This window comes from Zea mays, chromosome 4 (assembly GCF_902167145.1).
Source record: "Zea mays cultivar B73 chromosome 4, Zm-B73-REFERENCE-NAM-5.0, whole genome shotgun sequence".
NCBI classification, from domain to species: Eukaryota; Viridiplantae; Streptophyta; class Magnoliopsida; order Poales; family Poaceae; genus Zea; species Zea mays.
Window position 1 is genome coordinate 243718176 of NC_050099.1, and position 51706 is coordinate 243769881.

At 50.4% G+C, this 51706-nt stretch overlaps 4 protein-coding genes across 5 annotated transcripts; 3 read left to right on the forward strand and 1 right to left on the reverse strand.

Annotated features, from left to right (window-relative positions):
- The first annotated feature begins 2708 nt into the window (after positions 1-2708).
- LOC100282805 (uncharacterized) lies at positions 2709-7819 on the forward strand. The gene is made up of 10 exons (NM_001155711.2): positions 2709-2914; positions 4587-4623; positions 5102-5179; positions 5947-5971; positions 6061-6093; positions 6234-6355; positions 6432-6562; positions 6720-6943; positions 7022-7251; positions 7361-7819. The coding sequence occupies exons 2-10, from the start codon at positions 4621-4623 to the stop codon at positions 7445-7447; spliced, it is 933 nt and encodes a 310-aa protein (NP_001149183.2). The 5' UTR covers positions 2709-2914; positions 4587-4620; the 3' UTR covers positions 7448-7819.
- Positions 7820-25081: 17262 nt separating this feature from the next.
- LOC103654873 (uncharacterized) lies at positions 25082-28557 on the forward strand. Its single transcript, NM_001363956.1, has 5 exons — positions 25082-25626; positions 26508-26591; positions 27383-27475; positions 27555-27614; positions 27994-28557. Exons 1-5 carry the CDS (start codon positions 25261-25263, stop codon positions 28180-28182), a joined length of 792 nt encoding a protein of 263 aa, NP_001350885.1. The 5' UTR covers positions 25082-25260; the 3' UTR covers positions 28183-28557.
- A 3478-nt stretch (positions 28558-32035) lies between these two features.
- On the forward strand, positions 32036-35286 carry LOC732756 (KNOX family class 2 homeodomain protein). Of its 2 annotated transcripts, NM_001112382.2 has the most exons (6): positions 32036-32513; positions 33260-33380; positions 34197-34387; positions 34465-34596; positions 34687-34820; positions 34941-35286. In NM_001112382.2, exons 1-6 carry the CDS (start codon positions 32181-32183, stop codon positions 34942-34944), a joined length of 915 nt encoding a protein of 304 aa, NP_001105852.1. In that variant the 5' UTR covers positions 32036-32180; the 3' UTR covers positions 34945-35286. The 2 variants fall into 2 exon arrangements, with proteins under 2 accessions (NP_001105852.1, NP_001292872.1); NM_001305943.1 differs by lacking the exon at positions 32036-32513 and having other exon boundaries at positions 33218-33380.
- A 599-nt stretch (positions 35287-35885) lies between these two features.
- On the reverse strand, positions 35886-38622 carry LOC103654874 (uncharacterized). Its single transcript, XM_008681692.3, has one exon. It carries the CDS (start codon positions 36551-36553, stop codon positions 36245-36247), a length of 309 nt encoding a protein of 102 aa, XP_008679914.1. The 5' UTR covers positions 36554-38622; the 3' UTR covers positions 35886-36244.
- Positions 38623-51706: the final 13084 nt, after the last annotated feature.

Sequence of the window (51706 nt, forward strand, 5' to 3'; positions counted from 1 at the left end):
AATTCACCGGACTGTCCGGTGCTCCAAGGAAGAGCGGCCTCCGGAACTCGCCAGCCTCGGAAAAATGCAGCGGCTGCTCCGCTATAATTCACCGGACATGTCCGGTGTACACCGGACTGTCCGGTGAACCAGCAGAGCAACGGCTACTTCGCGCCAACGGTCACTGCAGGCGCATTCAATGCGCGCCAGAAGCGCGCAGAAGTCAGGCACGCCCATACTGGCGCACCGGACATTGAACAGTACATGTCCGGTGTGCACCGGACACCCAGGCGGGTCCAGAAGTCAGAAGCTCCAACGGTCGGAATCCAACGGCATTGGTGACGTGGCTGGCGCACCGGACATGTCCGGTGTGCACCGGACTGTCCGGTGCACCATACGACAGACAGCCTCCACCAACGGTCATGTTTGGTGGTTGGGGCTATAAATACCCCAACCACCCCACCATTCATGGCATCCAAGTTTTCCAGCTTCCAACCACTATACAAGAGCTAGCATTCATTGCAAAGCACACCAAAAGAGATCAAATCCTCTCCCAACTCCACACAAAGGCTTAGTGACTAGAGAGAGTGATTTGTAGTGTTCATTTGAGCTCTTGCGCTTGGATCACTTCTTTTCTTTTGCATTCTTTCTTGTGATCAAACACTCACTTGTAATTGAGGCAAGAGACACCAATTGTGTGGTGGTCCTTGCGGGAAGTTTTGATTCCCAAGTGATTTGAGAAGAGAAGCTCACTCGGTCCGAGGGACCGTTTGAGAGAGGGAAGGGTTGAAAGAGACCCGGCCTTTGTGGCCTCCTCAACGGGGAGTAGGTTTGCGAGAACCGAACCTCGGTAAAACAAATTCACGTGTCACACTCTTCATTTGCTTGCGATTTGTTTTTCACCCTCTCTCGCGGACTCGTTTATATTTCTAACGCTAACCCGGCTTGTAGTTGTGTTTATATTTGTAAATTTCAGTTTCGCCCTATTCACCCCCTCTAGGCGACTATCAGTGACAACCTACAGCCGATGTATTACGCGTATTACCCCCTAATTCTACCTCGTGTGATGGGAAATTTGCAATGCTAGATTTGTCAAATGCACGCGCTAATCTCCTATAGTCATTTTGCATATCCCCTATGATATTTTGCATTTGCTCACGCTGTTCATCTACATAATTCTTAAGAGATTGCAGCTCATTTGTATTACTTACATTGGAGATGTCTGGCATGGGTTGCAGTGAAGCCGGATCCGTCGCCCGATGTCGGACGACTTTGTTGTTCCTGTCCACTTTGAAGTTGGCCAAGAACCTCGCTTTTGCCTCCTGGATCATCTGCTCCTTGTGCTCCTCAAACTGGAGTTGTTCGTCAGCCGGCAATGTGTCCCAAGTCGGCTCTGATGTTGCTTGGGGAAATATCAGAGCTATCCCTTGAACCGGTCATTGAGGGCCGATTTGATAGGTCTAAATATGTTGTCCCCAGCGGAGTCGCCAAAAAGTATGTTGACGCTTTTTCGGAGCGCCAAATACTCAAGAAGAACCGGCGGCGGTGCTCTCTGGTCAGGCGCAGACGGTCCGCGGCCTGGGGCCGGACGATCCGCGACCTGGCGTGAGGCGGCAGTGCTCTCTGGTCAAGCGCGGACGGTCCGCGACACAGGGCTGGACGGTCCACGACCTGGTGCAGGAGCTCGGGTTCCCTGCCTGACGACCGGATGGTCCGCGCCCTAGGGCCGGACGGTCCACGCGTACGCAGGGGCGGCGGAAGATCGCCGACGACGCCTGGATCTCGCTCCCGGGAGGGACCCCGTCGGAGAGGAGAGATCCTAGGAGTTGTCTAGGCTCGGGCAGGCCGACCTAGACTCCTCTAATCGGCGTAGAGTCGAGGAGAGGCGGAGAATTTGGGGATCGAGTGGCTAAACCTAAACTAGACTAGAACTACTCCTAGGATAAAATGCGAAATAGAAGTTGTATTGATTCGATTGATAATTTCAAATCGGCCGTTGATCTCTCTTTTTATAGAGGAGGGGGGTTGGACCCTTTACACGACTGGATTCCGAGCTAATTCCGCAAATCTAGCCAACAAACATAGCACAAAACTCGGAACCCTAAACTGCTCTGCGCATGCGCGGACCGTCCGGCCTCAGGGCCGGACCGTCCGCTTTTGGGGCTCAACAAACACTAAATATCTTATAATAAACATATAATAGTTTGAAGTAACATTATATTAATTAAAACATCGATGAACGATAAAACTATAAAATATATAATAAAATTATAGTATATATATTTTAATATTTAGAAAATTCTTTAGTGGAGGCTTTATGAGGTCGAAAGCGTAGAGGACTGGATCCCTATTCCCTACAACCATCCGTGCCTAGATGAAATTATCACTCTCAATATATAATTTCATTTTTACAGACATTTAATTCTATGATCCATCTTTTATTAATAACTGAACTAATAAACTTTCACCTATCATTATTTCTTTGAATAACATTATCATATCATCAAAAATGGTTATACAATAGCTTATTAAATATTCCACGATGCAACCTTGACTTTTAGAGAAATTTAGATCCATACCATTAAAAGATCACCACTTTGGATTCATACCATTACTATCTCACTTACATGTGGGTCTACATGAGTCAATGACATGTGGGGTCCATGATATATATCTAAAGTTTGGATCTTTTAATGGTATAGATCCAATTATTCCTGACTTTTATCATTAAAAGATGATTTTCCCTATATGCCCAGGCCCAGCGTATTCCTCTTCGGTTCCTCCATTGCTCCTCGCGTGCGCTCCCTCTCCTGTCTCCCCCTCCCCCTCCCCCTCCCCCTCTCTCTCGTGGAGACGACTGGGCCGCCGTCGTTGCTGCCCTACGCGGCTACGCCCAGGTCTTCTTCGGGCCCTTAGCCGCGACGAGCGCCACCAGGTACGCCCGCTCTCTGGTCTTCCTTTCTTGATGTGCGCAACCGAGCACCCAAACCCTAGATGAAAGGTCCGAACATGGGCGGCGTAGACGAGCTCGTCGAACTTGGCCGGCGGTGGCTGGTAGCCCCTCCGCTCCTTAGGGTGGTGGTGTCTGAAGCCCCCTTTTCCTCCATAACTGCGACTTCACCCCCTTCGGCGATCGAGCTCTCTTGTTTGGTTTCTCCCTCTAATCTCGTGTGCTCCTTGCAAACAGGCACCCCCTTGCCCCTATCAATCCCCTATGATATTTCCGTAAGCCGTAAGCGTAAGCTAGCCATGGATTTGGAAAGCGCCCTTGTGGCTTCAACCCCTTCTTCCTTGCTGATCCTCTATGTGTCCTTTGCCTTGGAGCCTCGGCTATGGTGGTACGAAGGGCTAAAATTAGCTGGCCACTTGGGGGCTACGCGGGAGAGGGAGGGAGTTCGGGAGTATCAATCTCTCTTCACACTACTTATAATAGAAACTGCTGCGCTGTTTGATCACGAATGGAGGTTGGAGGAACAGGGGTCTGCGCACGCCACACGGTTGACCATCAGTGTGGAAGAATCAGTGGTCTGCGCACGCCGCACGGTTGACCATCAGTGTGGAAGAATCACACGGGAGGGAGATGAGAGAGACGCTACCAAAAGCTGTTACCGCTCTGATTTGGTAAATTTTGACAAGCTGCGCTTACTAGTCGTGGATCCAGAAACAGATAAGGGGAGGCTGAATTATGGATTGATGAGGCTGGAGATGGCCACAATGCGAATGAACGGAGCTACCACAGAGAGGATGCGTGAGTTGCAAACATGTGTGGGTGCGTGCCGTGGGCATGGGTGATGACCTGATGGGTATGCAGCCTATGCGCCTGCTTTGTAACCATGGGCCTTCTTCTTACAACTATGCAAAATTACTACATGGTACTAAGTGCTACTTGGGCTGCTGCCCTGCCAGCCCCAGTCCTGGATCTGCCCCTGGTGCTTATTGGTCTCATTTGGCAGGCTGGTGGCCATTTCAAAAGGTGGTTTATTTATTTATTAAGACGAAAACTTCCTCCTCTTGGTTATTGGGTGTACATGTTTGCACCCATGTCCTTTATTGAGTCAGCCCCTGTCCAAGCTAGCAGCCTACTACTGTCCAGTATTCAACAGTTCAAGAAACAAGTTAACTTTTGTTAAGCCAGCACGTTGTGCAGAAAGCTGTATCAGTATATTATTGTTGCCATCCCAGTGAACATAAACATAGTTGAACCTTGTACTATGCGGAACAGTATTTTGACCTTGAATTTTGCTTTGTGTCTTGACATCAAATTTCCTTGGACTTAACATTAATGACTATACCATGGCACATATATCTGTCTACCTCCATAAATGGTTGTCATCATGTCCATGAGCAGTTTGCGAACAGGCGATACCCTTAGTGTGAATGTTAATTCTATTCTGTGATGTTGCATCTTCTTAATCTCTGTCAAGATGAAGACTGACATAGCCTTATAGCTGATCTTGTGTTCCCTTTCTTGATTGTCCCACTGATCCAAAGTGTGAAAGCAATTTCTTTTGCAGCCGTGATCAATGCTCAATACTTTGAGATGCTAGTATTTGTATGTCTGCCTTGTCTGCATCACTTAATTTATTCTCTTCCCCCTCATATTCCAGGGAGTAGAAGAGGTTAACCTTCTGGTTGGAAACGATGGTAAGTACTTTAGCTACAACTATGTTTTTCTTATCTTTTTTTGAACATTGTGAACCATATATCTGGATAATTTTGTCTATGGAATCATGTAACTGTTTGGTATACACGCTTTCCCCCACTTGGAAGTAGCTGATAGAACTGAACAGTATAATAAATGTCAAGAGATTACTCCTCAAGGTCTACATCACTGTCTAATGTGCAGCGAGTTCAGATTCACAAAGTCTTCCCTCTATACTTGCTTGGTTGCTCCCATTGCTTAGCAGTATGACAGCTTTTGATTGTAGAACTGAACCAAGCTATAATTTCTTTCATGTATCACATATGTTGTTGATACTCAAAACTAGAATAATCGCTGTACGCTGTCACCTGTCTTCTTTTCACATGTGCGGGTTTTCAACAAAAAATGTTACTATTTCATTTGTTGTTCAACCACACTGTTGTGTTCTCAGTCCTCATACATTTGTTCATTCATGAGTAGTACTTCGAAGGCTATGGCTTCCGTGGAAGTACTTTCGAGCAGACATATCGCTGCTATCCTGCGTCTTTCATCGACAAGGTTTGTAAATCCAAATCAGATGAGATGCCATGTTTTCTATTTGAATATGTTGTGTTCCATGTCATGGCTTCATGCTGTGCCCAGCTTCATGGCACATATGACTATATGTCGTAGTTCGTTATGAGGTACTGTAATCATCTCTTTTATTCCATATGCACATCTTTCATCATATGTGCATATGAATCATGTTGCATAGGTTGGATTCAAATGCCTATTTTCATTTGATTGTGAATGAGGAACTTCTATTTTATTATCAAAATGACTTGCGAATTGAACAAGTAAAATGTTTACATTATCAGTAGCTAAGCTGTAGTGCAACTTATTGGCATGTTTATGTTGACTCTGGCCTTTCTAAAGGATGTCACCAAATTACTTTTAACCTTCTAATGTTATGGTAACAGAATTGCATCCTGCAGCAAATTCTGTACATCTAATGCTAGAATAATCACTACAGCCCTGTTCCAAAATAATAGTCAGTATAGCCTTTTTCCTAAATCAAAATTCTCTAGCTGTAAAGTATGTAGAAAAAATGGATCAACATCTACAACATCAAAAAACTCTCCATGAAATGTCTTGATAGTGCATTCATTTGAGCTTGTAGATGTTAATGTATTCTAAAAAGTTGGCAAAATTAGAGATGTTTGACTTAGGTCAAAGCTAAAGTGACCTATAATTTGGGAATTGGGATGGAGGGAGTAGCTTTTAAGATAATATTACATTTCACAATTTTGGAATTTACTGTAAAATATCTCTTTACCTTTTTGCAGCCACAACTTGAGGCCGGTGACAAAAGTATGTTCTCTGTTCCCTGAGTTCTGAGCTCCGTATCTATTTTAGTTGCCATTGGAAGTTTACAGGATTATTATTTTGCTTCTTTCCAGTTATAATGCCACCATCAGCTCTTGATCGTCTTGGTAAGTTAGGCACATTCGTTACTTCTCATCTTTGACATGCACAATGATAATTCATCTAACATGTTGTTTGGCAAAATTTTCCACACTTATTCCTCAATAAGTTCTCTATTATGAAAAAATAATTTTTGGTTTCTCTGCAGCATCTCTGCATATTGAATACCCTATGCTATTTGAAGTCCACAATGCAGCAGCAGAACGGACTTCGCATTGTGGTGTTCTGGAGTTCATTGCAGAAGAAGGCATGATCTACATGCCATATTGGGTATGTCAAGATCTAGGATGCTGTTGCACTTCTTTATATCATCATGTCAACGAAGCTAACTTTACGTGGTCTTCAGATGATGCAAAATCTTCTTTTGCAAGAGGGAGATATGGTGTTCATAAAAAATGCCAACCTCCCCAAGGGCACATATGTGAAGTTGCAGCCTCATACAACAGACTTTCTAGATATTTCAAACCCCAAAGCAATGTTAGTAATTTTTCATTAAATATTTCTTATCCTAGTGAAAACATCCTTTTACCCTTCCCCTTCCCATATAGTTTGTATTCTGACTAGGGTTACATGGTATTAGTAGCGTTTTGAATCCCTCAAAACACTAATGACCCTGTTTGTGTTATTCTTGCAGCTTGGAGAAAACTTTGCGGAACTTTTCTTGTCTAACTACAGGTGACAGCATTATGGTTGCATATAATAACAAGAAGTACTACATTGATATAGTAGAGACAAAGCCCTCCAATGCTATAAGTATTATTGAGACCGATTGTGAGGTTGACTTTGCTCCACCACTTGACTACAAAGAACCTGAGCCAGTAAAACCTGCTGTTCCTGCAAGCACGGAGCCTGGTACCGGTAAGACTATTGTCCTATGTGATTACTGTTCCCCATATGGTTTTTTCATGCACATTATTTTTATGATTATTTTTTCAGACGTTCCAGCTGAAGAAGAACCAAAGTTCATCCCCTTCACTGGTTCAGGAAGGCGCTTGGATGGGAAGCCTTCCAAAGATAAAGATGTGCTAGCCTCTTCCCCTGCAAAGCGACAAGCTAATGCGACCAACGGTGTACAGCCTTCAACAGCCACCACATCACAGGGCAGTTCATCGCGTAAGGCCACAGGAAAACTTGTCTTTGGCTCTGGTGGTAACCGAGCCGAAAAGGTTGGTCTTTTACAATATTTTGAGCTCGTTGAGTCCATCTACACATGATATGGAAGTGATTACCTTATGGAACTACGCCTTGATGTTCCATTTTGCATTAAATGTGTAGGCACCTGAAAAGGAAGCAGAGGAGCCCAAGAAAGAAGACCCAAAATTCGCAGCATTCACAGGAAAGAAATACTCACTGAAGGGCTGAATAAATAGGAAGACAATGTATTATCAGTATTTCCGGTGACGGACATTCTCAGGGAGAAGCGCTTACCAACCCTGTTATGTGGGAGGGTCTTTCGGTGGGATAGTGGTCTCTGTTTCTCCTGAACTATTACCCTTGTGTAGTTGTGTCAGCCACACCGGAGCAACTGATGTATAAAGCCGCTCTTGTCCGATAATGGATTTCTGTTGAGCTTGCATGTACATTTTCTAAAAAGATAACTGAAATCGCCAAAAAAACTACAAATACTATCTAGAATTCTGTTGAAATTTTAGATTTTATTTGCACTTATCTTTGTTTCACTCTAGCTTTGTCACTGAGACTATTTCTTTTTTTTAAAAATATTTATGTGTTTAGTATAGCTTTGCTTCATTTTAGAACAACCCTCTTCTAAAACGAGTGGAGGAGCTTTCCTCTGCAGTCTAGATTATTTATCATGATTAACATATAGCCCGTGTTAACGCTACGGTCATGTGGAGGGAAGAGAGAGAGTTGATGGTGGTGGTCATGTGGAGGGAAGAGAGAGAGTTGATGGTGGTGGGTCGGGAGGAAGGGGAGAGATGAGTAATGATGGATGATCCAAATAATATATTCATTGGATTTGAGTGTATAAAGGAGTGATGTTTATCGAACTATCTAAACTGCTGGTTAATTTAATGTAGGTTATGGATATTAGGTGCAATTTGTTTGGTGTATTTAGTGTAGGTTATAGATATGGGGTTAATTTAGTTGGGTGAGTTTTGCAAAGTTTAAGTCAGTGGATTATATAATGGTATAGACTATGCTTGTGATGGGTAAATACATTCAATAGATTGTTTATCATAATTAATGTCAGTGACATGTAAATACCTTCAAACTTTATGTCTAGGTTACTTTTTAAGGATTTTCAGAGCAGTAACCCATAGAGTTTAAGAGTTGTAACTGTGGAGTCATGGTATTTGATTCGTTTTGATCAACTTACGTAATCATGCACAAACATAGTTGAGCATGTTGAAACGGTTACAGACGACTACAATGTTAGATGGAACTCAACTTTTCTGATGCTTACGCATTTACTTCCTTATAGAGGAACTTTCTCAGTGTGGATTAAAACAAACCATCCTAGCAAAGAGGATGGGTCTTTCTTACTTAATGATGATCACTTGTATATTGCCGAGAAGATGTTATCTTTACTTCAAGTCTTCTATGATTCAACTGTTGTTTTGTTAGGTGTTTATTACCCAACGTCACCTTTAATGATGCATCATACATTGAAAAATTGCTAGACAACTAAATGCAATTGAAAAATAATAGACTGCTTAGAGATGCTATTGTTCCTATGAAGTCCAAATTTCTGAAATATTGAAGGGACATACCCATTCACTTTGCCTTTTGCGTTCATTCTTGATCCTAGAGCTAAAACAATGGGGGGTTTCACAAAGTTCTGAGGTTGTCTTCTCTAACTGGTTCTGATTACAATACCTTTCCATCTGCTATTCATACCAAGTTAAGTAAAATGTTCAAAATCTATGAGACCAAATTTGGTGAAGTGTGCTTAAGTGCATGTGGTGAGGCTTGGGATGAAATATATGATGATGATGAAACTTTTTCTGCTTCTCTGGGAAGGGGTGTAGGTCCCTCGGTCCTTCTCAGTCTGAACTCTCTTCATACCTTAACAGCTCTTTTACTCCTACACCCTTGTGAGCGCCACGCCGCCACACCCACCGGCTTCAATTCGCAGGCCGGCCACTCCACCCTGCACAGCACAGCTCTTTTACTCGTACAGCCGTACTGTACATACGTACACGTACTACAGCACCATTCATCGCAACAATCTCACATGAGTTTTACTGGTAGTTTCACTGGACAGTGCCGTAATTCCACGTGTAGCTTGCAGTGCAGTTTTACAAGTTACAACAATCTCACATGAGTTTTATATATATATATATAATCCCAACACTTGCATAGTACATACTGTTGTACACGACGTCAGCATCACATCAGTGTCCCCATGATGAGTAGTACGTTCGTGACTGCCTGCATGCACCGGAATTTATGGCGCCGTACTTAAGGATCGACACATTCATTGTCTCCAGTGACTGTCTGTAATTTGCAGCAGTCTCTGAATGGGGTCAAGTGTTGAGTGACTGTACGTACGTGCGCTGCTCAATTACAGGATCTTCCATTTTATGGCGTCGCTGGCCTGGCCTGGCCGTCGAAAAGCACCGCCTGCTCGTTCCGGCGCATGCATGCATGTCGCCGGCCATCGCCAGAACCCAGAAGGCGGAGGAGCATATGCGCGCCGCGCGCGAGAAGGCCGAAGGGTCCACGGGCTTTCTATTGTTATATCACAAGGTGGAAAAAAAAAACGTCTACAGGGGTAGTCCGTCACGTACGTGCATCCGTGCGTTGGTCGACCTTGGTCCTTAGCGGTCAGCCGTAGCGCCTCGCTCGGTCGCGTATTACCTGTCCCTGCAGGCTGCGGCTCTGCTCCATGAAATTTCTCCGCGCCATACCTGCAGCGGTCAGGCACGGCGTCTGGTACGCGGGTCGGCGGGTGAAGATGGGGCTTTGCAAGGTGAAGTCGGTTGTGGCTCGGCAACGATAACAGCTGACGAACCCCCTTCTTCGTGGATGGGATTGTTTCGTCGTACATCTACTAGGAGTAGGATAGAGGTTCAAGCTCATTGGTGAAGAATCAGAGCTGTCTCACGTGAGGTGTGTTGAGGCTTGGCAACGGCGACGCACTGTGATCTTTCTTCTTCTGTGCTGGTGTGTTTGGTTGTAGGCGTCGTCCTGTTTTCTTTGGCCATATGCGGCCCGTTTTGCGGAGTCGGAGCTGCTTGTCCCTTGGATCGGGCTCGGCAACGATAACTCTGGATGGGTTGTCCGGGATGTTTGTGCATTCTATAGGCGGTGAGTGTTGTGCCGTGTTGATGTCCCAATCCAACCGACGAGTTTGGCATGTTGGTGTCCCAATCCAACCGCATGTTGTTTTGTTGCTCTGTCCGATCCAGACCCTTCTCCTTTATTAATATAAGAGCATCTCCAACAAGAAGTCCTATATTTGAGTCCTCAAAATTAAAACAAGACTTGATTTAAAGTGTTTAGGGCCAAAAAAACGTTTGCAGCTCCAACAATCGAGCCCTATATCATATTATTAGGAAATAAATCATGTTATTTAGCAAATAAAAAATTAGGAATAGTGTACAGATGAGGATAGGGCTCCGGTATATGGAGTACTGTATTTAGAACCCAAGAGGCCGAGCCCTATAATGGTTTGATGAATTTTTGTAAAATAGAGCACCTATTAGAACATGCTTTTGGTGCTAGAGTCATATATTTGTGTCGGGGACCATAATTAGGGGTACCCTCAAGACGCCTAATTCTCAGCTGGTAACCCCCATCAGCATAAAGCTGAAAAGGCCTGATGGGCACGATTAAGTCAGGGATCAGTCCACACGAGTGACTCGATCACGCTTCACCCGAGCCTAGCCTCGGCCGAAGGCAGCCGACCTCGAGAGACTTCCGTCTCGCCCGAGGCCCCCTTTTTATGGCGGACACATCACCGGCTTGCCCAAGGTCTTGGCTTCGCTCAGAAGCAACCTTGACTAAATCACCACACCGACTGACCAAATTGCAGGGGCATTTAACGCAAAGGTGGCCTGACACCTCTATCCTGACACGCGCCCCCGGCAGAGCCGAGGTGACCGCCGTCACTCCACCGCTCCACTGGCCAGTCTGACAGAAGGACAGCGCCGCCTGCGCCACTCCGACTGCAGTGCCACTCGATAGAGTGAGTCCGACAGGCAATCAGGCCTTGCCAAGGGCGCCACGACGAACTCCGCTCCGCCCGACCCCAGGGCTCGGACTCGGGCAAAGACCCGGAAGACGGCGAACTCCGCTCCGCCCGACCCCAGGGCTCGGACTCGGGCTAAGACCCGGAAGACGGCGAACTCCGCTCCGCCCGACCCCAGGGCTCGGACTCGGGCAAAGACCCGGAAGACGGCGAACTCCGCTCCGCCCGACCCCAGGGCTCGGACTCGGGCTAAGACCCGGAAGACGGCGAACTCCGCTCCGCCCGACCCCAGGGCTCGGACTCGGGCTAAGACCCGGAAGACGACGAACTCCGCTCCGCCCGACCCCAGGGCTCGGACTCCGCCCTGGCCTCGGCCGAACGACCTCCGCCTCGCCCGACCCCTTGGCTCGGGCTCGGCCACGGCAACTGAAGGCAAGACTCAACCCCGGCTTCGGAGGAAACCCCACGTCGCCCTGCCTAGAGCACAGACCGCCACGTCAACAGGAGACGTCATCATCATCCTACCCCGAATCGACTCGGGTCACGGAGAACAAGACCAGCGTCTCGTCCGGCCAGCTCCGCCAGAGGGGCAATGATGGCGCTCCACAAGCTCTATGACGACGGTGGCCCCCAGCTCTCTTACGAAAGCAGGACAACGTCCGCAGGGACTCGACCGCTCCAACAGCTGTCCCTCCATCAGGCTCCGCCGCACCTCCGATAGCCACGACATCACGCCAGCAGGATGCCCAGATCTCTCCGGCTGCCACATCGGCATGTACCTAGGGCGCTAGCTCTCCCTCCGCTAGACACGTAGCACTCTGCTACATCCCCATTGTACACCTGGATCCTCTCCTTACAACTATAAAAGGAAGGACCAGGGCCTTCTCAGAGAAGGTTGGCCGCGCGGGACCGAGGACGGGACAAGCGCTCTCTTGGGGCCGCTCGCTTCCCTCACCCGCGTGGACGCTTGTAACCCCCCTACTGCAAGCGCACCCGACCTGGGCGCGGGACGAACACGAAGGCCGCGGGACTTCCACCTCTCTCACGCTCGGCTCCGGCCGCCTCGCCTCTCCCCCCTCCGCGCTCGCCCACGCGCTCGACCCATCTGGGCTGGGGCACGCAGCACACTCACTCGTCGGCTTAGGGACCCCCCTGTCTCGAAACGCCGACAGTTGGCGCGCCAGGTAGGGGCCTGCTGCGTGCTGACGAATAGCTCCCCGTCAAGCTCCAGATGGGCAGTCTCCAACAACCTCTCCGGCCCGGGACGGTGCTTCGTTTCGGGGCTCTCGAGTTCATGTCCTTCGACGGCAGCTACGACATGATACTTCTTCCACCGCCGTGCGACCACGACAATGGCGGCCGACAACCCGCCCGCCGGCGGCGGAATCGACGACGTCTTCCCCGCGTGGTGGAAGAGCTATATTCGGGCTCGCTCCGTTCTCTCCCCCGCCAACGGAGGGGAAGGCGGAGCCGTCAAGGCCAGACGGGAGGCCGCGCTTCGTCAGCCGTCGAGCGAATCGACGCCCCCGACGCCCCGACGGAAGGCACGCCGGACGTCGACCTCGTGTTCGAGACGGAGGCGAGCGCCGTCCCCCCGCGGCACGCTGACCCTGAGCAAGAAGACGACGCCGGCGCGCTCGCGGAAAGCCTGCAGGACGTCGCCCTCGAACCAGAGATGACGGCGCAACCAGTCCCCGATGTGACTACGTCGCTCCTCGTCGACCAAAAGGTAACGACTAACTCCCATCTTGCGTCATTTCGACTCGGCCTCCACCCGCCAAACGACCTCGATTTGGCGGGCGCTCTCATTGAGGCGAGTGCAACCCCACTGAGGTTCTGTATGCGGTCGCCTTGGGACCGACTGACGGACGTCTCGACCTACGGGCCCTCTGGGTCCGAGGAAGGTGACGACCCCAGCATCGGTTGGGATTTCTCCGGACTTGGCAACCCTAGTGCCGTGCGGGACTTTATGACCGCATGTGACTACTGTCTGTCCGACTGTTCCGATGGAAGCCGCAGCCTTGGCGACGAGAGCTGCGGCCCAAGCCGCGAATGTTTCCACATCGAGCTGGGGGATCCCACCGAAGGCAACCATCTTGGTATGCCGGAGGATGGTGATCTCCCTAGGCCGGTGCCTCGCGCTGACATCCCACGGGAGCTAGCTGTGGTCCCCGCTCCGGCGGGGGGTTACGACCCACAACTCGAGCAAGTCCGCGAGGCGCAGGCCAGGCTCAACGAGGGAACAGGAGCGCTTGAGCCGATCCGTCGGGACGTCGGACAGGCATGGGTGGGCCGACCCCTGGCCGGAGAAATACGTCATCCGCCCCAAGGTCTCCAGCACCGCGTCGCCAACGACGTCAGGATCAGGCCGCCGCCCGCATCCAGCGGGGTCGGTCAGAACCTGGCAACCGCAGCAATGCTCATCCGCGCGATGCCGGAGCCGTCAACCACCGAGGGTCGGCGGATCCAGGGAGAACTCAAGAATCTCCTGGAAGGCGCCGCGGCCCGGCGGGCCGAGAGCACTGCATCCCGAAGGCAAGGATATCCCTCGGAACCTCATGCCGCGACTTCCCGATTCATGCGGGAAGCCTCGGTCTACACCGGGCGCACGCGCAACACCGCGCCTGCGGCCCCGGGCCACCTCGGCAGCGGGCACCATCGACGCGACCGTCGGGCTCACCTCGACGAAAGGGTGCGCCGAGGCTATCACCCCAGGCGTGGGGGACGCTACGACAGCGGGGAGGATCGGAGTCCTTCGCCCGAACCACCCGGTCCGCAGGCCTTCAGTCGGGCCATCCGACGGGCGCCATTCCCGACCCGGTTCCGACCCCCGACTACTATCGTAAAGTACTCGGGGGAAACGAGACCGGAGCTGTGGCTCGCGGACTACCGCCTTGCCTGCCAACTGGGTGGAACGGACGACGACAACCTCATCATCCGCAACCTCCCCCTGTTCCTCTCCGACACTGCTCGTGCCTGGTTGGAGCACCTGCCTCCGGGGCAGATTTCCAACTGGGACGACTTGGTCCAAGCCTTCGCTGGCAATTTCCAGGGCACATATGTGCGCCCCGGGAATTCCTGGGACCTTCGAAGCTGCCGGCAACTGCCGGGGGAGTCGCTCCGGGACTACATCCGGCGATTCTCGAAGCAGCGCACCGAGCTGCCCAACATCACCGACTCGGATGTCATCGGCGCGTTCCTCGCCGGCACCACTTGCCGCGACCTGGTGAGCAAGCTGGGTCGCAAAACCCCCACCAGGGCGAGCGAGCTGATGGACATCGCCACCAAGTTCGCCTCTGGCCAGGAGGCGGTCGAGGCTATCTTCCGAAAGGACAAGCAGCCCCAGGGCCGCCCGTCGGAAGAAGCTCCCGAGACGTCTGCTCCGCGCGGCGCCAAGAAGAAAGGCAAGAAGAAGTCGCAATCGAAACGCGACGCCGCAGACGCGGACCTTGTCGCCGCCGCCGAGTATAAGAACCCTCGGAAGCCCCCCGGAGGTGCAAACCTCTTCGACAAGATGCTCAAGGAGCCGTGCCCCTACCATCAGTGGCCCGTCAAGCACACCCTCGAGGAGTGCGTTATGCTTCGGCGTCATTTCTACAGGGCCGGGCCACCCGCCGAGGGTGGCAGGGCCCACGACGACGACAAGAACGAAGAACACCCAGCAGGGGGGTTCCCCGAGGTCCGCGACTGCTTCATGATCTATGGAGGGCATGCGGCGAACACCTCGGCTCGGCACCGCAAGCAAGAGCGCCGGGAGGTCTGCTCGGTGAAGGTGGCGGCGCCAGTCTACCTAGACTGGTCCGACAAGCCCATCACTTTCGACCGAGCCGACCACCCCGACCATGTGCCGAGCCCGGGGAAATACCCGCTCGTCGTCGACCCCGTTGTCGGCGATGTCAGGCTCACCAAGGTCCTGATGGACGGGGGCAGCTGCCTCAACATCATCTACGCCGAGACCCTCAAGCTCCTGCGCGTCGATCCGTCCTCCGTCCGAGCAGGCGCTGCGCCCTTCCACGGGATCATCCCTGGGAAGCGCGTCCAGCCCCTCGGGCGACTCGACCTCCCAGTCTGCTTCGGGACACCCTCCAACTTCCGAAGGGAGACCCTGACGTTCGAAGTGGTCGGGTTCCGAGGAACCTACCACGCCGTGCTAGGGAGGCCATGCTACGCGAAGTTCATGGCCGTCCCCAACTACACCTACCTGAAGCTCAAGATGCCGGGCCCCAACGGGGTCATCACTGTCGGCCCCACGTACAAACACGCGTTCGAATGCGACGTGGAGTGCGTGGAGTACGCCGAGGCCCTCGCCGAGTCCGAGGCCCTCATCGCCGACCTGGAGAACCTCTCCAAGGAGGTCCCAGACGTGAAGCGCCATGCCGGCAACTTCGAGCCAGCGGAGACGGTCAAGGCCGTCCCCCTCGACCCCAGCGGCGACACCACCAAGCAGATCCGGATCGGTTCCGGGCTCGACCCCAAATAGGAAGCAGTGCTCGTCGACTTTCTCCGCGCAAACGCCGACGTCTTTGCGTGGAGTCCCTCGGACATGCCCGGCATACCGAGGGATGTCGCCGAGCACTCGCTGGATATTCGGGCCGGAGCCCGACCCGTCAGGCAGCCTCTGCGCCGATTCGACGAGGAGAAGCGCAGAGCGATTGGCGAAGAGATCCACAAGCTAATGGCGGCAGGGTTCATCAAAGAGGTATTCCATCCCGAATGGCTTGCCAACCCAGTGCTTGTGAGGAAGAAAGGGGGGAAATGGCGGATGTGTGTAGACTACACTGGTCTCAACAAAGCATGTCCGAAGGTTCCCTACCCTCTGCCTCGCATCGACCAAATCGTGGATTCCACTGCTGGGTGCGAAACCCTGTCCTTCCTCGATGCCTACTCGGGGTATCACCAGATCCGGATGAAAGAGTCCGACCAGCTCGCGACTTCTTTCATCACGCCGTTCGGCATGTACTGCTACGTCACCATGCCGTTCGGCCTGAGGAATGCAGGCGCGACGTACCAGCGGTGCATGAACCATGTGTTCGGCGAACACATCGGTCGCACAGTCGAGGCCTACGTCGATGACATCGTAGTCAAGACACGGAAGGCTCCCAACCTCCTCTCCGACCTTGAAGTGACATTCCGGTGTCTCAAGGCGAAAGGAGTCAAGCTTAATCCTGAGAAGTGTGTCTTCGGGGTGCCCCGAGGCATGCTCCTAGGTTTCATCGTCTCCGAGCGAGGCATCAAGGCCGACCCGGAGAAGATCGCGGCCATCACCAGCATGGGACCCATCAAGGACTTAAAAGGGGTACAGAGGGTCATGGGATGCCTCGCGGCCCTGAGCCGCTTCATCTCACGCCTCGGCGAAAGAGGTCTGCCTCTGTACCGCCTCTTAAGGAAGGCCGAATGTTTCGTTTGGACCCCTGAGGCCGAGGAAGCCCTCGACAACCTGAAGGCGCTCCTTACGAAGGCGCCCGTCTTGGTGCCCCCGGCGGATGGAGAAGCCCTCTTGGTCTACGTCGCCGCGACCACTCAGGTGGTTAGCGCCGCGATCGTGGTCGAGAGGCAGGAGGAAGGGCATGCATTGCCCGTTCAGAGGCCGGTCTACTTCGTCAGCGAAGTGCTGTCCGAGACCAAGATCCGCTACCCACAAGTTCAAAAGCTGCTGTATGCTATGATCCTGACAAGGCGGAAGCTGCGACACTACTTCGAGTCTCACCCGGTAACTGTGGTGTCATCCTTCCCCCTGGGGGAGATCATCCAGTGCCGAGAAGCCTCGGGCAGGATCGCAAAGTGGGCGGTGGAAATCATGGGAGAAACGATCTCGTTCGCCCCTCGGAAGGCCATCAAGTCCCAGGTATTGGCGGATTTCGTGGCCGAATGGGTCGACACCCAGTTGCCAACGGCTCCGATCCAACCGGAGCTCTGGACCATGTTTTTCGACGGGTCGCTGATGAAGACAGGAGCCGGCGCGGGCCTGCTCTTCATCTCGCCCCTCGGGAAGCACTTGCGCTACGTGCTGCGCCTCCACTTCCCGGCGTCCAACAATGTGGCCGAGTACGAAGCTCTGGTCAACGGATTGCGGATCGCCATCGAGCTAGGGGTCAGACGCCTCGACGCCCGCGGTGATTCGCAGCTTGTCATCGACCAAGTCATGAAGAACTCCCACTGCCGCGACCCGAAGATGGAGGCCTACTGCGACGAGGTTCGGCGCCTGGAAGACAAGCTCTTCGGGCTCGAGCTCAACCACATCGCTCGGCGCTACAACGAAACCGCAGACGAGCTGGCGAAAATAGCCTCGGGGCGAACGACAGTCCCCCCGGACGTCTTCTCCCGGGACCTGCATCAACCCTCCGTCAAGCTCGACGACGCGCCCGAGCCCGAGGTACCCTCGGCTCGGCCCGAGGTACCCTCGGCTCAGCCCGAGGTACCCTCGGCTCGGCCCGAGGTACCCTCGGCCCCCGAGGGCGGGGCATTGAACATCGAGGAAGGGCAGAGCGGGGCCACGCCAGACCAAGATTGGCAGGCCCCGTACCTGCAATATCTCCGTCGAGGAGAGCTACCCCTCGACCAAGTCGAGGCTCGGCGGGTAGCGCGACGCGCCAAGTCATTCGTCTTGCTGGGCGACAAAGAGGAGCTCTACCATCGCAGCCCCTCGGGCATCCTCCAGCGATGCATCTCCATCGCCGAAGGTCGGGAACTGCTGCAAGAAGTACACTCGGGGGCTTGCGGCCACCACGCAGCACCCCGAGCCCTTGTTGGAAATGCTTTCTGGCAAGGCTTCTACTGGCCAACGGCGGTGGCTGACGCCACTAGAATTGTCCGCACCTGCGAAGGGTGCCAATTCTATGCGAAGCGGACACATCTGCCCGCTCAGGCTCTGCAGACAATACCCATCACCTGGCCCTTCGCTGTATGGGGTCTGGACCTCGTCGGCCCCTTGCAGAAGGCGCCCGGGGGCTACACGCACCTGCTGGTCGCCATCGACAAATTCTCCAAGTGGATCGAGGTCCGACCTCTGAACAGCATCAGGTCCGAACAGGCGGTGGCATTCTTCACCAACATCATCCATCGCTTCGGGGTCCCAAACTCCATCATCACCGACAACGGCACCCAGTTCACCGGCAAAAAATTCTTGGATTTTTGCGAGGATCACCATATCCGGGTGGACTGGGCCGCCGTGGCTCATCCCATGTCGAATGGGCAAGTAGAGCGTGCCAACGGCATGATTCTACAAGGGCTCAAGCCTCGGATCTACAACGACCTCAACAAGTTCGGCAGGCGATGGATGAAGGAACTCCCCTCGGTGGTCTGGAGCCTAAGGACGACGCCGAGTCGTGCCACGGGCTTCACGCCGTTTTTCCTGGTCTACGGGGCTGAAGCTATCTTGCCCACTGACCTGGAATACGGCTCCCCGAGGGCGAGGGCATACACCGAACAAAGCAACCAAGCTAGCCGAGAAGATTCGCTGGACCAGCTGGAGGAGGCTCGGGACAGGGCCTTACTACACTCGGCGCGGTACCAGCAGTCCCTGCGACGCTACCACGCTCGAGGGGTCCGGTCCCGAGAACTCCAGGTGGGCGACCTGGTGCTTCGGCTGCGACAAGATGCCCGAGGGAGGCACAAGCTCACGCCCCCCTGGGAAGGGCCATTCGTCATCGCCAAAGTTCTGAAGCCCGGAACGTACAAGCTGGCCAACAATCAAGGCGAGATCTACGGCAACGCTTGGAACATCAAACAGCTACGTCGCTTCTACCCTTAAGATGTTTTCAAGTTGTTCATATACCTCGCACCTACGCAAAGTTTAGTTGTCAAGGAAGGGTCGGCCTAGCCTCGGCAAGGCCCGACCCTCCCTCGGGGGCTAAAAGGGGGGAGACCCCCTCTGCGTCGAATTTTTTCCTCGAAAAAGGACCTCTTTTTAGCAGGATTTCTTCCGTGCTTCTTGACTACTTTGGAAAGCGGATCCTGGAAACGACGAGGTACACGTAAGCAGCCAAGGCTGACCGAGCCGAGGGACTCCTACGCCTCCGGGATACGGATACCTCACTCGTCCCCTTCTGCGATAAGTAACTTGCGCTCGGATAAAGCGACTCCGTGGACCGAACGAGTCATCACGTTCGGAAGCTCTCCTGCCGAAGCAGTCCTTCAAGCTTTCTCGACTAAATCGGGGACAGGGCCTCATGGACGGGTGAAAGTACGCGTAAGCGGCAAGGCCGACCGAGCCGAGGGATACCTCACTCGTCCCTTCCGCGAAAAGCAACTCTCGCTCACACAAACATCCCTATTACCGACAGAGTCCAGATGCTCGAAACAAGAGGAAAAAAGGACGCAGCTTCGCAAGCGCGGCGAGGGCGTGTTCTTCTGGCCTCGGCGGCCGCAGAAAACACACGCTACAAGACGATCTGATCCTGCAGGCTCGGGTCTTCACGCCGAAGGGAGCCGTAGCACCCTCGGCATCGACGACGTCTACAACAAAGCCCGACCCAGCCTCGGGCGGCGCCGAGGTCCAGGGGCTCCTCCGGGAATCCGGCCCGAGCAGGCGGCTCAACCGGTTACCCCTGGGGCCTTGGGCAACCGGCTTCCAAGGGCGCTAGCCCGATCCGAGGCCTCGACTGACCGACTTGGGCATCGGCACCGCTGACGGGCGACACGGCTAGGCTCCGGCCAACCAGGTTCCCCATTCTCGAGCCAACTCCGCCTCTGTTCGTACTGATATCGCTACCCCCAGCCTCGATCCACCAAAGGGCGGCCGAGGGGTCTCTTCAACTAAGCTAGAGGAGCCTCACATAACAAGGCCGAACGGGCCGAGGGATTCCTACGCCTCCGGGATACGGATACCTCACCCGTCACCTTGACACAGGGGCAACTCATGCTTGGTAAAGCGGTTCAGATAATCAAACAGGCGAGACTTAGTGCTCGGAAATGAGGAAAAAACACGGCTCCGTGCCAAAATTACATACACGTTCAGGCCTCGACAGCCACAATGAACGAACACACTGGCATACGAGATGCCACTACCAACGGAACTCCGTTTCCCCCTCCGCAGGTGCGAACAACCCCACTCCGAAGGGGAAGGCCTGCGGAGTAACTGAAGAACGATGGACGGCTCGCTGCCGCTCGCTTCAACTGCGACGACCACCACCCCCGCCCCAGACAGCGAAGCAGCTCGAGCAGCGGCTTTGCGGGGAGGTGTCACAGCAGAAGGGCTCCCCCCCGCTGAAGACGAGAACCAGCCATTCAGGCAGGGAGACGGGGACCCAGGGCCCCTAGCGCCCCGCGTATCCTGGCATGGCTGGAGGAAGTCTCCGCGGGGCTTAAGGACGCCCTTCACCCCCGGGCGCAGGGGGAAGAAAGGGGCAGCCGACCCGCGCGGAGGCGGCCCCCCGACTCGCCTCATCTTCCATCTTGGCCTGGATGACGAAAATCCTTGAGGCCAAGGGAGGAGTAGAGGCCGCGGCCTGGCCCGTTTTCCCCACCGTCGAACCGGAGGTCACCATCTCGGGTGACCGCCGGTGGCGGAGTGTGGCCAGGCTGCGTGATGAAAATCCTTGAAGCCGAACGATGGCTGAGAGGTACCAACTCCCATGGAGTTGCGTTCCTCCAACGAGGAGGCGGAAAGGCGGCGGATACCCCCCATCCGGGGGCTTGGAAGACGGGAAGACCCGGCGCTTAAGGGAGGAAGAAGACATGGTTGCCTTACGAAGGGAGCCTCCCTCCTTTTAAAGGCAACTCCCCCTACGTGCGCCCCCAAGCGCCGCGGGCCGAGTCTTCTCCAACACGCTCCAAGGCCCTCCCCTGCGACTCGGGGGCTGGGTCCCGCATGTCATACAAGCCGGCTCAGGGCAGAAGAAGCCAAACCGCCGCGCATGGTGCGCACGACCGTCCAGCGGTTACAGGCGACCCCCCATTTTCGCCCAGACCAACGGGCAGAAGGGGCGAGCAGCCATGCAGGCGGCATGCAACCGCGCCAGATGGACGCGCTTCTCCAACTTCTGACACGCCAGCCTGGGGCCCAGGCCCACGCGTCGAGCAACTGGCGCGCCAGTTGCTGCATGCAAGCAACCGCACCGCCACTTGTGCCACCATCGCGCCTCTTCGGTTGCGAAGCCTATGCCACGACTCGAGGCGACCCAACAGCGCCAGACTGGCGCGTCGGTCAAAGCAACCGAAAGTGGGACGGCAGTAATGGCGGTGGCAGGCGGGCGGGCGCAGCGGTCGCGTCGTCAGCCGGGCTCACGTCCCATCCTGAGACAGCAAGAGAGCCTCCTCTCACGGCGTGAAGACGGTGCACCCGTGACCCGTTCCTCGAACGGATCGCACACGCGTAGCGGCCGCCCCGCCAACCACTCGCCCCGTCGCATTAACTCCGCGGCGGGACACGCGGCGCTTCTGGCAGGAGGAGCGCGCGACGCTTCACCTTCGCCTTAATAACCGCGTCAGAAAAGGTACGCCACGTCGTCTGATTTCGTATCCTTTTCCGTTTTCCTCTTTCTCTATCTCTTGCAACAGGGACCGGGGAAGGGGGATACCCCGAAAGGGATCCTTCTCCGCGAAGGAACCGGGCTCCGAGCCCCCCATTACTGATCAGGGGTTCGAAGGCTGGCCCCCCAAGGGTTCAACAGCCGCCTCAGATCGCGTGGGCCCGACACCCACTACTGGTCAGGGGTTCGAAGGCCAGCCCCCCGAAGGGCTCCATGGCCGCCTCAGGCTACTCGGGCTCCGCGCCCATTACTGATCAGGGGTTCGAAGGCTGGCCCCCGAAGGGTTCACAGTCGCCTCAGACACCGAGCGAGGGATGACCAGGGGTACGTTCGATACATAACCGAGGCTCGGGCTGCGCTCCCGAGGTACCCTAGGACATTTCCGAGACCAGCGGGAACGATCTTGTAACGGAATCCCATCGGAGGGAGGCATCGAGCCCTCGGACCCCGTCGCCAGGGGACCGGGTCCGGCAAATCACCCGCAGGTACTTTTGGGCGTGCCTCTGGGCCCCTAGCCGACCCCCAACGAACGGGGCACGGACGTCCACTCGGATTACCCGCTTGCAGCTCACCGGAGACACCATGTTCGGTGCCCATCGAGGGTAACATGGCGCACTCCCCCCCTCCTCCTTGCGGAAAGGCGACGTAGGGGCGTATGTAAAAAGCCGAGTCTGTCCCTGATCGTCCTCTCGCCCTGTGCAGAGGCTCGGGGGCTGCTCTCGCAAAAACCGGCTCCGGCCAAATCGTTGACAGCGTCAACATACCAGCCCGAGAGCTTGGGCCCCGACCGTGCACCCGGGCTACGGCCAGTTCGCATGAGGGAACGACCAGACCAGCCGAAGCGTAAAGCGAAGCATTAAGACCTCGAAGGAGTGTAACCACTCCTCCGAGGCCTCGGGGGCTACACCCGGCGGGTGCGCTCGCGCGCACCCACCGGAACGAAATGCAACCGAGAAAGGCTGGTCCCCTTGCAAAAAAGTGCGACGAAAGCCTCCAAGCGAGTGCTAACACTCCCTTCGAGGCTCGGGGGCTACTGTCGGGGACCATAATTAGGGGTACCCTCAAGACGCCTAATTCTCAGCTGGTAACCCCCATCAGCATAAAGCTGAAAAGGCCTGATGGGCACGATTAAGTCAGGGATCAGTCCACACGAGTGACTCGATCACGCTTCACCCGAGCCTAGCCTCGGCCGAAGGCAGCCGACCTCGAGAGACTTCCGTCTCGCCCGAGGCCCCCTTTTTATGGCGGACACATCACCGGCTTGCCCAAGGTCTTGGCTTCGCTCAGAAGCAACCTTGACTAAATCACCACACCGACTGACCAAATTGCAGGGGCATTTAACGCAAAGGTGGCCTGACACCTCTATCCTGACACGCGCCCCCGGCAGAGCCGAGGTGACCGCCGTCACTCCACCGCTCCACTGGCCAGTCTGACAGAAGGACAGCGCCGCCTGCGCCACTCCGACTGCAGTGCCACTCGACAGAGTGAGTCCGACAGGCAATCAGGCCTTGCCAAGGGCGCCACGACGAACTCCGCTCCGCCCGACCCCAGGGCTCGGACTCGGGCAAAGACCCGGAAGACGGCGAACTCCGCTCCGCCCGACCCCAGGGCTCGGACTCGGGCTAAGACCCGGAAGACGGCGAACTCCGCTCCGCCCGACCCCAGGGCTCGGACTCGGGCAAAGACCCAGAAGACGGCGAACTCCGCTCCGCCCGACCCCAGGGCTCGGACTCGGGCTAAGACCCGGAAGACGGCGAACTCCGCTCCGCCCGACCCCAGGGCTCGGACTCGGGCTAAGACCCGGAAGACGACGAACTCCGCTCCGCCCGACCCCAGGGCTCGGACTCCGCCCTGGCCTCGGCCGAACGACCTCCGCCTCGCCCGACCCCTTGGCTCGGGCTCGGCCACGGCAACTGAAGGCAAGACTCAACCCCGGCTTCGGAGGAAACCCCACGTCGCCCTGCCTAGAGCACAGACCGCCACGTCAACAGGAGACGTCATCATCATCCTACCCCGAATCGACTCGGGTCACGGAGAACAAGACCGGCGTCTCGTCCGGCCAGCTCCGCCAGAGGGGCAATGATGGCGCTCCACAAGCTCTATGACGACGGCGGCCCCCAGCTCTCTTACGAAAGCAGGACAACGTCAGCAGGGACTCGACCGCTCCAACAGCTGTCCCTCCATCAGGCTCCGCCGCACCTCCGATAGCCACGACATCACGCCAGCAGGATGCCCAGATCTCTCCGGCTGCCACATCGGCATGTACCTAGGGCGCTAGCTCTCCCTCCGCTAGACACGTAGCACTCTGCTACATCCCCATTGTACACCTGGATCCTCTCCTTACAACTATAAAAGGAAGGACCAGGGCCTTCTCAGAGAAGGTTGGCCGCGCGGGACCGAGGACGGGACAGGCGCTCTCTTGGGGCCGCTCGCTTCCCTCACCCGCGTGGACGCTTGTAACCCCCCTACTGCAAGCGCACCCGACCTGGGCGCGGGACGAACACGAAGGCCGCGGGACTTCCACCTCTCTCACGCTCGGCTCCGGCCGCCTCGCCTCTCCCCCCTCCGCGCTCGCCCACGCGCTCGACCCATCTGGGCTGGGGCACGCAGCACACTCACTCGTCGGCTTAGGGACCCCCCTGTCTCGAAACGCCGACAATTTGTAAATAGAACCCCGTGTGGAGCTCCTATCGGAGATGCTCTTAGTGGGCTGCTCTATAATCTAAATTTGGAGCTTTACTATTGGAGCAAAGTATTTTGTTGGTGCTCTAAATCCTATAAAATTTACTCATTTTTAAATTATAGGGTATTTTTATAGGTCGCGCTGTTGGAGACGCTCTAATCAACAGCTCTCCTGTCTGCTTCGTTTAAAAAAAATATAGTACCGTGCACGCGTAAAGACATAACATAATGGCTCTACTCTGTTTATCTCATTTGTTATGGGGTAAGTGAAAAAAATACAAGATACTCTCTCTTCACGTAGATTCGGTCTCTTCATGATAGCATATTTAAGCCGCATATTTAAGTGAAAAAACTATGTCTAACCCATTTCTAAGTTAGCGGCAAGCACGTGAAAACCAGAGCAATTTATTTCATCTTCATGTATTTCATCATCTGATCCATGTATCTCCATGTATTTCACATCTTCGTATTAACTAACAACAAACCAATTATCAATTAGTAGCATTGAACCACTTCATGTCTTTTTATATATATTTTTAAATACAGGGAGTTTTTTTGGGGTATCTAGTATTTTGCGTAAAAGAGGAGCATGGGAGAGGTGTGTGTCGTGTGTGTCAGTTTTTTTTAATCCGCGGGTTCAGTGTATTTAAAAGGCTCCCCCGGGCACGACGCCGCTCTGCTCTGGTTCGCCTTCCACCTCCACCGGCTCCACGCGCCCCACACCCCGTTCCTTTCCTTCCTTCCACTCGCCTTCGCCTCCCTTCCCTCGCTTCTCCACCTCTCTCTCTCTCCCTCACGCCGCCGACGTTCCGTTTTCCTCGGCCCGCGAGCTGAGCAGAGCAGAGCTGCGGCCTGCGACGGAGGCCACTATGGCGGCATCATCGGCGGACGAGCTGGTGGCAGCAGCCGCCGGCATCATCTGCTCGATGCGCGGGGCCGACCTCGCCGCCGGCTGGGCGCCGCCGCGGCGCAAGCAGCAGGAGCCGGCGCGGGAGGGAGCGCTGATCTGGCCGGCGGTGGCGCGGGGGAAGCGGTCGCGCCGCCGCTCGCCGTCCGCGGGCTTCTCCTCCTCGGGCAAGGCGCGGTGGGGGGGCAGGGCCAGCCCGGCGTCGACCCTCGACTACAGCGGCGGCTCCGGCTCCGGCTCCGGGTCCGGCTCCGCCGCGTCTACCAGCGGCGGCGAGGACGGTGGCTTCTGCTCCCTGCCCCACCGACCCGTACGACCAGCGGCCAAGGCACGTGCCTTGGGACGCTGACGGCTGACGGCTGACGGCTGACGCCCACCTCCCCCCTGTTCGTCTTCTGTCTCCTCTCAACTGCCGCCGCCGCCGCCGTGCTGGTTTGGTTTCTTCTCCCTCCCCCACCACCAGTACCCCCTCTCTCTCTCTCTCTGTCTCTCTCTTCCCTTCCCTTTTTTGGTTAGCGTGACGAACCTGCCCCTAGCGGTCAGCGAAAAATCATTTCCTTCGTTCTCTCATCTCATCCACCACGGAACTCTTTGCCTCTCAGTCTCAGATCCACACTTCCATACGGACCTGTTACGCTGCTCGCCTCGACCTCGACATCGTCTCTACTATTTCGAGCCCTACAAGTTTTCTTGACGCGGACGCCAAGTTTTTTTTCTTCGTGGTGATTAGGGCAAGGGAAGGGAAGGGAGACAGAGAAGAAAAAAAAAGAGTTCTGCAGTTTTTTTTTCTTCACGGTGTCTCCGTCCGCGTGTGTTTTCCTAATAAATTCATTTATGCGCCGGTGGTTGACTCTTGCGTACTCGGATGAGGGGTAATTAGGGCAAGTCGTGATGAGAGTCGGTGGTGTGCGGTGCGGCCGAAGCTGGGCCCTTCCACCACGGCTTCCGTGCCGCCAGGTTCGCCACTTCGCCAGAGGCCAGAGCTGCCCCTGGGGTCCCGATCCCGACGGAGCGCTTCTTTTTACCGGGGGCAGTCCGGTCATTTTCGGCCGTCCTTTTTTATCCCCCGGCGCAATTGCTCGTGTGGTGGTGGGAGCGTGGAGCACCCCTTGCTCGCGCGGGGACATGCCAGTCTTTCGTCGGATCTGTCTATGCGCTCGCTGATTGGTCGCGGACTCATGTGGGGCGCTCCCTTTCCTCTCGCTGCAGGTGGGAGCCACCGACCGGCCGCAGCTCATCTTCCCGACCCCGCCGCTTCCACGCCTCGCCGGCCAGCGACCGCGGAAGAAACTGGTGAGAGCCCCCGTGCTATTGCTATCTCTCTCTCTCACACACACACATACAGGTGACACACTCGAACACGTCAGTCAACTCGCACGGTGATTCAGCGTGTCGTGTGGCTGGTGAGCTGGCGCGAGGGAGACGAGAAAACTGTTTCCCCGACGCGCTTTGCTGGTCAACGGATCGGAAAGGAGGAAGTCTTGTGCCGCGCCTGTTCGTAAGGAAAAGCTTCTTGGTTGGTGGTGGTTGAACTAACCCTGCACTAGTTTTAGGGTCTGTTTGGTTGGGCTGTGGCTGTGAAAAAAGTTGCTGTGGGCTGTGAGCTGTGGAAAAAGTTGCTGTAGGCTGTAAGCTGTTAAAAAGCTAAAAACCGTTTGGTGGAAACCACTAAAAGTCGTTAAAAAATCTTCGATATATGTTTTCACAGTTCCATCCGAAAAGCCACTAAAAGCAGATCCAGTGGTGCTTTCAGATTTGCACTACGGGAAAGTCGGCTTTTAGAAAAAGCTGCTTCCTGGATCCAGCCCTTTGGTTGGCTTTTGACTTTTAGGGGGGCAAAAGCCAAAGCCAAAAGTCAAACCAAACACACCCTTAGAAGTCACCAGCAGCAACAGCTATATATCTGTCTGCGTTTGAAATTTGAGAGGGTGAGAGGGGGAGGAGGCTAGCTAGGAGGGTGAACAACGCAAAGTGGAATCTTTAGGACAAAGCCAACAAAAAATCTACCTCATTGTCAGCAACATCTACCTCATTGTCAGCAAGATGGTCCTGTGACCTAAAATCTACCTCTCATTATCATGCAGAGGCTGCCGGAGATGCAGCAGCTGGTGCGGTCACTCGCCGTGGACAACGAGAGGCTCCGCGAGGTCACAGTCACACACCGCTCCTCATCTCAGGTGCTGTGCTCTCGATTATGTCCCGGTGGCGGTTCTACTGACTCCGGCCTGTTGTTCTTGCTTGGCTGTGTGTGTGCAGGAGATGCGGGATCTACAGGGAGCTTGCGAGGCGCTGTCCAAGGAAAACGACGAGCTTGAGGTACGTAACGCCGTCGTCGGATCGGATGTATCGATCCGTTTCCCTTGCTCGCTTCTGTTGTGTCCTGAATTGGCGTACGTGTGGGCCACCGCGTAGTATATACTATCTGCTGGTGGAATGGCTTATCACACACCTAAAACCTATCTGCTTCTTCAGTTGAAAAGTAGTTGCAACCAACTGGGCCACTTGATTTTCTCGTATATATGGATGGCAAACTGATTCTGTCTTTTTTTTAGTATCCTTTAAGCATGAGTGTGAGAACTTTGTAATAATGTCGACTGTGATCCCTTGCTTTTAAATGTTTTTAGTTTGCATTTTTCACAAACCAAATCGGGAACAATAGGCTCATCTAAATATAATGTTCTTTTCGTTGTGGCAGACAAGGTTAGGCCAATCGAGCCGTCAGAGCGAGGTCGCTTCGAAGGAGCAGAGAGGAAAGGGTCTGCTTGATCCGCGGCAGCCCGCACGGGACAGCTTCGCGCTACCTGATCTCAACCTCCCACCACAGGACTCTGCCGATGTCTCAACAGTTTCATTGATCGCTCCAGATCGTTTGCAGCTTTGTTAATCGAACAACAAGTGTACAGAGAGGAAGCAGGGTAGCAGTCTATGCATCCGTTCTTTTTTATTTGTCGCAGTTTAGTTTAAAAATAAACTAGCGGACGGCAAATTTTCGAGAACTGTAGTATTTGATAAGTTGTTACTAGATCACAGAGTTTTATTTCGACTATAGTCGTAAGTGATAAGCCACATCTGTAGCTAAAGGGAGCTCTAATTTTAACTCACCCGACATTAATTGTTTTCAGATCCAGCTGATCGCCACACTGTAGTGTAGTGGGTTTAGATGGATTTTATTCATGTTATTTCGCTCGATTAGGCGAAGAAATGTTACATGTGAAGATCTGAAATTATGAGAAATAAAACCGTTATTTCTGAATGGTTTTATTTTATGGGGTCTTTTGTTACTTCAACTGCAACTACATCGAGCCTTATCTTTGTAAAAGTTACTAGTAAAATGGTTGTACGTTGTGACGTCACACCATCATATTTGATACCTATAAAAAATAAATTTAACATCAAAATAAACATACAGACTAGATATTAAATTGATAAAAATAAATATTAACTTTATCTTAATCAAAAGACTAAAAGGTTATGAGTTGAAAAAGAGTTCGATTCCTTTGTTATAGCTCGCTTGCTTCCTTCCACCTAACGAGTTGGTATTACATGAGAGTGTTTGCGCTGCGTGTGATTTCTTATCATATTAGACTTGAGTGATTTCTTATGACCTACTATCTGCGATGCAACGACCCATCTACAATGTAGGGATCTATCTGTAGAATGATGAAGTATTGTATAGAGAATGGGTACAATATATAAACTCAACCCTAACTTTAATGGGTCGACAGCCACCCTAATGGGCCGGCAGCCAACAGTGGTGCCGGCCCACACACTCATACACAGTCTAACACTATCGGTAGACGAGAAGCTAGGGGAAAGAATAGACCTACGCCCTTCCTACGTAACGCACGGCATACAAAACCAGTGCTTTAAAGAAGAAGAGATTGTAGCTACAATTATATTAGCTTAATTAATCTATATCTAAATTATGATTATTATAATTGTTTACTGTTTTCTTTCGCTTTCCATCCTGATAAACATCTAGCCTTTCGATAGTTAATAGCAGTTCACCCTAGTTATAGTGGCTTATTAGACTGTGCACAAGTGATAACATTAATTACTTATAGCAATATCAATATCAATGCGACATGCAGTTTGGTTTGTGAGTTTGTCCTCACCCAAATGGTGGTAGCGTACTGGTTCGGTCGGTCTTTAACCAGCTAATTCTGAAAAGTTCTGAACTACCCGGATATCCATTCCAAATTATTGTGCTGTCTGGTGGGATTTTGGGCGATTCAGGTTTCTCCATGTGTTACGCCCACTACAAACTATGGGTTGTCTTTATTGCTATCTCCCAATGAAACAAGCAGTTTGGTGTTACACCGCCCAGGTGTTACGCACTGGATTAGCAAGTAGTTTAAGTTTTAATAAAATTTGGCTGAAAAGTTTCTGTTCTCTGCGATAACCATTTGTTGTAACCATGAAAAGTTGAAATAAAAGTTTTTTTCTCCCAAAACAGGCTCAGCTTAATATTTTTAGAAAACAATTTTTTTGTTAGTAATAAAAATATGCATGAAGCTCAAATGGTTTTCATATCAATTTGAGTATATCAAAAAAAATACTAGACGGATTATACCGACTACGCAAAGTTACATGTATCTAAGTTTGTCTCCAACGGAAGACTCTATATGCTCATCTATCCTAAATTTAGAGAATATTTCCTACTCTATAATCTGCAATGATGTCATCTAAAACCTCGTCAACATATAGAAAACACTCTTACATCCTCTCTATATAGAGACTCTCTCCTAGCGACGGAGCTAGACCAGATTCAAAGCCTAGGCACTCACTGAGTGCGAGCGCTTGGGTGTGGTCGGGCGGTCACCGGCCAGGCATGGCCAGCGGTCATGCATCTTAGGCCCTGTTTGGGAACAAAGTTTTTGAAAACCGCAGTTTTTGAAATACTACAGTATACTTTAGTCATGACAATACTGCAGTTTACAATACCGCAGTTTTGAAAACTGAGGTCCAGACCTAAGTTTAGAATAGCTTAAAACTACTATAGTATTTGCAATACTTCAGTTTTGAAAACAGAGATTTTAGCCAGCTTGCCAAACACCATTCTGTATATAATACTGCAGTATTCTTCCAAAACTGTGAAAAAACTTCACTCCCAAACACCTCCTTAGTAGCAAGCGTCTGGCGACGACGCGGGGTAGCCATATCTTAATCTCTTCCACATTGTCAATATGGAGGTAGGACATAGATGTAGGTAGCAACAGCAAAAGGAAACAAAAATCGTGGAGCTTGAGCTCCGGATAATATTGTTGGAGAAGAATTAGATATATATGAGAGAATTTTTAGAGATATATGTAAATAATACTTCATCTGTGTCGGGTACCATAATTAGGGGTACCCCAATACTCTTAAGCATGGCTGAAAAACATCTTCAAAACAAACCGTGAATAACTGGTAAGCACAACTCAAAGTTAAAAGCCTCATCTATCAAGGGATGCGGTCTCGTCTTGCCCGAGCCCGGCCTCGAGCAAGAACAGTAGTCCCGGATGGATTCACGCCTCGCCCGAGGGCCTCCTCGAGCAGCGGACGCACCCCCGGCTCGCCCGAAGCTAAGCTCGGGCAAACTTTGTCGTGTAGCAACCTCGGCCAAATCGCCTTACCACTGATCGTATCGCATGCACATTTAATGTGGAGATCACCTGACACCTTATCCTGACACGCGCGTCTCAGTCGGCAGGGTCGAAATGACCGCAATCACTTCGTCCCTTTACTGTTCGTTCTGACAGGAAAACCACACTATTCACCCAGTTCCGACTACTGTGCCAACCACCAGGGTAAAACTAACGACAGTAAGTCACGACCTCCCCCGAATTCAGCCTCGGGCGCAACAGGGAGCTCCGCCTCGCCCGACCCCAGGCCTCGGCCTCGGGGGAAGGTCTCCGCCTCGCCCGACCTCAGCCTCGGCCTCAGGAGAAGTCGCTACCTCGCCCAACCTCGGCCTCAGATCGACTACGCTACAGGGGATACATCATTACCCTACCTCTAGCTAGCCGACTCACGCTACGAAGGAACAAGAGCGGTGTCACATCTAGATTACTCCGGCAACAGGTAATGATGGTTCCCTGCATACGTCCATGACGTCGATTGTTCTCAACTCTCTACGAAGGCAAAGAAACGTCAGCTGGACCCATGTCGCACCGCCAGCTGCGCTTCTACAGGGCTCAAGTACTTCTCCGCCGGCCACGTTAGCACATAGCTACACCACCATGTACAGCTGGACCATCTCCTTGTATCTATAAAAGGGGATGTCCAGGGCCTTCCCAAAGGAGGTAGGCGGAGAAAGGGAGAAGCGCGGAGGAGGCTAACCCAGACGGCTCACCTCAAGGGTAATTATGGTACCCGACAGTCCGTCTTAAAATATTATCTGTTTTAGCTCTTGATTTAGATGTCTATATTCAAATCGATGTTAACGGATGTAGACATGTATATAGAACATATACATATGGATTATTTAATAAGTCGAAACGAATTTTATTTTAAGAGAGAGAGAGTACATACGAATGAGAGAGAATAGCGCACAAGAATCAAGATAGCCTAACTTCAATTATTTATACATTTTTTAGACAAAAGTGTATCAATTCACACCCACTTTGACAAGTGTCGGTCCCCACGCAGCGGATATGGCATACTCACGACAACTGCACTGCTGATGCGACTGAGCCTGGGCCCGCCTGTGCTCTGCTGTGCGGCGAAAGAAAACCAACCCAAAGTCCCAAACCTGTGTAGCCTTCCAACCAAACCAACCCACGCCATCATCTTCCGTCAATCCATCCATCCGCTTGTCCCTACCACCTCCACCAACCAAAACCCCCAACCGCCGAGGTCACCGGCGACTCCGTCCTCGCCGCGCCGCGCCGCGCCGTGAGGATGTCGTTCCACTACCACGACCACGGGCTGTCCATGGACGCCGCGGCGGCGGCGGCCGCCGCCGCCGCGTCGTCGCCGAACCCTAGCGGCTTCTCCCCCGGCATCGGCGGGGAGAGGGAGAAGGCGGCCATCGCGGCGCACCCGCTGTACGAGCGCCTCCTGGAGGCGCACGTCGCCTGCCTACGCGTCGCCACCCCCGTCGACCAGCTCCCCCGCATCGACGCGCAGATCGCCGCGCGCCCCCCGCCGCTCGCCGCGGCCGCCGGGGCCGCGGCCGCCGGGGCCGCGGCCGCGGGAGGCCCGTCCGGCGGGGAGGAGCTCGACCTCTTCATGGTACGGCTCGACCCCCCGCCTGCTCTGCAGCTGTGCGCTGCAGTTGAACTGCTATAGGTTTGCGGATTTAGGGTGTGGGGAATTCGGGATTTGGGATTCAAGGAAGGTTTGGTTGACTCGGTCTGGGTGACGTGTACCTGGAACCGCTTTGCCTATAAGTTTCCCGGTTTCCCCATTTTTTGCCCCATGGATTTGGAGAACTGAGAGAAGGAATCCCAAGCTAACTGTAAAGCTGTGATAGTACCTGCTATGTAGGATTGGGAGGTCGTGGCCCCATGGCTGGAGCCTTTTGTGGTCATGCTATTGACTGCAATAGCTGACTGGATTGGATTGCCGTAGTTGACCTTATGGCTCAATCACTTTTGGAGAATTGCATCAGATCAACGGAACCCTTACTTCTATCTGTTTCAAGCAACAGAGGGAAATTGCCCCTTTCACCTTTCATGTCGCTATCGCTGTTATGTGATCGATGGTCATATGCTGCAGTGCCTGTTTGCTATTGTACGTGTGCTGATTCAATGTCGTCTAATTTGAGTTTTGTTCTGTTGTCATGTTATTCACTGGATTAAATGAGCCTATGCGCTGATGCTTCTACCTCACTATGGCTGTTTCACAATGACTGTTGCTTCACTAGAAGTAGAAGTTGTCTTTGTCTAGGGTTCTGTACATAGTTAACATCTTGCATCATCTGTTTTTGCCAGGCCTTCTTGTTCCCAGATTCTAATATATTCCTGTTTTTATTGCAGACGCACTATGTATTGCTCCTTTGCTCATTCAAGGAACAGCTGCAGCAGCATGTACGTGTTCATGCAATGGAAGCAGTGATGGGTTGCTGGGAGCTTGAACAATCCTTACAAAGCCTAACAGGTGGATTGTTTTTTTTAAATCTCGCGTTAATTCAGAAACTTGGCTGAAGCTTTCATATATACACTACTTGCTTTTATCATCATTTCAATAATTGTAGCATTGCTGTCAGATGAAAAGATGGCAATGTGCTTTCAGTATTTATTGCAATCATGTAGTAGTTGAATGAATGGAAACATCAACATTAAGTCATTAACTAAAAGGAAACAGTGAAAAGGAAGAAAAAGTATTTTGCAAAAGTATGAGTATGTGACAGCTCTTTAATTGCACGCCAAAAGTATTGCATGCCTTTTCAACAAGCCAACACTGAAGAATGTCTGTTTAAAAATGTGGGGCAACTTCTGTAGTGAATATTGAATACCTAAGTTTCTAAGGTCACATTCAGAACACAAAGTCTAGCATACGAGCTGCTATAAATTATCAATTTTGACATTAGCATTCGGTATTGTTCATTTTATTGGGCTTGGGACTCTACATGCAAGTTTGTATCATAATCTCAAGGACGTGTGTGAGACCTTGCCAAGAGCTTAGTCTATCACTGATCACAGATGGTTTGCCCGCTGTAAGCATTCATAGAAATGATTATTGCTGTGTAGTCCCATGATATGAACACGGTGAGGTGGTTGCGCGATAGAACTAATTCCCTGTCCCAAATTCCTACTGTGAGTTTTATGCAATGCCAACTAAGATGGTTGTACCTTTGTATTATTCTTGCACCATGTACACCTGAACTGAAATTGTGAGAGCAGCTAATAGAACAGTGCGATGGAAATCGTCAATGTCAGACAAAACTGAGTGATTCTAGGATTGGTTCTGCAGGGGCATCTCCGGGTGAAGGCACTGGAGGAACCATGTCTGACGATGAAGATAACCAGGTGGATAGTGAAGCCAACATGTTCGATGGAAATGATGGATCAGACGGTATGGGCTTTGGCCCCCTGATACTAACAGAGGGTGAACGGTCCTTAGTTGAGCGTGTACGGAAGGAGCTGAAGAACGAGCTTAAGCAGGTAACTCTCTTTGAAAATGCTTAATTCATCATCGTTTATAGTGCATTGTTGACTAACAAAACGTTTCCTACCTCTAGGGTTACAAGGAAAAGCTTGTCGATATCAGGGAAGAGATCATGCGCAAACGCAGGGCTGGGAAGCTTCCTGGAGATACCGCATCTGTACTGAAAGCTTGGTGGCAAGCTCATTCCAAGTGGCCGTACCCAACTGTACGTGACACCGCGTCAACTTAATTCCCTCGTTAGCTTCTGCTATCAGGTTCGGCTCATTGATGAGCAACTCTTTGCTTACTCGTCCAGGAAGACGACAAGGCCAGACTGGTGCAGGAAACGGGGTTGCAGCTAAAGCAAATCAACAACTGGTTCATTAACCAACGCAAGCGGAACTGGCACAGCAACCCAACATCCTCGGCTGAAAAGACCAAGAAGAAAAGGTATCACAATGAAAACTGCTTTGGTGTTGCCTAAGGCGTAAGCCCAGACAGGCTTGCCTGCGGCTTGCAACATTTTTTTTTTACTACTGTTTTCAACACGTGGAATTGGAAACATTGCAGGTGATGATGGCCCAGAGCAATCTTGGCAAAAAGCTAGAGATGTCCACTATACTTTATTATGGCGAAGTACATTCTCCCTCACTTCGTAGGCAAGAGGGAAAGGTATCTTGGGTGACTTGAGTGGCCACCTAATGCGCAAGTTTGACGACGTGGTGGGGCTGGAGTTGGTAGTGACCTCAGCAGTATAGCATTCGCTAACGTGATGTGGGTGAATCACGTGTTGCAGTAGAACCGGCGAGCGGGAGGGGGGTAATTTATGTTGTATTGTAATTGTGTTTTTTATTACCTTGTAATGATATTTTAGGGAGAATCCCAAGATTCATATTCGCATGTTTTGTCGTCCAGATGTGGGAGCAGAGCTTGCCGCATGTTTTGTCGCCCACATATGCGCTGAGCTCCCCCCTCCTTCGCATTGGCGCGCAGAAGATTGAGCATAGAGACGCATGTTTTGTGTTGTGGTAGGACTTGCTCGCTGGCCACAGGTTGAGGTTGTCCTTAGGCCCTGTTGGGTTGTTGTTTGGGATTAGAGCCCTGGATTAATTTCTAGCTGGATTATTTCTCTAATTTATATAGATTTTAGTGAGCTGGAATGAATTCTGGCTTATTCCGGTGCAACCGAACGGGGCCTTAAGGATTGCTTTCTTTGAAGTCGAAATGGCAGTGAGTGAAGCTCGTTAGCGCAAAGAAAACAACCGAGCACGAAGGCGACAAGCGAAGCGGGTTACTCTACAGCCTAAAGGGACCGGGTCAAGCGGTGACCAAGCAAGCCAAACCACCATGCTTGCGTACTTGCGTAGTAGTATGATCCCCTTCCCCCGCTCGTTGTTTTCGCCTTTAAAATGCGGCCCGAGCGCAGATATTTTGTTCCCCTTCCCCCGCCGCCGTAAGAACCAATCACTCACCCAGCAGCAAGCACAGCACACATGCATCTCACAAGGAAAATCAAAGCCTAAAACCTAGTTTCTTTACTTAGCCGCCACAAATCTGTAGAAAACATGGACCATCAAAATCACTCCATTAGGTTCACATACAATAATAATCAGATCACTAACACGACGATATTGACCATTCATCATCCATCTGATCTGCGCATGTACATGCTGCTGCTAGTCTGCTACTAGTACAGTGCTCTATATGTTCTGCTTCTGCAGGACATGAACCAAAACTCGTCGACGAACGCAAAGCATCCGCACGCAAAACTAATCGCAGCAAACAAACTAAAAACACATCCATGGCCTGCCCTCATCGGCCGCCAGGGAGAGCGAGCGAGCTCGATCGCAGGGCCGGGCGCTAGCGCTAGACGGCTACGCGACCTCGACGACCACGGCCGGCGTGGACAGCCGCGACGAGAAGCCGTGGTAGAGCAGGCCGTCGCCGCGGTGGGCGTGGACTCCCCGCTGCTGCTGTTGCTCCTCCTCCTCCACGTCGAGGTCGCCCTCGTCGAAGTTGAGCGCGTAGCTGAGCGGGTCGTACCGGAACTCCCCGACGCCCGCGCGGCGGCGCCACCACGTCCGCTCGCCCGGGCCGCCGCCCTGGCCGAAGCAGCAGCACACGGTGGCCCTCAGCCTGTGCCGCAGCGCGCTCAGCGACGACGACGGCGACGGCGACTCCATCTCCTCGACTCCTCCTGCTCCTGCTCGCGGGCTGAAGGCTGAAGCGACAGCCGACAGCGTCGGGTCGGGTACTCAGGTATCTGCGCTCCGCTTGGCAGGTCAGTCAGGGGTCAGGACTAGCTAGCGAACGTGATTAGTAGCCTTGCTTTTTTATAATTAGCCGGCCTGCGTTTGGTTAAGGTGGGCGCGACGCAGGTTAAGGCCGGGCGAGGTGGTCATTAAGTAGTAAGCATGGCCGGTGGTGCCGTGCCGTGGTGGTGGTGGGTGAGACTGAGAGGGTCGCGGCGGCGCGCGTTGCTTGCGGGTGGGGCGGGGTACGGTGCGGTGTGGACGCAAGTTGCATGCGGGACAGTTCGGCACTTCGGCGATCCTGGTCCGCAACTGCGGTTATTTTCTTTTTGGAAGGTATTTTGACTAGCAAATAAATATGCATGGCCAGCTGTTGCAACGGGGAAAATAAGCTAACAAAACGCTCTTCGAAAACGACGACAGGAATGGTACATTATATCCTTCCCTTTCTACAAAAATTCTATCTTAGCCTGCGATTTAGATTTATTTTCTAGTAGCCATGGCGTGGCGTCCACAAGATATATAAAAAGGTAACGCTGCAGCCTAACGTCGAAATAAAAATGTAGTTTTAGCAGCCTTTTTTTTATTCCATGCACGAAAGTTATCCCATATTAATACGGAATTTGGAGGCCATAGGTCGATCCGTTGTACCTAAAATATTTGATTTTTTTTATGCTGTTATATCTATATGGATACAACTATCAACCCATCTATAAAAGACAAGATAAACGATAGAAAATATCTTCATTATCTATATTTTATCTACAAATAAAGAGATTGCAGTTGGTGGCATGGTGCTCTCTTCTAGTTTGACCGATAATATATAGACAGAGATCAGGTGCGGAGCCGGCCCTTTTTTTTTGCGGTTAGCACATCCCGATAATTTTTTAAATATCTAATAGAAAACAGTGTTAAGAACAAGAGTTTTATTGCGAAGATTCAGTAGAAAATATTGATGACCCCGATAAGATATTTGCTAGCTCTGCCACTGATAGAGATGTCATATATAGCTTGCTATTGGTTTATGTGTCATGAAGAACAAACTGAAGCTGGGCTAGACAGACAACGACTACTCAGTCATAAACGACAACACGCTGGTTGACCTCTAACTCTGTCATGTATGTTTTTAGTTTGTTTTTATTTTTTTTCAATATTCGGTCAATAACTCCATGTCAGGTACAATAGAATTAAATAAGGTTGCAGTTTTATTATACATTTTTTTCAAATTTAAAATCTAATATTTCTTGATCTATTTCTAAACATAAACATATTACATGATATGGTCAACTATATTTAATTTAAAATATAACGAATACAAAAATATTATGTGTTGATGAGTCGAGCCATCGTATCAACTGGGTCAACAGGTTTTGGGCCTATCGACCTATTTAAGATTTGACATAGACCGGATGGACGTATCTCTTGTGGGTTGGGTCAACTACACACACATCACTACTCGACGCCATTGGAGACCTCCTAAGAATCCTGGCCAAGCCATCCGCCACAAGCCCATGCCTGTTGTCGCAATGACCATTGACAAGGATTTTGCTCTTTTAGGTTGATTTCCTTTACAGCTCGTCAAAATAGCCTAGCATTCGTCTCACTCGCTTAATTGCTCCACTCAAGCGGCGCGCATTAGATAAAATACCCCAATGCAACTATTAACATGTTTTTCATGGATCCAGTAATTCAAAATACTACTTTTGAAAATATGAGAAATACATCGGTCTACATTTTTAGATAACAAAACTTCATTAGTGAATAGTTTGATATTCTCTGAACATCGTAACTTATGTTAGAAAAAATGCTAATAATTTTTTATCACTATTTAACATTTAGTTTTTTTACCATTAAAATTATTATATTATGTGATATTTAATCTATCAAAATTATTATGAAAACCCATTATATATTTTTCTAAGTTAAGTTCTAATATTATTGAAAGGGAAATGTGCTTTTGGGCCATTTCTAAGTATTTTGGTGATTGAGTGTCAACACAAGTGTTTAAATGTGAATCTATGCCCATGGATGAACAAAGTGCAGATCACAAGTAAAGGTATGTTTCTAAGCCTTGGTACATTGGTTTTGTGTACTAATATATTTGTCTAAGTGCTAGAAACAGAAAGAAGAAGAGTTGGCTGTGTACAGCCAAAAGGCTGCTTCGGTCTGGGGCACCGGACTGTCCGGTGGTGCACCGAACAGTGTCCGGTGCGCCAGGCTACCTCGGGCGAAGAGGCCGCTCTCGGGAAATTGCCGACGGCGTACGGCTAAAATTCACCGGACTGTCCGGTGTGCACCGGACTGTCCGGTGAGCCAACGGTCGGCCAGGCCAACGGTCGGCCGCGCGATCTGCGCGAGACACGTGGCCGAGCCAACGGTCGGAAGGGGGCACCAGACTGTCCGGTGTGCACCGGACATGTCCGGTGCGCCATCGGCTCCCAGATCTCCAACGGTCTGCAACGGTCGACTGCGCCGTTTATGGAAATAAATCGGGCACCGGACAGTGTCCGGTGTGCACCGGACTGTCCGGTGCGCCCGAAGACAGAAGGCAAGGATGGCCTTCCAGATTTGTTCTCAACGGCTCCTAGCTGCCTTGGGGCTATAAAAGGGACCCCTAGGCGCATGGAGGAGAACACCAAGCATTCCTACAACACTTCTAAGCACCAAGACATTGATCTCGTGCATTCGTTTCATTGTGATAGCATATAGAGCTCTTGTGGAGTTGTGAACTCTTTGAGTTGTGTTGCGAACTCTTGTTGCTGCTTGTGTGCGTGTTGCTCTGATCTTTTGAAGTCTTGTGTGCGTTGCTCATTCCCTCCCTTACTCCGTATTTCTTTGTGAATCTCAAGTGTAAGGGCGAGAGACTCCAAGTTGTGGAGATTCCTCGCAAACGGGATATTGAAAGGCAAAGCAAAACACCGTGGTATTCAAGTTGGTCTTTGGACCGCTTGAGAGGGGTTGATTGCAATCCTCGTCCGTTGGGACGCCACAACGTGGAGTAGGCAAGCGTTGGTCTTGGCCGAACCACGGGATAAACCACTGTGTCCTCTCTGTGTTTGATCTCTTGTGGTATTGTGTTTTGTTGAGACTCCTCTCTAGCCACTTGACAATAATTGTGTTAACACTTAACAAGTTTTTGTGGCTATAAGTTTAAGTTTTACAGGATCACCTATTCACCCCCCCCCTCTAGGTGCTCTCAATTGGTATCAGAGCCGTTCTCTTCAAGAAAGGGACTAATCGCCCGAAGAGATGGATCCTAAGGGAAAGGGGATGGTGGTCGACAACAACGAGGAGTCTATCTTCAACGAGCCGAAGAATGACAAGTCTACCGACTTGGGTTCAAGCCACAAGCGCAAAGATGGGAGGAAGAAGAAGACAAGGCGCATCAAGGAGATCGTCTACTACGACAGCGACGAATCCTCTTCTTCCCAAAAGGACGACGACCACAACGACCACGAGAAAAGAAAACCGGTTAATTCGAACTTTTCTTTTGACTACTCTCGTATTCCGCAAAGTTCAAATTCGCATTTACTCCCCATTCCACTTGGCAAGCCCCCTCACTTTGATGGAGAGGACTACGGATTTTGGAGCCACAAAATGCGTACTCACTTGTTCTCTCTCCATCCTAGCATATGGGAGATTGTAGAGAGTGGAATGCAATTTGATAGCTCGGATAGCCCTATGTTTATCAATGAACAGATTCATAAAAATGCACAAGCTACTACTGTGTTGCTAGCCTCTTTGTGCAGGGACGAGTACAATAAAGTGAGCGGCTTGGACAATGCCAAGCAGATATGGGACACCCTAAAGATTTCTCACGAAGGGAACGACATCACCATGCTCACTAAAATGGAGTTGGTGGAGGGCGAGCTTGGAAGGTTTGCGATGATAAGGGGCGAGGAGCCAACTCAAACATACAACCGGCTCAAGACCCTTATCAACAAAATAAGGAGCTATGGAAGCACGAGATGGACGGACCATGACGTCGTCCGACTATTACTAAGGTCCTTTACCATTCTTGATCCTCATTTGGTGAATAATATTCGTGAGAATCCCAGGTACACCAAAATGTCGCCCGAAGAAGTCCTAGGAAAATTCGTCAGCGGGCGAATGATGATCAAGGAAGCAAGGTACGTGGACGACGCCTTGAATGGACCGATCAACGAGCCGCAACCTTTTGCTCTCAAAGCAACAAGAAGCAAGGAGGCGCTACCTAGCAAGGTGGCACAAATTGAGGCGGCCGGACTTAATGATGAAGAGATGGCTCTCATCATTAAACGCTTCAAGACGGTACTAAAGGGTCACAAGGGGCAGCCAAGCAAGATCAAGACAAAGGGGAAGCGCTCATGCTTCAAGTGCGGTAAGATTGGTCATTTTATCGCTAACTGCCCCGATAATGATAGTGACCAGGAACAGGGAAATAAGAGGGAAAAGAAGAAGAATTACAAGAAGGCAAAGGGCGAGGCGCACCTAGGCAAGGAGTGGGACTCGGACTGCTCCTCTTCCGACTCCGACAATGAAGGACTCGCCGCCACCGCCTTCAACAAATCAACCCTCTTCCCAAACGAGCGTCACACATGCCTTATGGCAAGGGAGAAGAAGGTATGTACTCGGAACTCTACCTATGCTTCTTCAAGTGAGGACGAATCTAGTGATGAGGATGAAGTAGATTACTCGTGTTTGTTTAAGGGCCTAGATAGAACCAAGGTAGACAAAATTAATGAATTGATTGATGCCTTGAATGATAAGAACATACTTTTAGAAAAGCAAGAGGATTTGTTGTATGAAGAACATGATAAATTTGTAGAAGCTCAAAGATATCATGCTCTAGAAGTTAAAAGAAATGAAATGCTTTCTTGTGAATTATCTTCTTGCCATGATACAATTTCTAAATTAAGGAGCATTAATGATGATTTGAATGCTAAGTTAGAGATTGCTAGTAAATCCACCTCTTGTGTAGAAAATGTTGTAGCGTGCACTAGGTGTAAAGATATTAACATTGATGCTTATAGTGAACACCTAGCTTGCATTTCTAAATTAAATGAAGAGGTAGCTAGTCTTAATGCCCAACTTAAGACTAGCAAAAGTAATTTTGAGAAACTAAAATTTGCTAGGGATGCCTACACGGTTGGTAGACACCCCTCAATTAAGGATGGGCTTGGCTTCAAGAGGGAAGCCAAGAACTTAACAAGCCATAAGGCTCCCATCTCCGCCAAGGAGAAAGGGAAGGCCCCTATGGCAAGTAGCACTAAAAGGAATCATGCTTTTATATATCATGATAGGAGACAAACTAGAAATGCCTATAGGAGTTATAATGCATATGATGATTTTAACTCTCATGCCATGTTTGCTTCTAGTTCTTCCTTTATGCATGGTAGAAGTATGTCTAGGAAAAATGCTATGCCTAGAAAGAATATTATTCATGCTCCTAGGAAAGTAGTGAATGAACCTTCTACAATTTATTGTGCTTTAAATGCTTCCTTTGCTATTTGTAGAAAGGATAAGAAAATTGTTGCTAGGAAGTTAGGGGCAAAATGCAAGGGAGACAAAACTTGCATTTGGGTCCCTAAGGATATTTGCACTAACCTTGTAGGACCCAACATGAGTTGGGTACCTAAGTCCCAAGCCTAAATTTGCCTTGCAGGTTTATGCATCCGGGGGTTCAAGCTGGATTATCGACAGCGGATGCACAAACCATATGACGGGGGAGAAGAAGATGTTCACCTCCTACGTCAAGAATAAGGATTCCCAAGATTCAATTGTATTCGGTGATGGGAATCAAGGCAAGGTAAAAGGGTTAGGTAAAATTGCAATTTCTAATGAGCACTCTATCTCTAATGTGTTTCTAGTAGAGTCTCTTGGTTATAATCTGCTATCTGTTAGTCAATTATGCAACATGGGGTATAACTGTCTATTTACAAATGTAGATGTGTCTGTCTTTAGAGGAAGTGATGGTTCACTAGCTTTTAAGGGTGTATTAGACGGCAAACTTTATTTAGTTGATTTTGCAAAAGAAGAGGCCGGTCTAGATGCATGCTTAATAGCTAAGACTAGCATGGGCTGGCTGTGGCATCGCCGCTTAGCACATGTAGGGATGAAGAATCTTCACAAGCTTCTAAAGGGAGAACACGTGATAGGTTTGACTAACGTGCAATTCGAAAAGGATAGACCTTGTGCAGCTTGTCAAGCAGGTAAACAAGTGGGAGGAGCGCATCACAGCAAGAATGTGATGACCACCTCAAGACCCCTGGAGCTGCTGCATATGGATCTCTTCGGACCCGTCGCCTATCTGAGCATAGGAGGGAGTAAGTATGGTCTAGTTATTGTTGATGACTTTTCCCGCTTCACTTGGGTGTTCTTTTTGCAGGAAAAGTCTGAAACCCAAGGGACCCTCAAGCGCCTCCTCAGGAGAGCTCAAAATGAGTTTGAGCTCAAGGTGAAGAAGATAAGGAGCGACAACGGGTCCGAGTTCAAGAACCTTCAAGTGGAGGAATTCCTTGAGGAGGAAGGGATCAAGCACGAGTTCTCCGCTCCCTACACACCACAACAAAATGGTGTGGTAGAGAGGAAGAACAGGACGCTAATCGATATGGCAAGGACGATGCTTGGAGAATTCAAGACCCCCGAGCGTTTTTGGTCGGAAGCCGTGAACACGGCTTGCCATGCCATCAACAGGGTTTACCTTCACCGCCTCCTCAAGAAGACTTCGTATGAGCTGCTAACCGGTAACAAACCCAATGTATCTTACTTTCGTGTATTTGGGAGCAAGTGCTACATTCTAGTGAAGAAAGGTAGAAATTCTAAGTTTGCTCCCAAAGCAGTAGAAGGGTTTTTATTAGGTTATGACTCAAATACAAAGGCGTATAGAGTCTTCAACAAATCATCGGGTTTGGTTGAAGTCTCTAGCGACGTTGTATTTGATGAGACTAATGGCTCTCCAAGAGAGCAAGTTGTTGATCTTGATGATGTAGATGAAGAAGATGTTCCAACAGCCGCTATGCGCACCATGGCGATTGGTGATGTGCGACCACAAGAACACTTGGAGCAAGATCAACCTTCTTACTCAACCATGGTGCATCCCCCAACCCAAGATGACGAACAGGTACCTCAAGTGGAGGCGTGTGATCAAGGGGGAGCACAAGATGATCATGTGATGGAGGAAGAAGCGCAACCGGCACCTCCAACCCAATTTCGAGCGATGATTCAAAGGGATCATCCCGTCGACCAAATTCTGGATGACATTAGTGAGAGCACCTAGAGGGGGGGGTGAATAGGTGATCCTGTAAAACTTAAACTTATAGCCACAAAAACTTGTTAAGTGTTAGCACAATTATTGCCAAGTGGCTAGAGAGGAGTCTCAACAAAACACAATACCACAAGAGATCAAACACAGAGAGGACACAGTGGTTTATCCCGTGGTTCGGCCAAGACCAACGCTTGCCTACTCCACGTTGTGGCGTCCCAACGGACGAGGGTTGCAATCAACCCCTCTCAAGCGGTCCAAAGACCAACTTGAATACCACGGTGTTTTGCTTTGCCTTTCAATATCCCGTTTGCGAGGAATCTCCACAACTTGGAGTCTCTCGCCCTTACACTTAAGATTCACAAAGAAATACGGAGTAAAGGAGGGAACTAGCAACACACACAAGACTCAAAATCAGAGCAACAACACGCACACAAGTCGCAACAAGAGCTCGCAATACAACTCAATGAGTTCACAACTCAACAAGAGCTCTAGAAGCTATCACAATGAACCAAATGCGTGGAATCGATGTCTTGGTGCTTAGGAATGTTGTAGGAATGCTTGGTGTTCTCCTCCATGCGCCTAGGGGTCCCTTTTATAGCCCCAAGGCAGCTAGGAGCCGTTGAGAACAAATCTGGAAGGCCATCCTTGCCTTCTGTCGTCGGGCGCACCGGACAGTCCGGTGCACACCGGACACTGTCCGGTGCCCGATTTATTTCCATAAACAGCGCATTCGACCGTTGTCGACCCTTGCAGATCTGGGAGCCGTTGGCGCACCGGACAGTCCGGTGCCCCCTTCCGACCGTTGGCTCGGCCACGTGTCTCGCGCAGATCGTGCGGCCGACCGTTGGCCCTGGCCGACCGTTGGCTCACCGGACAGTCCGGTGCACACCGGACAGTCCGGTGAATTATAGCCGTACGCCGTCGGCAAATTCCCGAGAGCGGCGTCTTCAGGCCGAGGTAGCCTGGCGCACCGGACACTGTCCGGTGCACCACCGGACAGTCCGGTGCCCCAGACCGAAACAGCCTATTGGCTGTACACAGCCAACTCTTCCTCTTTCTTCTTCTCTCTGTTTCTATCACTTAGACAAGTATATTAGTACACAAAACCAATGTACTAAGGCTTAGAAACATACCTTTACTTGTGATTTGCAACTTGTCCATCCATGGGCATAGATTTACATTTAAGCACTTGTGTTGACACTTAATCACCAAAATACTTAGAAATGGCCCAAGGGCACATTTCCCTTTCAATCTCTCCCTTTTTGGTGATTTATGCCAACACAACATAAAGCAACTAGAACAAGTGCAAAAACACTTCAAATAGAACTCAAATATATTTTGATTCATTTTTGGCATATATGGATCATCTTTTGCCACCACTTGGTTTGTTTTTGCAAATCAAACTCAAATCTCTATCTCTAAGTCAAACACACATGTTGAAGCATAAAGAGAGTCATTCCAAAAGAGATTGATCAAAGATTTCAAAAACTCCCCCTTTTTCCCATAATCACTACTTCTCCCCATAAGAAGCCAACTTTTGACAAAAGAGACAATAAGAAAGTTTTGACAAAACAAAAAGCTCTATTTCAAAAACTCCATTTCACTATTTTCATAATTTCTCAAGTGGTAGCTGATCCATTTATTGCTTTGGCCTTTATTTTCTCCCCCTTTGGCATCAAGCACCAAAACGGGATCAATCTTGGCCCTTTAACCCCATTGCCTCACCAAAATCTTCAATAAGAATACAAAGGCAATAAGAGTACGTGAGATGGACTTGGAATAAGTTACCCTCTCATCGGAGTGCAGTGGAAGTCTTTTATGGTCCAAGTCCACCTTTTCCCTTTCAATTCTCCTTCGAGACTAAAGCAAGCAAACTCAAGCATATGGTTAGTCTCAAAGGGTCAAGTTGTAACACATCTCCCCCTAAACATGTGCATCACTTTGCAACGGACTTGTGAGGTCCAGGGAGTGTTTGTACAACTTGAGCACCATAATAAGCAACAAAATGCAGAATGAACATGATCAAAGGCATAAACACATGTATGCTACAATTCAATCCAAGTTCCGCGAACCTAAGACATTTAGCTTACTACGCAGCCTGCAAAAGGTCTTCTCATCTAGAGGCTTGGTAAAGATATCGGCTAGCTGGTTCTTGGTGCTAACATGAAACACTTCGATATCTCCCTTTTGCTGGTGGTCTCTCAAAAAGTGATGTCGGATGTCTATGTGCTTTGTGCGGCTGTGCTCAACAGGATTTTCCGCCATGCGGATAGCACTCTCATTATCACATAGGAGTGGGACTTTGCTCAGATTGTAGCCAAAGTCCCTGAGGGTTTGCCTCATCCAAAGTAGTTGCGCGCAACACTGTCCTGCGGCAACGTACTCGGCCTCAGCGGTGGATAGGGCAACGGAAGTTTGTTTCTGAGAGTTCCACGACACCAGGGACCTTCCTAAGAATTGGCACGTCCCCGATGTACTCTTCCTATCGACCTTGCACCCAGCATAGTCGGAATCTGAGTATCCAACTAAGTCAAAGGTAGACCCCTTTGGATACCAGAGCCCGAAACAGGACGTAGCAACTAAATATCTAAGGATTCGCTTCACTGCCACTAAGTGACACTCCTTAGGATCGGATTGAAATCTAGCACACATGCATACGCTAAGCATAATATCCGGTCTACTAGCACACAAATAAAGTAACGACCCTATCATTGACCGGTATGCTTTTTGATCAACGGACTTACCTCCTTTGTTGAGGTCGGTGTGTCCGTCGGTTCCCATCGGAGTCTTTGCGGGCTTGGCGTCCTTCATCCCAAACCGCTTCAGCAGATCTTGCGTGTACTTCGTTTGAGAGATGAAGGTGTCGTCCTTGAGTTGCTTCACTTGGAACCCAAGGAAGTAGTTCAACTCGCCCATCATCGACATCTCGAATTTCTGCGTCATCACCCTGCTAAACTCTTCACAAGACTTTTGGTTAGTAGAACCGAATATTATGTCATCGACATAAATTTGGCACACAAACAAATCACCATCACATGTCTTTGTAAAAAGAGTTGGATCGGCTTTCCCAACTTTGAAAGCATTAACAAGTAGAAAGTCTCTAAGGCATTCATACCATGCTCTTGGGGCTTGCTTAAGTCCATAGAGCGCCTTAGAGAGCTTACACACATGTTCGGGGTACCGTTCATCCTCGAAGCCAGGGGGTTGCTCCACGTACACTTCCTCCTTTATTGGCCCGTTGAGGAAAGCGCTCTTCACATCCATTTGGTACAACCTGAAAGAATGATGAGCGGCATATGCTAGCAAGATACGAATTGATTCTAGCCTAGCCACAGGAGCAAAAGTCTCCTCGAAATCCAAACCTGCGACTTGGGCATAACCTTTTGCCACAAGTCGAGCCTTGTTTCTCGTCACCACCCCGTGCTCGTCCTGTTTGTTGCGGAACACCCACTTGGTTTCCACAACATTTTGCTTCGGATGAGGCACCAGTGTCCAAACTTCATTTCTCTTGAAGTTGTTGAGCTCCTCCTGCATGGCCAACACCCAGTCCGGATCTAGCAAGGCCTCCTCTACCCTGAAAGGCTCAGTAGAAGAGACAAAAGAGTAATGCTCACAAAAATTAACTAGTCGAGATCGAGTAGTTACTCCCTTGCTAATGTCACCCAGAATTTGGTCGACGGGATGATCCCTTTGGATCATCGCTCGAACTTGGGTTGGAGGTGCCGGTTGCGCTTCTTCCTCCATCACATGATCAACTTGTGCTCCCCCTTGATCACACGCCTCCTGTTGATGAGCCTGTTCATCGTCTTGAGTTGGGGGATGCACCATAGTTGAGGAAAAAGGTTGATCTCGTTCATCTTGTTCCTGTGGCCTAACGTCTCCAATCGCCATGGTTCGTATAGCGGCCGTCGGAACATCTTCTTCATCTACATCATCACAATTAACAACTTGCTCTCTTGGAGAGCCATTAGTCTCATCAAATACAACGTCGCTAGAGACTTCAACCAAACCCGATGATTTGTTGAAGACTCTATACGCCTTTGTATTTGAGTCATAACCTAATAAAAACCCTTCTACTGCTTTGGGAGCAAACTTAGAATTTCTACCTTTCTTTACTAGAATGTAGCACTTGCTCCCAAATACACGAAAGTAAGATACATTGGGTTTGTTACCGGTTAGCAGCTCATACGAAGTCTTCTTGAGGAGGCGGTGAAGATAGACCCTGTTGATGGCATGGCAAGCCGTGTTCACGGCTTCCGACCAAAAACGCTCGGGGGTCTTGAATTCTCCAAGCATCGTCCTTGCCATATCGATTAGCGTCCTGTTCTTCCTCTCTACCACGCCATTTTGCTGTGGTGTGTAGGGAGCGGAGAACTCGTGCTTGATCCCTTCCTCCTCAAGGAATTCTTCCACTTGAAGATTCTTGAACTCGGACCCGTTGTCGCTCCTTATCTTCTTCACCTTGAGCTCAAACTCATTTTGAGCCCTCCTGAGGAAGCGCTTGAGGGTCCCTTGGGTTTCAGACTTATCCTGCAAAAAGAACACCCAAGTGAAGCGGGGAAAATCATCTACAATAACTAGACCATACTTACTTCCTCCTATGCTCAGATAGGCGACGGGTCCGAAGAGGTCCATATGCAGCAGCTCCAGGGGTCTTGAGGTGGTCATCACGTTCTTGCTATGATGTGCTCCTCCCACTTGTTTACCTGCTTGACAAGCTGCACAAGGTCTATCCTTTTCGAATTGCACGTTAGTCAGACCTATCACGTGTTCTCCCTTTAGAAGCTTGTGAAGGTTCTTCATCCCCACATGTGCTAAGCGGCGATGCCACAGCCAGCCCATGCTAGTCTTAGCTATTAAGCATGCATCTAGACCGGCCTCTTCTTTTGCAAAATCAACTAAGTAAAGTTTGTCGTCTAATACACCCTTAAAAGCTAGTGAACCATCACTTCTTCTAAAGACAGACACATCTACATTTGTAAATAGACAGTTATACCCCATGTTGCATAATTGACTAACAGATAGCAAATTATAACCAAGAGACTCTACTAAAAACACATTAGAGATAGAGTGCTCATTAGAAATTGCAATTTTACCTAACCCTTTTACCTTGCCTTGATTCCCATCACCGAATACAATTGAATCTTGGGAATCCTTATTCTTGACGTAGGAGGTGAACATCTTCTTCTCCCCCGTCATATGGTTTGTGCATCCGCTGTCGATAATCCAGCTTGAACCCCCGGATGCATAAACCTGCAAGGCAAATTTAGGCTTGGGACTTAGGTACCCAACTCATGTTGGGTCCTACAAGGTTAGTGCAAATATCCTTAGGGACCCAAATGCAAGTTTTGTCTCCCTTGCATTTTGCCCCTAACTTCCTAGCAACAATTTTCTTATCCTTTCTACAAATAGCAAAGGAAGCATTTAAAGCACAATAAATTGTAGAAGGTTCATTCACTACTTTCCTAGGAGCATTATGAACAACATTTCTCCTAGGCATTTGATGAACAACATTTCTTCTAAACATATTTCTACCATGCATAACATGAGAACTAGAAGCAGTCATAGCATAAGAGTCATAAGCATGTGAATCAAAAACATCATGACCTCTAAAAGCATTTCTAGAATATCTCCTATCATAGTACATGAAAGCATGATTCTTCTTAACACTATTAGCCATAGGAGCCTTCCCTTTCTCCTTGGTGGAGATGGGAGTCTTATGGCTTGTTAAGTTCTTGGCTTCCCTTTTGAAGCCAAGTCCATCCTTAATTGAGGGGTGTCTACCAATAGTGTAGGCATCCCTTGCAAATTTTAGTTTTTCAAATTCACTCTTACTAGTCTTAAGTTGGGCATTAAGACTAGCTAATTCATCATTCAATTTTGAAATAGAAACTAATTGTTCACTACAAGCATTAATATCAACATCCTTACACCTAGTGCAAATTTCAACATGTTCAACACAAGAGTTGGATTTATTTGCCTCTACTAGTTTAGCATTTAAGTCATCATTAATGCTCTTTAATTTAGAAATTGTCTCATGGCAAGAAGATAATTCACAAGAAAGCATTTCATTTCTTTTAACTTCTAGAGCATGAGATCGTTGAGCTTCTACAAATTTATCATGCTCTTCATACAATAAATCCTCTTGTTTTTCTAAGAGTTTATCCTTCTCATTCAATGCATCAATCAATTCATTGATTTTATCAATTTTATTTCTATCCAATCCCTTGAACAAACTAGAATAGTCTATGTCATCATCATCACTCGACTCATCACTAGAAGAATCATAAGTACTAGCGTTACGAGTGATTACCTTCTTTTCCCTTGCCATAAGGCAAGTGTGATGCTCGTTTGGGAAGAGGGATGACTTGTTGAAGGCGGTAGCGGCGAGTCCTTCGTTGTCGGAGTCGGACGAGGAGCAGTCCGAGTCCCACTCCTTGCCTAGATGTGCCTCGCCCTTTGCCTTCTTGTAATTCTTCTTCTTTTCCATCTTGTTTCCCTGTTCCTGGTCACTATCATTATCGGGGCAGTTAGCGATAAAATGACCAATCTTACCGCACTTGAAGCATGAGCGCTTCCCTTTTGTCTTGGTCTTGCTTGGCTGCCCCTTGTGACCCTTTAGTACCGTCTTGAAACGTTTAATGATGAGAGCCATCTCTTCATCATTAAGTCCGGCCGCCTCAATTTGTGCCACCTTGCTAGGTAGCGCCTCCTTGCTTCTTGTTGCTTTGAGAGCAAAAGGTTGCGGCTCGTTGATCGGTCCATTCAAGGCGTCGTCCACGTATCTTGCTTCCTTGATCATCATTCGCCCGCTGACGAATTTTCCTAGGACTTCTTCGGGCGACATTTTGGTGTACCTGGGATTCTCACGAATATTATTCACCAAATGAGGATCAAGAATGGTAAAGGACCTTAGTAATAGTCGGACGACGTCATGGTCCGTCCATCGCGTGCTTCCATAGCTCCTTATTTTGTTGATAAGGGTCTTGAGCCGGTTGTATGTTTGGGTTGGCTCCTCGCCCCTTATCATCGCAAATCTTCCAAGCTCGCCCTCCACCAACTCCATTTTAGTGAGCATGGTGATGTCGTTCCCCTCGTGAGAGATCTTGAGGGTGTCCCATATCTGCTTGGCATTGTCCAAGCCGCTCACCTTATTGTACTCGTCCCTGCACAAAGATGCTAGCAACACAGTAGTAGCTTGTGCATTTTTATGAATCTGTTCATTAATAAACATAGGGCTATCCGAGCTATCAAATTTCATTCCATTTTCTACAATCTCCCATATGCTTGGATGGAGAGAGAATAAATGACTACGCATTTTGTGACTCCAAAATCCGTAGTCCTCCCCATCAAAGTGTGGAGGTTTGCCAAGAGGAATGGAAAGCAAATGCGAATTCGAACTATGTGGAATACGAGAATAATCAAATGAAAAGTTCGAAATGACCGTCTTCCTGTAGTCGTTTTCGTCGTCCTTTTGGGAAGAAGAGGATTCGTCGCTGTCGTAGTAGACGATCTCCTTGATGCGCCTTGTCTTCTTCTTCCCCTCTTTGCGCTTGTGGCTTGAGCCCAAGTCGGTAGACTTGTCATTCTTCGGCTCGTTGAAGATAGACTCCTTCTCGTTGTTGTCGACCACCATCCCCTTTCCCTTAGGATCCATCTCTTCGGGCGATTAGTCCCTTCTTGAAGAGGATGGCTCTGATACCAATTGAGAGCACCTAGAGGGGGGGGGTGAATAGGTGATCCTGTAAAACTTAAACTTATAGCCACAAAAACTTGTTAAGTGTTAGCACAATTATTGCCAAGTGGCTAGAGAGGAGTCTCAACAAAACACAATACCA

What these genes read in the sequence shown, in the direction of transcription:
- LOC100282805 (NM_001155711.2), top strand. An exon ending in TGATCTACATGCCATATTGG is followed by an intron (nt 6,356 to 6,431) that starts GTATGTCAAGAT and finishes CGTGGTCTTCAG; the next exon opens with ATGATGCAAAATCTTCTTTT. An exon ending in GTGGTAACCGAGCCGAAAAG is followed by an intron (nt 7,252 to 7,360) that starts GTTGGTCTTTTA and finishes TTAAATGTGTAG; the next exon opens with GCACCTGAAAAGGAAGCAGA.
- LOC103654873 (NM_001363956.1), top strand. Translation starts at nt 25,261, where the DNA reads ATGGCGGCATCATCGGCGGACGAGCTGGTGGCAGCAGCCGCCGGCATC. An exon ending in CACACCGCTCCTCATCTCAG is followed by an intron (nt 27,476 to 27,554) that starts GTGCTGTGCTCT and finishes GTGTGTGTGCAG; the next exon opens with GAGATGCGGGATCTACAGGG. An exon ending in AGGAAAACGACGAGCTTGAG is followed by an intron (nt 27,615 to 27,993) that starts GTACGTAACGCC and finishes TCGTTGTGGCAG; the next exon opens with ACAAGGTTAGGCCAATCGAG.
- LOC732756 (NM_001112382.2), top strand. Translation starts at nt 32,181, where the DNA reads ATGTCGTTCCACTACCACGACCACGGGCTGTCCATGGACGCCGCGGCG. An exon ending in AGGAGCTCGACCTCTTCATG is followed by an intron (nt 32,514 to 33,259) that starts GTACGGCTCGAC and finishes TTTTTATTGCAG; the next exon opens with ACGCACTATGTATTGCTCCT. An exon ending in ATCCTTACAAAGCCTAACAG is followed by an intron (nt 33,381 to 34,196) that starts GTGGATTGTTTT and finishes TTGGTTCTGCAG; the next exon opens with GGGCATCTCCGGGTGAAGGC.
- LOC103654874 (XM_008681692.3), bottom strand. Translation starts at nt 36,553, where the DNA reads ATGGAGTCGCCGTCGCCGTCGTCGTCGCTGAGCGCGCTGCGGCACAGG.